At 42.2% G+C, this 69800-nt stretch overlaps 1 protein-coding gene, 14 non-coding genes and 2 pseudogenes across 15 annotated transcripts; 7 read left to right on the top strand and 10 right to left on the bottom strand.

Moving 5' to 3' along the window:
• Window positions 1-34530: 34530 nt before the first annotated feature.
• On the bottom strand, window positions 34531-34672 carry LOC135016709 (U1 spliceosomal RNA; annotated as a pseudogene).
• Window positions 34673-34824: 152 nt separating this feature from the next.
• Window positions 34825-34988, bottom strand: LOC135016791 (U1 spliceosomal RNA). Its single transcript, XR_010214785.1, has one exon. It is a non-coding gene; the product is annotated as a U1 spliceosomal RNA (small nuclear RNA).
• A 615-nt stretch (window positions 34989-35603) lies between these two features.
• Window positions 35604-35766, bottom strand: LOC135016698 (U1 spliceosomal RNA). Its single transcript, XR_010214707.1, has one exon. It is a non-coding gene; the product is annotated as a U1 spliceosomal RNA (small nuclear RNA).
• Window positions 35767-35928: 162 nt separating this feature from the next.
• LOC135016669 (U1 spliceosomal RNA) lies at window positions 35929-36092 on the bottom strand. The gene has a single exon (XR_010214681.1). It is a non-coding gene; the product is annotated as a U1 spliceosomal RNA (small nuclear RNA).
• Window positions 36093-36763: 671 nt separating this feature from the next.
• LOC135016720 (U1 spliceosomal RNA) lies at window positions 36764-36926 on the bottom strand. Its single transcript, XR_010214725.1, has one exon. It is a non-coding gene; the product is annotated as a U1 spliceosomal RNA (small nuclear RNA).
• Window positions 36927-37078: 152 nt separating this feature from the next.
• Window positions 37079-37242, bottom strand: LOC135016640 (U1 spliceosomal RNA). The gene has a single exon (XR_010214654.1). It is a non-coding gene; the product is annotated as a U1 spliceosomal RNA (small nuclear RNA).
• Window positions 37243-37913: 671 nt separating this feature from the next.
• On the bottom strand, window positions 37914-38076 carry LOC135016681 (U1 spliceosomal RNA). The gene has a single exon (XR_010214693.1). It is a non-coding gene; the product is annotated as a U1 spliceosomal RNA (small nuclear RNA).
• Window positions 38077-38229: 153 nt separating this feature from the next.
• Window positions 38230-38393, bottom strand: LOC135016825 (U1 spliceosomal RNA). The gene has a single exon (XR_010214818.1). It is a non-coding gene; the product is annotated as a U1 spliceosomal RNA (small nuclear RNA).
• A 671-nt stretch (window positions 38394-39064) lies between these two features.
• LOC135016701 (U1 spliceosomal RNA) lies at window positions 39065-39227 on the bottom strand. The gene has a single exon (XR_010214710.1). It is a non-coding gene; the product is annotated as a U1 spliceosomal RNA (small nuclear RNA).
• A 144-nt stretch (window positions 39228-39371) lies between these two features.
• On the top strand, window positions 39372-39487 carry LOC135016761 (U5 spliceosomal RNA). Its single transcript, XR_010214755.1, has one exon. It is a non-coding gene; the product is annotated as a U5 spliceosomal RNA (small nuclear RNA).
• Window positions 39488-39757: 270 nt separating this feature from the next.
• Window positions 39758-39873, top strand: LOC135016757 (U5 spliceosomal RNA). Its single transcript, XR_010214751.1, has one exon. It is a non-coding gene; the product is annotated as a U5 spliceosomal RNA (small nuclear RNA).
• A 286-nt stretch (window positions 39874-40159) lies between these two features.
• Window positions 40160-40275, top strand: LOC135016763 (U5 spliceosomal RNA). Its single transcript, XR_010214757.1, has one exon. It is a non-coding gene; the product is annotated as a U5 spliceosomal RNA (small nuclear RNA).
• A 274-nt stretch (window positions 40276-40549) lies between these two features.
• Window positions 40550-40665, top strand: LOC135016775 (U5 spliceosomal RNA). The gene has a single exon (XR_010214769.1). It is a non-coding gene; the product is annotated as a U5 spliceosomal RNA (small nuclear RNA).
• Window positions 40666-40940: 275 nt separating this feature from the next.
• Window positions 40941-41056, top strand: LOC135016801 (U5 spliceosomal RNA). Its single transcript, XR_010214795.1, has one exon. It is a non-coding gene; the product is annotated as a U5 spliceosomal RNA (small nuclear RNA).
• Window positions 41057-53555: 12499 nt separating this feature from the next.
• On the top strand, window positions 53556-53734 carry LOC135016744 (U1 spliceosomal RNA; annotated as a pseudogene).
• Window positions 53735-60127: 6393 nt separating this feature from the next.
• Window positions 60128-61648, top strand: LOC135016625 (uncharacterized). Its single transcript, XM_063952877.1, has 3 exons — window positions 60128-60239; window positions 60328-60453; window positions 60529-61648. Exon 3 carries the CDS (start codon window positions 60537-60539, stop codon window positions 61212-61214), a length of 678 nt encoding a protein of 225 aa, XP_063808947.1. The 5' UTR covers window positions 60128-60239; window positions 60328-60453; window positions 60529-60536; the 3' UTR covers window positions 61215-61648.
• Window positions 61649-68684: 7036 nt separating this feature from the next.
• Window positions 68685-68847, bottom strand: LOC135016679 (U1 spliceosomal RNA). Its single transcript, XR_010214691.1, has one exon. It is a non-coding gene; the product is annotated as a U1 spliceosomal RNA (small nuclear RNA).
• Between the last annotated feature and the right edge of the window lie 953 nt (window positions 68848-69800).

The raw sequence follows: 69800 nt of genomic DNA, 5'->3' as shown, positions 1-69800 counted from the left end.
GACAGCTTTTCCTTGCCAATATCTCTCTTTTGCAAAGAGCTGCGCATTGGAAAATTCAGGGCTATGTCGTGTAAATGATGGCCTAACAGGAGGCTTTAAAATTTTCTTTCTAGTGTCCTTCGTTTGGGAGAAAAATGCAAAGGTACAAGACAGCTTTTCCTTGCCAATATCTCTCTTTTGCAAAGAGTTGCGCATTGGAAAATTCAGGGCTATGTCGTGTAGATGATGGCCTAACAGGAGGCTTTAAAATGTTCTTTCTAGTGTCCTTCGTTTGGGAGAAAAATGCAATGGTACAAGACAGCTTTTCCTTGCCAATATCTCTCTTTTGCAAAGAGCTGCGCATTGGAAAATTCAGGGCTTTGTCGTGTAGATGATGGCCTAACAGGAGGCTTTAAAATTTTCTTTCTAGTGTCCTTCGTTTGGGAGAAAAATGCAAAGGTACAAGACAGCTTTTCCTTGCCAATATCTCTCTTTTGCAAAGAGCTACGCATTGGAAAATTCAGGGCTATGTCGTGTAGATGATGGCCTAACAGGTGGCTTTAAAATTTTCTTTCTAGTGTCCTTCGTTTGGGAGAAAAATGCAAAGGTACAAGACAGCTTTTACTTGCCAATATCTCTCTTTTGCAAAGAGCTACGGATTAAAAAATTCAGGGCTATGTCGTGTCGATGATGGCCTAACAGGAGGCTTTAAAATTTTCTTTCTAGTGTCCTTCGTTTGGGAGAAAAATGCAAAGGTACAAGACAGCTTTTCCTTGCCAATATCTCTCTTTTGCAAAGAGCTACGCATTGGAAAATTCAGGGCTATGTCGTGTAGATGATGGCCTAACAGGAGGCTTTAAAATTTTCTTTCTAGTGTCCTTCGTTTGGGAGAAAAATGCAAAGGTACAAGACAGCTTTTCCTTGCCAATATCTCTCTTTTGCAAAGAGCTGCGCATTGGAAAATTCAGGGCTATGTCGTGTAGATTATGGCCTAACAGGAGGCTTTAAAATTTTCTTTCTAGTGACCTTCGTTTGGGAGAAAAATGCAAAGGTACAAGACAGCTTTTCCTTGCCAATATCTCTCTTTTGCAAAGAGCTGCGCATTGGAAAATTCAGGGCTATGTCGTGTAGATGATGGCCTAACAGGAGGCTTTAAAATTTTCATTCTAGTGTCTTTCGTTTGGGAGAAAAATGCAAAAGTACAATGCTGCTTTTCCTTGCCGATATCTCTCTTTTGCAAAGAGATAGGCATTGGAAAATGCAGGGCTATAACGTGTAGATGAAGCACTAACAGGAGGCTTTAAAATTTTCATTCTAGTGTCTTTCGTTTGGGAGAAAAATGCAAAGGTACAATACAGCTTTTCCTTGCCGATATCTCTCTTTTGCAAAGAGATAGGCATTGGAAAATTCAGGGCTATAACGTGTAGATGAAGCACTAACAGGAGGCTTTAAAATTTTCATTCTAGTGTCCTTCGTTTGGGAGAAAAATGCAAAGGTACAATACAGCTTTTCCTTGCCAATATATCTCTTTTGCAAAGAGATAGGCATTGGAAAATTCAGGGCTATAACGTGTAGATGAAGCACTAACAGGAGGCTTTAAAATTTTCATTCTAGTGTCTTTCGTTTGGGAGAAAAATGCAAAGGTACAATACAGCTTTTCCTTGCCAATATCTCTCTTTTGCAAAGAGCTACGGATTGGAAAATTCAGGGCTATGTCGTGTAGATGATGGCCTAACAGGAGGCTTTAAAATTTTCTTTCTAGTGTCCTTCGTTTGGGAGAAAAATGCAAAGGTACAAGACAGCTTTTCCTTGCCAATATCTCTCTTTTGCAAAGAGCTACGCATTGGAAAATTCAGGGCTATGTCGTGTAGATGATGGCCTAACAGGAGGCTTTAAAATTTTCTTTCTAGTGTCCTTCGTTTGGGAGAAAAATGCAATGGTACAAGACAGCTTTTCCTTGCCAATATCTCTCTTTTGCAAAGAGCTGCGCATTGGAAAATTCAGGGCTATGTCGTGTAGATGATGGCCTTACAGGAGGCTTTTAAATTTTCTTTCTAGTGTCCTTCGTTTGGGAGAAAAATGCAAAGGTACAAGACAGCTTTTCCTTGCCAATATCTCTATTTTGCAAAGAGCTACGCATTGGAAAATTCAGGGCTATGTCGTGTAGATGATGGCCTAACAGGAGGCTTTAAAATTTTCTTTCTAGTGACCTTCGTTTGGGAGAAAAATGCAAAGGTACAAGACAGCTTTTCCTTGCCAATATCTCTCTTTTGCAAAGAGCTGCGCATTGGAAAATTCAGGGCTATGTCGTGTAGATGATGGCCTAACAGGAGGCTTTAAAATTTTCTTTCTAGTGTCCTTCGTTTGGGAGAAAAATGCAAAGGTACAAGACAGCTTTTACTTGCCAATATCTCTCTTTTGCAAAGAGCTACGGATTGGAAAATTCAGGGCTATGTCGTGTAGATGATGGCCTAACAGGAGGCTTTAAAATTTTCTTTCTAGTGTCCTTCGTTTGGGAGAAAAATGCAATGGTACAAGACAGCTTTTCCTTGCCAATATCTCTCTTTTGCAAAGAGCTGCGCATTGGAAAATTCAGGGCTATGTCGTGTAGATGATGGCCTAACAGGAGGCTTTAAAATTTTCTTTCTAGTGTCCTTCGTTTGGGAGAAAAATGCAAAGGTACAAGACAGCTTTTCCTTGCCAATATCTCTCTTTTGCAAAGAGCTGTGCATTGGAAAATTCAGGGCTATGTCGTGTAGATGATGGCCTAACAGGAGGCTTTAAAATGTTCTTTCTAGTGTCCTTCGTTTGGGAGAAAAATGCAATGGTACAAGACAGCTTTTCCTTGCCAATATCTCTCTTTTGCAAAGAGCTGCGCATTGGAAAATTCAGGGCTATGTCGTGTAGATGATGGCCTAACAGGAGGCTTTAAAATTTTCTTTCTAGTGTCCTTCATTTGGGAGAAAAATGCAAAGGTACAAGACAGCTTTTCCTTGCCAATATCTCTCTTTTGCAAAGAGCTACGCATTGGAAAATTCAGGGCTATGTCGTGTAGATGATGGCCTAACAGGAGGCTTTAAAATTTTCTTTCTAGTGTCCTTCGTTTGGGAGAAAAATGCAATGGTACAAGACAGCTTTTCCTTGCCAATATATCTCTTTTGCAAAGAGCTGCGCATTGGAAAATTCAGGGCTATGTCGTGTAGATGATGGCCTAACAGGAGGCTTTAAAATTTTCTTTCTAGTGTCCTTCGTTTGGGAGAAAAATGCAAAGGTACAAGACAGCTTTTACTTGCCAATATCTCTCTTTTGCAAAGAGCTACGGATTGGAAAATTCAGGGCTATGTCGTGTAGATGATGGCCTAACAGGAGGCTTTAAAATTTTCTTTCTAGTGTCCTTCGTTTGGGAGAAAAATGCAAAGGTACAAGACAGCTTTTCCTTGCCAATATCTCTCTTTTGCAAAGAGCTACGCATTGGAAAATTCAGGGCTATGTCGTGTAGATGATGGCCTAACAGGAGGCTTTAAAATTTTCTTTCTAGTGTCCTTCGTTTGGGAGAAAAATGCAATGGTACAAGACAGCTTTTCCTTGCCAATATCTCTCTTTTGCAAAGAGCTGCGCATTGGAAAATTCAGGGCTATGTCGTGTAGATGATGGCCTAACAGGAGGCTTTAAAATTTTCTTTCTAGTGTCCTTCGTTTGGGAGAAAAATGCAAAGGTACAAGACAGCTTTTCCTTGCCAATATCTCTCTTTTGCAAAGAGCTGCGCATTGGAAAATTCAGGGCTATGTCGTGTAGATGATGGCCTAACAGGAGGCTTTAAAATGTTCTTTCTAGTGTCCTTCGTTTGGGAGAAAAATGCAATGGTACAAGACAGCTTTTCCTTGCCAATATCTCTCTTTTGCAAAGAGCTGCGCATTGGAAAATTCAGGGCTATGTCGTGTAGATGATGGCCTAACAGGAGGCTTTAAAATTTTCTTTCTAGTGTCCTTCGTTTGGGAGAAAAATGCAAAGGTACAAGACAGCTTTTCCTTGCCAATATCTCTCTTTTGCAAAGAGCTACGCATTGGAAAATTCAGGGCTATGTCGTGTAGATGATGGCCTAACAGGAGGCTTTAAAATTTTCTTTCTAGTGTCCTTCGTTTGGGAGAAAAATGCAATGGTACAAGACAGCTTTTCCTTGCCAATATCTCTCTTTTGCAAAGAGCTGCGCATTGGAAAATTCAGGGCTATGTCGTGTAGATGATGGCCTAACAGGAGGCTTTAAAATTTTCTTTCTAGTGTCCTTCGTTTGGGAGAAAAATGCAAAGGTACAAGACAGCTTTTCCTTGCCAATATCTCTCTTTTGCAAAGAGCTGCGCATTGGAAAATTCAGGGCTATGTCGTGTAGATGATGGCCTAACAGGAGGCTTTAAAATGTTCTTTCTAGTGTCCTTCGTTTGGGAGAAAACTGCAATGGTACAAGACAGCTTTTCCTTGCCAATATCTCTCTTTTGCAAAGAGCTGCGCATTGGAAAATTCAGGGCTATGTCGTGTAGATGATGGCCTAACAGGAGGCTTTAAAATTTTCTTTCTAGTGTCCTTCGTTTGGGAGAAAAATGCAAAGGTACAAGACAGCTTTTCCTTGCCAATATCTCTCTTTTGCAAAGAGCTACTCATTGGAAAATTCAGGGCTATGTCGTGTAGATGATGGCCTAACAGGAGGCTTTAAAATTTTCTTTCTAGTGACCTTCGTTTGGGAGAAAAATGCAAAGGTACAAGACAGCTTTTCCTTGCCAATATCTCTCTTTTGCAAAGAGCTGCGCATTGGAAAATTCAGGGCTATGTCGTGTAGATGATGGCCTAACAGGAGGCTTTAAAATTTTCTTTCTAGTGTCCTTCGTTTGGGAGAAAAATGCAATGGTACAAGACAGCTTTTCCTTGCCAATATCTCTCTTTTGCAAAGAGCTGCGCATTGGAAAATTCAGGGCTATGTCGTGTAGATGATGGCCTAACAGGAGGCTTTACAATTTTCTTTCTAGTGACCTTCGTTTGGGAGAAAAATGCAAAGGTACAAGACAGCTTTTCCTTGCCAATATCTCTCTTTTGCAAAGAGCTGCGCATTGGAAAATTCAGGGCTATGTCGTGTAGATGATGGCCTAACAGGAGGCTTTAAAATTTTCTTTCTAGTGTCCTTCGTTTGGGAGAAAAATGCAATGGTACAAGATAGCTTTTCCTTGCCAATATCTCTCTTTTGCAAAGAGCTGCGCATTGGAAAATTCAGGGCTATGTCGTGTAGATGATGGCCTAACAGGAGGCTTTAAAATTTTCTTTCTAGTGTCCTTCGTTTGGGAGAAAAATGCAAAGGTACAAGACAGCTTTTCCTTGCCAATATCTCTCTTTTGCAAAGAGCTGTGCATTGGAAAATTCAGGGCTATGTCGTGTAGATGATGGCCTAACAGGAGGCTTTAAAATGTTCTTTCTAGTGTCCTTCGTTTGGGAGAAAAATGCAATGGTACAAGACAGCTTTTCCTTGCCAATATCTCTCTTTTGCAAAGAGCTGCGCATTGGAAAATTCAGGGCTATGTCGTGTAGATGATGGCCTAACAGGAGGCTTTAAAATTTTCTTTCTAGTGTCCTTCGTTTGGGAGAAAAATGCAAAGGTACAAGACAGCTTTTCCTTGCCAATATCTCTCTTTTGCAAAGAGCTACGCATTGGAAAATTCAGGGCTATGTCGTGTAGATGATGGCCTAACAGGAGGCTTTAAAATTTTCTTTCTAGTGTCCTTCGTTTGGGAGAAAAATGCAATGGTACAAGACAGCTTTTCCTTGCCAATATCTCTCTTTTGCAAAGAGCTGCGCATTGGAAAATTCAGGGCTATGTCGTGTAGATGATGGCCTAACAGGAGGCTTTAAAATTTTCTTTCTAGTGTCCTTCGTTTGGGAGAAAAATGCAAAGGTACAAGACAGCTTTTCCTTGCCAATATCTCTCTTTTGCAAAGAGCTGCGCATTGGAAAATTCAGGGCTATGTCGTGTAGATGATGGCCTAACAGGAGGCTTTAAAATGTTCTTTCTAGTGTCCTTCGTTTGGGAGAAAACTGCAATGGTACAAGACAGCTTTTCCTTGCCAATATCTCTCTTTTGCAAAGAGCTGCGCATTGGAAAATTCAGGGCTATGTCGTGTAGATGATAGCCTAACAGGAGGCTTTAAAATTTTCTTTCTAGTGTCCTTCGTTTGGGAGAAAAATGCAAAGGTACAAGACAGCTTTTCCTTGCCAATATCTCTCTTTTGCAAAGAGCTACTCATTGGAAAATTCAGGGCTATGTCGTGTAGATGATGGCCTAACAGGAGGCTTTACAATTTTCTTTCTAGTGACCTTCGTTTGGGAGAAAAATGCAAAGGTACAAGACAGCTTTTCCTTGCCAATATCTCTCTTTTGCAAAGAGCTGCGCATTGGAAAATTCAGGGCTATGTCGTGTAGATGATGGCCTAACAGGAGGCTTTAAAATTTTCTTTCTAGTGTCCTTCGTTTGGGAGAAAAATGCAATGGTACAAGACAGCTTTTCCTTGCCAATATCTCTCTTTTGCAAAGAGCTGCGCATTGGAAAATTCAGGGCTATGTCGTGTAGATGATGGCCTAACAGGAGGCTTTAAAATGTTCTTTCTAGTGTCCTTCGTTTGGGAGAAAAATGCAATGGTACAAGACAGCTTTTCCTTGCCAATATCTCTCTTTTGCAAAGAGCTGCGCATTGGAAAATTCAGGGCTATGTCGTGTAGATGATGGCCTAACAGGAGGCTTTAAAATTTTCTTTCTAGTGTCCTTCGTTTGGGAGAAAAATGCAAAGGTACAAGACAGCTTTTCCTTGCCAATATCTCTCTTTTGCAAAGAGCTGCGCATTGGAAAATTCAGGGCTATGTCGTGTAGATGATGGCCTAACAGGAGGCTTTAAAATGTTCTTTCTAGTGACCTTCGTTTGGGAGAAAAATGCAAAGGTACAAGACAGCTTTTCCTTGCCAATATCTCTCTTTTGCAAAGAGCTGCGGATTGGAAAATTCAGGGCTATGTCGTGTAGATGATGGCCTAACAGGAGGCTTTAAAATTTTCATTCTAGTGTCTTTCGTTTGGGAGAAAAATGCAAAAGTACAATGCTGCTTTTCCTTGCCGATATCTCTCTTTTGCAAAGAGATTGGCATTGGAAAATGCAGGGCTATAACGTGTAGATGAAGCACTAACAGGAGGCTTAAAAATTTTCATTCTAGTGTCCTTCGTTTGGGAGAAAAATGCAAAGGTACAATACAGCTTTTAATTGCCAATATCTCTCTTTTGCAAAGAGATAGGCATTGGAAAATTCAGGGCTATAACGTGTAGATGAAGCACTAACAGGAGGCTTTAAAATTTTCATTCTAGTGTCTTTCGTTTGGGAGAAAAATGCAAAGGTACAATACAGCTTTTCCTTGCCAATATCTCTCTTTTGCAAAGAGCTAGGCATTGGAAAATTCAGGGCTATACCGTGTAGATGAAGCACTAACAGGAGGCTTTTAAATTTTCATTCTAGTGTCCTTCGTTTGGTAGAAAAATGCAAAGGTACAATACAGCTTTTCCTTGCCGATATCTCTCTTTTGCAAAGAGATAGGCATTGGAAAATTCAGGGCTATAACGTGTAGATGAAGCACTAACAGGAGGCTTTAAAATTTTCATTCTAGTGTCCTTCGTTTGGGAGAAAAATGCAAAGGTACAAGACAGCTTTTCCTTGCCAATATCTCTCTTTTGCAAAGAGCTGCGCATTGGAAAATTCAGGGATATGTCGTGTAGATGATGGCCTAACAGGAGGCTTTAAAATTTTCTTTCTAGTGTCCTTCGTTTGGGAGAAAAATGCAAAGGTACAAGACAGCTTTTCCTTGCCAATATCTCTCTATTGCAAAGAGCTACGCATTGGAAAATTCAGGGCTATGTCGTGTAGATGATGGCCTAACAGGAGGCTTTAAAATTTTCTTTCTAGTGTCCTTCGTTTGGGAGAAAAATGCAAAGGTACAAGACAGCTTTTCCTTGCCAATATCTCTCTTTTGCAAAGAGCTGCGCATTGGAAAATTCAGGGCTATGTCGTGTAGATGATGGCCTAACAGGAGGCTTTAAAATTTTCTTTCTAGTGTCCTTCGTTTGGGAGAAAAATGCAAAGGTACAAGACAGCTTTTCCTTGCCAATATCTCTATTTTGCAAAGAGCTACGCATTGGAAAATTCAGGGCTATGTCATGTAGATGATGGCCTAACAGGAGGCTTTAAAATTTTCTTTCTAGTGACCTTCGTTTGGGAGAAAAATGCAAAGGTACAAGACAGCTTTTCCTTGCCAATATCTCTCTTTTGCAAAAGAGCTGCGCATTCGAAAATTCAGGGCTATGTCGTGTAGATGATGGCCTAACAGGAGGCTTTAAAATGTTCTTTCTAGTGTCCTTCGTTTGGGAGAAAAATGCAATGGTACAAGACAGCTTTTCCTTGCCAATATCTCTCTTTTGCAAAGAGCTGCGCATTGGAAAATTCAGGGCTATGTCGTGTAGATGATGGCCTAACAGGAGGCTTTAAAATTTTCTTTCTAGTGTCCTTCGTTTGGGAGAAAAATGCAAAGGTACAAGACAGCTTTTCCTTGCCAATATCTCTCTTTTGCAAAGAGCTACGCATTGGAAAATTCAGGGCTATGTCGTGTAGATGATGGCCTAACAGGTGGCTTTAAAATTTTCTTTCTAGTGTCCTTCGTTTGGGAGAAAAATGCAATGGTACAAGACAGCTTTTCCTTGCCAATATATCTCTTTTGCAAAGAGCTGCGCATTGGAAAATTCAGGGCTATGTCGTGTAGATGATGGCCTAACAGGAGGCTTTAAAATTTTCTTTCTAGTGTCCTTCGTTTGGGAGAAAAATGCAAAGGTACAAGACTGCTTTTACTTGCCAATATCTCTCTTTTGCAAAGAGCTACGGATTGGAAAATTCAGGGCTATGTCGTGTAGATGATGGCCTAACAGGAGGCTTTAAAATTTTCTTTCTAGTGTCCTTCGTTTGGGAGAAAAAATGCAAAGGTACAAGACAGCTTTTCCTTGCCAATATCTCTCTTTTGCAAAGAGCTACGCATTGGAAAATTCAGGGCTATGTCGTGTAGATGATGGCCTAACAGGAGGCTTTAAAATTTTCTTTCTAGTGTCCTTCGTTTGGGAGAAAAATGCAAAGGTACAAGACAGCTTTTCCTTGCCAATATCTCTCTTTTGCAAAGAGCTGCGCATTGGAAAATTCAGGGCTATGTCGTGTAGATGATGGCCTAACAGGAGGCTTTAAAATGTTCTTTCTAGTGTCCTTCGTTTGGGAGAAAAATGCAATGGTACAAGACAGCTTTTCCTTGCCAATATCTCTCTTTTGCAAAGAGCTGCGCATTGGAAAATTCAGGACTATGTCGTGTAGATGATGGCCTAACAGGAGGCTTTAAAATTTTCTTTCTAGTGTCCTTCGTTTGGGAGAAAAATGCAAAGGTACAAGACAGCTTTTCCTTGCCAATATCTCTATTTTGCAAAGAGCTACTCATTGGAAAATTCAGGGCTATGTCGTGTAGATGATGGCCTAACAGGAGGCTTTAAAATTTTCTTTCTAGTGACCTTCGTTTGGGAGAAAAATGCAAAGGTACAAGACAGCTTTTCCTTGCCAATATCTCTCTTTTGCAAAGAGCTGCGCATTCGAAAATTCAGGGCTATGTCGTGTAGATGATGGCCTAACAGGAGGCTTTAAAATGTTCTTTCTAGTGTCCTTCGTTTGGGAGAAAAATGCAATGGTACAAGACAGCTTTTCCTTGCCAATATCTCTCTTTTGCAAAGAGCTGCGCATTGGAAAATTCAGGGCTATGTCGTGTAGATGATGGCCTAACAGGTGGCTTTAAAATTTTCTTTCTAGTGTCCTTCGTTTGGGAGAAAAATGCAATGGTACAAGACAGCTTTTCCTTGCCAATATATCTCTTTTGCAAAGAGCTGCGCATTGGAAAATTCAGGGCTATGTCGTGTAGATGATGGCCTAACAGGAGGCTTTAAAATGTTCTTTCTAGTGTCCTTCGTTTGGGAGAAAACTGCAATGGTACAAGACAGCTTTTCCTTGCCAATATCTCTCTTTTGCAAAGAGCTGCGCATTGGAAAATTCAGGGCTATGTCGTGTAGATGATGGCCTAACAGGAGGCTTTAAAATTTTCATTCTAGTGTCCTTCGTTTGGGAGAAAAATGCAAAGGTACAATACAGCTTTTCCTTGCCAATATCTCTCTTTTGCAAAGAGCTAGGCATTGGAAAATTCAGGGCTATACCGTGTAGATGAAGCACTAAACAGGAGGCTTTTAAATTTTCATTCTAGTGTCCTTCGTTTGGGAGAAAAATGCAAAGGTACAATACAGCTTTTCCTTGCCGATATCTCTCTTTTGCAAAGAGATAGGCATTGGAAAATTCAGGGCTATAACGTGTAGATGAAGCACTAACAGGAGGCTTTAAAATTTTCATTCTAGTGTCTTTCGTTTGGGAGAAAAATGCAAAGGTACAATACAGTTTTTCCTTGCCGATATCTCTCTTTTGCAAAGAGATAGGCATTGGAAAATTCAGGGCTATAACGTGTAGATGAAGCACTAACAGGAGGCTTTAACATTTTCATTCTAGTGTCTTTCGTTTGGGAGAAAACTGCAAAGGTACAATACAGCTTTTCCTTGCCGATATCTCTCTTTTGCAAAGAGATAGGCATTGGAAAATTCAGGGCTATAACGTGTAGATGAAGCACTAATAGGAGGCTTTAAAATTTTCATTCTAGTGTCCTTCGTTTGGGAGAAAAATGCAAAGGTACAATACAGCTTTTCCTTGCCGATATCTCTCTTTTGCAAAGAGATAGGCATTGGAAAATTCAGGGCTATAACGTGTAGATGAAGCACTAACAGGAGGCTTTAAAATTTTCATTCTAGTGTATTTCGTTTGGGAGAAAAATGCAAAGGTACAATACCGCTTTTCCTTGCCGATATCTCTCTTTTGCAAAGAGCTAGGCATTGGAAAATTCAGGGCTATAACGTGTAGATGAAGCACTAATAGGAGGCTTCAAAATTTTCAATCTAGTGTCCTTCGTTTGGGAGAAAAATGCAAAGGTACAATACAGCTTTTCCTTGCCAATATATTTCTTTTGCAAAGAGCTAGGCATTGGAAAATTCAGGGCTATAACGTGTAGATGAAGCACTAACAAGAGGCTTTAAAATTTTCATTCTAGTGTCTTTCGTTTGGGAGAAAAATGCAAAAGTACAATGCTGCTTTTCCTTGCCGATATCTCTCTTTTGCAAAGAGATAAGCATTGGAAAATTCAGGGCTATAACGTGTAGATGAAGCACTAACAGGAGGCTTTAAAATTTTCATTCTAGTGTCTTTCGTTTGGGAGAAAAATGCAAAGGTACAATACAGCTTTTCCTTGCCGATATCTCTCTTTTGCAAAGAGCTAGGCATTGGAAAATTCAGGGCTATAACGTGTAGATGAAGCACTAACAGGAGGCTTTAAAATTTTCATTCTAGTGTCTTTCGTTTGGGAGAAAAATGCAAAGGTACAATACAGTTTTTCCTTGCCGATATCTCTCTTTTGCAAAGAGATAGGCATTGGAAAATTCAGGGCTATAACGTGTAGATGAAGCACTAATAGGAGGCTTTAAAATTTTCATTCTAGTGTCCTTCGTTTGGGAGAAAAATGCAAAGGTACAATACAGCTTTTCCTTGCCGATATCTCTCTTTTGCAAAGAGATAGGCATTGGAAAATTCAGGGCTATAACGTGTAGATGAAGCACTAACAGGAGGCTTTAAAATTTTCATTCTAGTGTATTTCGTTTGGGAGAAAAATGCAAAGGTACAATACAGCTTTTCCTTGCCGATATCTCTCTTTTGCAAAGAGCTAGGCATTGGAAAATTCAGGGCTATAACGTGTAGATGAAGCACTAATAGGAGGCTTTAAAATTTTCAATCTAGTGTCCTTCGTTTGGGAGAAAAATGCAAAGGTACAATACAGCTTTTCCTTGCCAATATCTTTCTTTTGCAAAGAGCTAGGCATTGGAAAATTCAGGGCTATAACGTGTAAATGAAGCACTAACAGGAGGCTTTAAAATTTTCATTCTAGTGTCTTTCGTTTGGGAGAAAAATGCAAAAGTACAATGCTGCTTTTCCTTGCCGATATCTCTCTTTTGCAAAGAGATAGGCATTGGAAAATTCAGAGCTATAACGTGTAGATGAAGCACTAACAGGAGGCTTTAAAATTTTCATTCTAGTGTCTTTCGTTTGGGAGAAAAATGCAAAGGTACAATACAGCTTTTCCTTGCCGATATCTCTCTTTTGCAAAGAGCTAGGCATTGGAAAATTCAGGGCTATAACGTGTAGATGAAGCACTAACAGGAGGCTTTAAAAATTTCATTCTAGTGTCTTTCGTTTGGGAGAAAAATGCAAAGGTACAATACAGTTTTTCCTTGCCGATATCTCTCTTTTGCAAAGAGATAGGCATTGGAAAATTCAGGGCTATAACGTGTAGATGAAGCACTAACAGGAGGCTTTAAAATTTTCATTCTAGTGTCTTTCGTTTGGGAGAAAACTGCAAAGGTACAATACAGCTTTTCCTTGCCGATATCTCTCTTTTGCAAAGAGATAGGCATTGGAAAATTCAGGGCTATAACGTGTAGATGAAGCACTAATAGGAGGCTTTAAAATTTTCATTCTAGTGTCCTTCGTTTGGGAGAAAAATGCAAAGGTACAATACAGCTTTTCCTTGCCGATATCTCTCTTTTGCAAAGAGATAGGCATTGGAAAATTCAGGGCTATAACGTGTAGATGAAGCACTAACAGGAGGCTTTAAAATTTTCATTCTAGTGTATTTCGTTTGGGAGAAAAATGCAAAGGTACAATACCGCTTTTCCTTGCCGATATCTCTCTTTTGCAAAGAGCTAGGCATTGGAAAATTCAGGGCTATAACGTGTAGATGAAGCACTAATAGGAGGCTTTAAAATTTTCAATCTAGTGTCCTTCGTTTGGGAGAAAAATGCAAAGGTACAATACAGCTTTTCCTTGCCAATATCTTTCTTTTGCAAAGAGCTAGGCATTGGAAAATTCAGGGCTATAACGTGTAAATGAAGCACTAAAAGGAGGCTTTAAAATTTTCATTCTAGTGTCTTTCGTTTGGGAGAAAAATGCAAAAGTACAATGCTGCTTTTCCTTGCCGATATCTCTCTTTTGCAAAGAGATAAGCATTGGAAAATTCAGGGCTATAACGTGTAGATGAAGCACTAACAGGAGGCTTTAAAATTTTCATTCTAGTGTCTTTCGTTTGGGAGAAAAATGCAAAGGTACAATACAGCTTTTCCTTGCCAATATCTCCCTTTTGCAAAGAGCTAGGCATTGGAAAATGCAGGGCTATAACGTGTAGATGAAGCACTAACAGGAGGCTTTACAATTTTCATTCTAGTGTATTTCGTTTGGGAGAAAAATGCAAAGGTACAATACAGCATTTCCTTGCCGATATCTCTCTTTTGCAAAGAGATAGGCATTGGAAAATTCAGGGCTATAACGTGTAGATGAAGCACTAACAGGAGGCTTTAAAATTTTCATTCTAGTGTCCTTCGTTTGGGAGAAAACTGCAAAGGTACAATACAGCTTTTCCTTGCCGATATCTCTCTTTTGCAAAGAGATAGGCATTGGAAAATTCAGGGCTATAACGTGTAGATGAAGCACTAATAGGAGGCTTTAACATTTTCATTCTAGTGTCCTTCGTTTGGGAGAAAAATGCAAAGGTACAATACAGCTTTTCCTTGCCGATATCTCTCTTTTGCAAAGAGATAGGCATTGGAAAATTCAGGACTATAACGTGTAGATGAAGCACTAACAGGAGGCTTTAAAATTTTCATTCTAGTGTATTTCGTTTGGGAGAAAAATGCAAAGGTACAATACCGCTTTTCCTTGCCGATATCTCTCTTTTGCAAAGAGCTAGGCATTGGAAAATTCAGGGCTATAACGTGTAGATGAAGCACTAATAGGAGGCTTTAAAATTTTCAATCTAGTGTCCTTCGTTTGGGAGAAAAATGCAAAGGTACAATATAGCTTTTCCTTACCAATATCTCTCTTTTGCAAAGAGCTAGGCATTGGAAAATTCAGGGCTATAACGTGTAGATGAAGCACTAACAGGAGGCTTTAAAATTTTCATTCTAGTGTCTTTCGTTTGGGAGAAAAATGCAAAAGTACAATGCTGCTTTTCCTTGCCGATATCTCTCTTTTGCAAAGAGATAAGCATTGGAAAATTCAGGGCTATAACGTGTAGATGAAGCACTAACAGGAGGCTTTTAAATTTTCATTCTAGTGTCTTTCGTTTGGGAGAAAAATGCAAAGGTACAATACAGCTTTTCCTTGCCAATATCTCTCTTTTGCAAAGAGCTAGGCATTGGAAAATGCAGGGCTATAACGTGTAGATGAAGCACTAACAGGAGGCTTTACAATTGTCATTCTAGTGTCTTTCGTTTGGGAGAAAAATGCAAAGGTACAATGCTACTTTTCCTTGCCGATATCTCTCTTTTGCAAAGAGATAGGCATTGGAAAATGCAGGGCTATAACGTGTAGATGAAGCACTAACAGGAGGCTTTAAAATTTTCATTCTAGTGTCTTTCGTTTGGGAGAAAAATGCAAAGGTACAATACAGTTTTTCCTTGCCGATATCTCTCTTTTGCAAAGAGATAGGCATTGGAAAATTCAGGGCTATAACGTGTAGATGAAGCACTAACAGGAGGCTTTAAAATTTTCATTCTAGTGTCCTTCGTTTGGGAGAAAAATGCAAAGGTACAATACAGCTTTTCCTTGCCAATATCTCTCTTTTGCAAAGAGCTAGGCATTGGAAAATTCAGGGCTATACCGTGTAGATGAAGCACTAACAGGAGGCTTTTAAATTTTCATTCTAGTGTCCTTCGTTTGGTAGAAAAATGCAAAGGTACAATACAGCTTTTCCTTGCCGATATCTCTCTTTTGCAAAGAGATAGGCATTGGAAAATTCAGGGCTATAACGTGTAGATGAAGCACTAACAGGAGGCTTTAAAATTTTCATTCTAGTGTCTTTCGTTTGGGAGAAAAATGCAAAGGTACAATACAGCTTTTCCTTGCCGATATCTCTCTTTTGCAAAGAGATAGGCATTGGAAAATTCTGGGCTATAACGTGTAGATGAAGCACTAACAGGAGGCTTTAAAATTTTCATTCTAGTGTCCTTCGTTTGGGAGAAAAATGCAAAGGTACAATACAGCTTTTCCTTGCCGATATCTCTCTTTTGCAAAGAGATAGGCATTGGAAAATTCAGGGCTATAACGTGTAGATGAAGCACTAATAGGAGGCTTTAAAATTTTCATTCTAGTGTCCTTCGTTTGGGAGAAAAATGCAAAGGTACAATAAAGCTTTTCCTTGCCGATATCTCTGTTTTGCAAAGAGATAGGCATTGGAAAATTCAGGGCTATAACGTGTAGATGAAGCACTAACAGGAGGCTTTAAAATTTTCATTCTATTGTCTTTCGTTTGGGAGAAAAATGCAAAGGTACAATACAGCTTTTCCTTGCCGATATCTCTCTTTTGCAAAGAGCTAGGCTTTGGAAAATTCAGGGCTATAACGTGTAGATGAAGCACTAACAGTAGGCTTTAAAATTTTCATTCTAGTGTCTTTAGTTTGGGAGAAAAATGCAAAGGTACAATACAGCTTTTCCTTGCCAATATCTCTCTTTTGCAAAGAGCTAGGCATTGGAAAATTCAGGGCTATACCGTGTAGATGAAGCACTAACAGGAGGCTTTTAAATTTTCATTCTAGTGTCCTTCGTTTGGTAGAAAAATGCAAAGGTACATTACAGCTTTTCCTTGCCGATATCTCTCTTTTGCAAAGAGATAGGCATTGGAAAATTCAGGGCTATAACGTGTAGATGAAGCACTAACAGGAGGCTTTAAAATGTTCATTCTAGTGTCTTTCGTTTGGGAGAAAAATGCAAAGGTACAATACAGCTTTTCCTTGCCGATATCTCTCTTTTGCAAAGAGATAGGCATTGGAAAATTCTGGGCTATAACGTGTAGATGAAGCACTAACAGGAGGCTTTAAAATTTTCATTCTAGTGTCTTTCGTTTGGGAGAAAACTGCAAAGGTACAATACAGCTTTTCCTTGCCGATATCTCTCTTTTGCAAAGAGATAGGCATTGGAAAATTCTGGGCTATAACGTGTAGATGAAGCACTAACAGGAGGCTTTAAAATTTTCATTCTAGTGTCCTTCGTTTGGGAGAAAAATGCAAAGGTACAATACCGCTTTTCCTTGCCGATATCTCTCTTTTGCAAAGAGCTAGGCATTGGAAAATTCAGGGCTATAACGTGTAGATGAAGCACTAATAGGAGGCTTTAAAATTTTCAATCTAGTGTCCTTCGTTTGGGAGAAAAATGCAAAGGTACAATATAGCTTTTCCTTGCCAATATCTCTCTTTTGCAAAGAGCTAGGCATTGGAAAATGCAGGGCTATAACGTGTAGATGAAGCACTAACAGGAGGCTTTAAAATTTTCATTCTAGTGTCTTTCGTTTGGGAGAAAAATGCAAAGGTACAATATAGTTTTTCCTTGCCGATATCTCTCTTTTGCAAAGAGATAGGCATTGGAAAATTCAGGGCTATAACGTGTAGATGAAGCACTAACAGGAGGCTTTAAAATTTTCATTCTAGTGTCCTTCGTTTGGGAGAAAAATGCAAAGGTACAATACAGCTTTTCCTTGCCAATATCTCTCTTTTGCAAAGAGCTAGGCATTGGAAAATTCAGGGCTATACCGTGTAGATGAAGCACTAACAGGAGGCTTTTAAATTTTCATTCTAGTGTCCTTCGTTTGGTAGAAAAATGCAAAGGTACAATACAGCTTTTCCTTGCCGATATCTCTCTTTTGCAAAGAGATAGGCATTGGAAAATTCAGGGCTATAACGTGTAGATGAAGCACTAACAGGAGGCTTTAAAATTTTCATTCTAGTGTCTTTCGTTTGGGAGAAAAATGCAAAGGTACAATACAGCTTTTCCTTGCCGATATCTCTCTTTTGCAAAGAGATAGGCATTGGAAAATTCTGGGCTATAACGTGTAGATGAAGCACTAACAGGAGGCTTTAAAATTTTCATTCTAGTGTCTTTCGTTTGGGAGAAAAATGCAAAGGTACAATACAGCTTTTCCTTGCCGATATCTCTCTTTTGCAAAGAGATAGGCATTGGAAAATTCTGGGCTATAACGTGTAGATGAAGCACTAACAGGAGGCTTTAAAATTTTCATTCTAGTGTCCTTCGTTTGGGAGAAAAATGCAAAGATACAATACAGCTTTTCCTTGCCGATATCTCTCTTTTGCAAAGAGATAGGCATTGGAAAATTCAGGGCTATAACGTGTAGATGAAGCACTAATAGGAGGCTTTAAAATTTTCTTTCTAGTGTCCTTCGTTTGGGAGAAAAATGCAAAGGTACAATAAAGCTTTTCCTTGCCGATATCTCTGTTTTGCAAAGAGATAGGCATTGGAAAATTCAGGGCTATAACGTGTAGATGAAGCACTAACAGGAGGCTTTAAAATTTTCATTCTAGTGTCTTTCGTTTGGGAGAAAAATGCAAAGGTACAATACAGCTTTTCCTTGCCGATATCTCTCTTTTGCAAAGAGCTAGGCTTTGGAAAATTCAGGGCTATAACGTGTAGATGAAGCACTAACAGTAGGCTTTAAAATTTTCATTCTAGTGTCTTTAGTTTGGGAGAAAAATGCAAAGGTACAATACAGCTTTTCCTTGCCAATATCTCTCTTTTGCAAAGAGCTAGGCATTGGAAAATTCAGGGCTATACCGTGTAGATGAAGCACTAACAGGAGGCTTTTAAATTTTCATTCTAGTGTCCTTCGTTTGGTAGAAAAATGCAAAGGTACAATACAGCTTTTCCTTGCCGATATCTCTCTTTTGCAAAGAGATAGGCATTGGAAAATTCAGGGCTATAACGTGTAGACGAAGCACTAACAGGAGGCTTTAAAATTTTCATTCTAGTGTCTTTCGTTTGGGAGAAAAATGCAAAGGTACAATACAGCTTTTCCTTGCCGATATCTCTCTTTTGCAAAGAGATAGGCATTGGAAAATTCAGGGCTATAACGTGTAGATGAAGCACTAATAGGAGGCTTTAAAATTTTCATTCTAGTGTCCTTCGTTTGGGAGAAAAATGCAAAGGTACAATACAGCTTTTCCTTGCCGATATCTCTCTTTTGCAAAGAGATAGGCATTGGAAAATTCAGGGCTATAACGTGTAGATGAAGCACTAATAGGAGGCTTTAAAATTTTCATTCTAGTGTCCTTCGTTTGGGAGAAAAATGCAAAGGTACAATAAAGCTTTTCCTTGCCGATATCTCTCTTTTGCAAAGAGATAGGCATTGGAAAATTCAGGGCTATAACGTGTAGATGAAGCACTAACAGGAGGCTTTAAAATTTTCATTCTAGTGTCCTTCGTTTGGGAGAAAAATGCAAAGGTACAATACAGCTTTTCCTTGCCAATATCTCTCTTTTGCAAAGAGCTAGGCATTGGAAAATTCAGGGCTATACCGTGTAGATGAAGCACTAAACAGGAGGCTTTTAAATTTTCATTCTAGTGTCCTTCGTTTGGGAGAAAAATGCAAAGGTACAATACAGCTTTTCCTTGCCGATATCTCTCTTTTGCAAAGAGATAGGCATTGGAAAATTCAGGGCTATAACGTGTAGATGAAGCACTAATAGGAGGCTTTAACATTTTCATTCTAGTGTCCTTCGTTTGGGAGAAAAACGCAAAGGTACAATAAAGCTTTTCCTTGCCGATATCTCTCTTTTGCAAAGAGATAGGCATTGGAAAATTCAGGGCTATAACGTGTAGATGAAGCACTAACAGGAGGCTTTAAAATTTTCATTCTAGTGTCTTTCGTTTGGGAGAAAAATGCAAAGGTACAATACAGCTTTTCCTTGCCGATATCTCTCTTTTGCAAAGAGCTAGGCATTGGAAAATTCAGGGCTATAACGTGTAGATGAAGCACTAACAGTAGGCTTTAACATTTTCATTCTAGTGTCTTTAGTTTGGGAGAAAAATGCAAAGGTACAATACAGCTTTTCCTTGCCAATATCTCTCTTTTGCAAAGAGCTAGGCATTGGAAAATTCAGGGCTATAACGTGTAGATGAAGCACTAACAGGAGGCTTTAAAATTTTCATTCTAGTGTCTTTCGTTTGGGAGAAAAATGCAAAGGTACAATACAGTTTTTCCTTGCCGATATCTCTCTTTTGCAAAGAGATAGGCATTGGAAAATTCAGGGCTATAACGTGTAGATGAAGCACTAACAGGAGGCTTTAAAATTTTCATTCTAGTGTCCTTCGTTTGGGAGAAAAATGCAAAGGTACAATACAGCTTTTCCTTGCCAATATCTCTCTTTTGCAAAGAGCTAGGCATTGGAAAATTCAGGGCTATACCGTGTAGATGAAGCACTAAACAGGAGGCTTTTAAATTTTCATTCTAGTGTCCTTCGTTTGGGAGAAAAATGCAAAGGTACAATACAGCTTTTCCTTGCCGATATCTCTCTTTTACAAAGAGATAGGCATTGGAAAATTCAGGGCTATAACGTGTAGATGAAGCACTAACAGGAGGCTTTAAAATTTTCATTCTAGTGTCTTTCGTTTGGGAAAAAAATGCAAAGGTACAATACAGTTTTTCCTTGCCGATATCTCTCTTTTGCAAAGAGATAGGCATTGGAAAATTCAGGGCTATAACGTGTAGATGAAGCACTAACAGGAGGCTTTAAAATTTTCATTCTAGTGTCTTTCGTTTGGGAGAAAAATGCAAAGGTACAATACAGCTTTTCCTTGCCAATATCTCTCTTTTGCAAAGAGCTAGGCATTGGAAAATTCAGGGCTATAACGTGTAGATGAAGCACTAACAGGAGGCTTTAAAATTTTCATTCTAGTGTCTTTCGTTTGGGAGAAAAATGCAAAAGTACAATGCAGCTTTTCCTTGCCGATATCTCTCTTTTGCAAAGAGATAGGCATTGGAAAATGCAGGACTATAACGTGTAGATGAAGCACTAACAGTAGGCTTTAAAATTTTCATTCTAGTGTCTTTCGTTTGGGAGAAAAATGCAAAGGTACAATACAGCATTTCCTTGCCGATATCTCTCTTTTGCAAAGAGCTAGGCATTGGAAAATTCAGGGCTATACCGTGTAGATGAAGCACTAACAGGAGGCTTTAAAATTTTCATTATAGTGTCCTTCGTTTGGGAGAAAAATGCAAAGGTACAATACAGCTTTTCCTTGCCAATATCTCTCTTTTGCAAAGAGCTAGGCATTGGAAAATTCAGGGCTATACCGTGTAGATGAAGCACTAACAGGAGGCTTTTAAATTTTCATTCTAGTGTCCTTCGTTTGGGAGAAAAATGCAAAGGTACAATACAGCTTTTCCTTGCCGATATCTCTTTTTTGCAAAGAGATAGGCATTGGAAAATTCAGGGCTATAACGTGTAGATGAAGCACTAACAGGAGGCTTTAAAATTTTCATTCTAGTTTCTTTCGTTTTAGAGAAAAATGCAAAGGTACAATAAAGCTTTTCCTTGCCGATATCTCTCTTTTGCAAAGAGATAGGCATTGGAAAATTCAGGGCTATAACGTGTAGATGAAGCACTAACAGGAGGCTTTAAAATTTTCATTCTAGTGTCTTTCGTTTGGGAGAAAAATGCAAAGGTACAATACAGCTTTTCCTTGCCGATATCTCTCTTTTGCAAAGAGCTAGGCATTGGAAAATTCAGGGCTATAACGTGTAGATGAAGCACTAATAGGAGGCTTTAAAATTTTCAATCTAGTGTCCTTCGTTTGGGAGAAAAATGCAAAGGTACAATACAGCTTTTCCTTGCCAATATCTCTCTTTTGCAAAGAGCTAGGGATTGGAAAATTCAGGGCTATAACGTGTAGATGAAGCACTAACAGGAGGCTTTAAAATTTTCATTCTAGTGTCTTTCGTTTGGGAGAAAAATGCAAAAGTACAATGCTGCTTTTCCTTGCCGATATCTCTCTTTTGCAAAGAGATAGGCATTGGAAACTTCAGGGCTATAACGTGTAGATGAAGCACTAACAGGAGGCTTTAAAATTTTCATTCTAGTGTCTTTCGTTTGGGAGAAAAATGCAAAGGTACAATACAGCTTTTCCTTGCCAATATCTCTCTTTTGCAAAGAGCTAGGCATTGGAAAATGCAGGGCTATAACGTGTAGATGAAGCACTAACAGGAGGCTTTACAATTTTCATTCTAGTGTCTTTCGTTTGGGAGAAAAATGCACAGGTACAATGCAGCTTTTCCTTGCCGATATCTCTCTTTTGCAAAGAGATAGGCATTGGAAAATGCAGGGCTATATCGTGTAGATGAAGCACTAACAGGAGGCTTTAAAATTTTCATTCTAGTGTCTTTCGTTTGGGAGAAAAATGCAAAGGTACAATACAGCATTTCCTTGCCGATATCTCTCTTTTGCAAAGAGATAGGCATTGGAAAATTCAGGGCTATAACGTGTAGATGAAGCACTAACAGGAGGCTTTAAAATTTTCATTCTAGTGTCTTTCGTTTGGGAGAAAAATGCAAAGGTACAATACAGCTTTTCCTTGCCGATATCTCTCTTTTGCAAAGAGATAGGCATTGGAAAATTCAGGGCTAAAACGTGTAGATGAAGCACTAATAGGAGGCTTTAAAATTTTCATTCTAGTGTCCTTCGTTTGGGAGAAAAATGCAAAGGTACAATACAGCTTTTCCTTGCCGATATCTCTCTTTTGCAAAGAGATAGGCATTGGAAAATTCAGGGCTATAACGTGTAGATGAAGCACTAACAGGAGGCTTTAAAATTTTCATTCTAGTGTCTTTCGTTTGGGAGAAAAATGCAAAGGTACAATACAGCTTTTCCTTGCCGATATCTCTCTTTTGCAAAGAGCTAGGCATTGGAAAATTCAGGGCTATAACGTGTAGATGAAGCACTAACAGTAGGCTTTAAAATTTTCATTCTAGTGTCTTTCGTTTGGGAGAAAAATGCAAAGGTACAATACAGCTTTTCCTTGCCAATATCTCTCTTTTGCAAAGAGCTAGGCATTGGAAAATTCAGGGCTATAACGTGTAGATGAAGCACTAACAGGAGGTTTTAAAATTTTCATTCTAGTGTCTTTCGTTTGGGAGAAAAATGCAAAGGTACAATACAGTTTTTCCTTGCCGATATCTCTCTTTTGCAAAGAGATAGGCATTGGAAAATTCAGGGCTATAACGTGTAGATGAAGCACTAACAGGAGGCTTTAAAATTTTCATTCTAGTGTCCTTCGTTTGGGAGAAAAATGCAAAGGTACAATACAGCTTTTCCTTGCCAATATCTCTCTTTTGCAAAGAGCTAGGCATTGGAAAATGCAGGGCTATAACGTGTAGATGAAGCACTAACAGGAGGCTTTACAATTTTCATTCTAGTGTCTTTCGTTTGGGAGAAAAATGCAAAGGTACAATGCAGCTTTTCCTTGCCGATATCTCTCTTTTGCAAAGAGATAGGCATTGGAAAATGCAGGGCTATAACGTGTAGATGAAGCACTAACAGGAGGCTTTAAAATTTTCATTCTAGTGTCTTTCGTTTGGGAGAAAAATGCAAAGGTACAATACAGCATTTCCTTGCCGATATCTCTCTTTTGCAAAGAGATAGGCATTGGAAAATGCAGGGCTATAACGTGTAGATGAAGCACTAACAGGAGGCTTTAAAATTTTCATTCTAGTGTCTTTCGTTTGGGAGAAAAATGCAAAGGTACAATACAGCTTTTCCTTGCCGATATCTCTCTTTTGCAAAGAGATAGGCATTGGAAAATTCAGGGCTATAACGTGTAGATGAAGCACTAACAGGAGGCTTTAAAATTTTCATTCTAATGTCCTTCGTTTGGGAGAAAAATGCAAAGGTACAATACAGCTTTTCCTTGCCGATATCTCTCTTTTGCAAAGAGATAGGCATTGGAAAATTCAGGGCTATAACGTGTAGATGAAGCACTAACAGGAGGCTTTAAAATTTTCATTCTAGTGTATTTCGTTTGGGAGAAAAATGCAAAGGTACAATACCGCTTTTCCTTGCCGATATCTCTCTTTTGCAAAGAGCTAGGCATTGGAAAATTCAGGGCTATAACGTGTAGATGAAGCACTAATAGGAGGCTTTAAAATTTTCAATCTAGTGTCCTTCGTTTGGGAGAAAAATGCAAAGGTACAATACAGCTTTTCCTTGCCAATATCTTTCTTTTGCAAAGAGCTAGGCATTGGAAAATTCAGGGCTATAACGTGTAAATGAAGCACTAAAAGGAGGCTTTAAAATTTTCATTCTAGTGTCTTTCGTTTGGGAGAAAAATGCAAAAGTACAATGCTGCTTTTCCTTGCCGATATCTCTCTTTTGCAAAGAGATAAGCATTGGAAAATTCAGGGCTATAACGTGTAGATGAAGCACTAACAGGAGGCTTTAAAATTTTCATTCTAGTGTCTTTCGTTTGGGAGAAAAATGCAAAGGTACAATACAGCTTTTCCTTGCCAATATCTCCCTTTTGCAAAGAGCTAGGCATTGGAAAATGCAGGGCTATAACGTGTAGATGAAGCACTAACAGGAGGCTTTACAATTTTCATTCTAGTGTATTTCGTTTGGGAGAAAAATGCAAAGGTACAATACAGCATTTCCTTGCCGATATCTCTCTTTTGCAAAGAGATAGGCATTGGAAAATTCAGGGCTATAACGTGTAGATGAAGCACTAACAGGAGGCTTTAAAATTTTCATTCTAGTGTCCTTCGTTTGGGAGAAAACTGCAAAGGTACAATACAGCTTTTCCTTGCCGATATCTCTCTTTTGCAAAGAGATAGGCATTGGAAAATTCAGGGCTATAACGTGTAGATGAAGCACTAATAGGAGGCTTTAACATTTTCATTCTAGTGTCCTTCGTTTGGGAGAAAAATGCAAAGGTACAATACAGCTTTTCCTTGCCGATATCTCTCTTTTGCAAAGAGATAGGCATTGGAAAATTCAGGACTATAACGTGTAGATGAAGCACTAACAGGAGGCTTTAAAATTTTCATTCTAGTGTATTTCGTTTGGGAGAAAAATGCAAAGGTACAATACCGCTTTTCCTTGCCGATATCTCTCTTTTGCAAAGAGCTAGGCATTGGAAAATTCAGGGCTATAACGTGTAGATGAAGCACTAATAGGAGGCTTTAAAATTTTCAATCTAGTGTCCTTCGTTTGGGAGAAAAATGCAAAGGTACAATATAGCTTTTCCTTACCAATATCTCTCTTTTGCAAAGAGCTAGGCATTGGAAAATTCAGGGCTATAACGTGTAGATGAAGCACTAACAGGAGGCTTTAAAATTTTCATTCTAGTGTCTTTCGTTTGGGAGAAAAATGCAAAAGTACAATGCTGCTTTTCCTTGCCGATATCTCTCTTTTGCAAAGAGATAAGCATTGGAAAATTCAGGGCTATAACGTGTAGATGAAGCACTAACAGGAGGCTTTTAAATTTTCATTCTAGTGTCTTTCGTTTGGGAGAAAAATGCAAAGGTACAATACAGCTTTTCCTTGCCAATATCTCTCTTTTGCAAAGAGCTAGGCATTGGAAAATGCAGGGCTATAACGTGTAGATGAAGCACTAACAGGAGGCTTTACAATTGTCATTCTAGTGTCTTTCGTTTGGGAGAAAAATGCAAAGGTACAATGCTACTTTTCCTTGCCGATATCTCTCTTTTGCAAAGAGATAGGCATTGGAAAATGCAGGGCTATAACGTGTAGATGAAGCACTAACAGGAGGCTTTAAAATTTTCATTCTAGTGTCTTTCGTTTGGGAGAAAAATGCAAAGGTACAATACAGTTTTTCCTTGCCGATATCTCTCTTTTGCAAAGAGATAGGCATTGGAAAATTCAGGGCTATAACGTGTAGATGAAGCACTAACAGGAGGCTTTAAAATTTTCATTCTAGTGTCCTTCGTTTGGGAGAAAAATGCAAAGGTACAATACAGCTTTTCCTTGCCAATATCTCTCTTTTGCAAAGAGCTAGGCATTGGAAAATTCAGGGCTATACCGTGTAGATGAAGCACTAACAGGAGGCTTTTAAATTTTCATTCTAGTGTCCTTCGTTTGGTAGAAAAATGCAAAGGTACAATACAGCTTTTCCTTGCCGATATCTCTCTTTTGCAAAGAGATAGGCATTGGAAAATTCAGGGCTATAACGTGTAGATGAAGCACTAACAGGAGGCTTTAAAATTTTCATTCTAGTGTCTTTCGTTTGGGAGAAAAATGCAAAGGTACAATACAGCTTTTCCTTGCCGATATCTCTCTTTTGCAAAGAGATAGGCATTGGAAAATTCTGGGCTATAACGTGTAGATGAAGCACTAACAGGAGGCTTTAAAATTTTCATTCTAGTGTCCTTCGTTTGGGAGAAAAATGCAAAGGTACAATACAGCTTTTCCTTGCCGATATCTCTCTTTTGCAAAGAGATAGGCATTGGAAAATTCAGGGCTATAACGTGTAGATGAAGCACTAATAGGAGGCTTTAAAATTTTCATTCTAGTGTCCTTCGTTTGGGAGAAAAATGCAAAGGTACAATAAAGCTTTTCCTTGCCGATATCTCTGTTTTGCAAAGAGATAGGCATTGGAAAATTCAGGGCTATAACGTGTAGATGAAGCACTAACAGGAGGCTTTAAAATTTTCATTCTATTGTCTTTCGTTTGGGAGAAAAATGCAAAGGTACAATACAGCTTTTCCTTGCCGATATCTCTCTTTTGCAAAGAGCTAGGCTTTGGAAAATTCAGGGCTATAACGTGTAGATGAAGCACTAACAGTAGGCTTTAAAATTTTCATTCTAGTGTCTTTAGTTTGGGAGAAAAATGCAAAGGTACAATACAGCTTTTCCTTGCCAATATCTCTCTTTTGCAAAGAGCTAGGCATTGGAAAATTCAGGGCTATACCGTGTAGATGAAGCACTAACAGGAGGCTTTTAAATTTTCATTCTAGTGTCCTTCGTTTGGTAGAAAAATGCAAAGGTACATTACAGCTTTTCCTTGCCGATATCTCTCTTTTGCAAAGAGATAGGCATTGGAAAATTCAGGGCTATAACGTGTAGATGAAGCACTAACAGGAGGCTTTAAAATGTTCATTCTAGTGTCTTTCGTTTGGGAGAAAAATGCAAAGGTACAATACAGCTTTTCCTTGCCGATATCTCTCTTTTGCAAAGAGATAGGCATTGGAAAATTCTGGGCTATAACGTGTAGATGAAGCACTAACAGGAGGCTTTAAAATTTTCATTCTAGTGTCTTTCGTTTGGGAGAAAACTGCAAAGGTACAATACAGCTTTTCCTTGCCGATATCTCTCTTTTGCAAAGAGATAGGCATTGGAAAATTCTGGGCTATAACGTGTAGATGAAGCACTAACAGGAGGCTTTAAAATTTTCATTCTAGTGTCCTTCGTTTGGGAGAAAAATGCAAAGGTACAATACCGCTTTTCCTTGCCGATATCTCTCTTTTGCAAAGAGCTAGGCATTGGAAAATTCAGGGCTATAACGTGTAGATGAAGCACTAATAGGAGGCTTTAAAATTTTCAATCTAGTGTCCTTCGTTTGGGAGAAAAATGCAAAGGTACAATATAGCTTTTCCTTGCCAATATCTCTCTTTTGCAAAGAGCTAGGCATTGGAAAATGCAGGGCTATAACGTGTAGATGAAGCACTAACAGGAGGCTTTAAAATTTTCATTCTAGTGTCTTTCGTTTGGGAGAAAAATGCAAAGGTACAATATAGTTTTTCCTTGCCGATATCTCTCTTTTGCAAAGAGATAGGCATTGGAAAATTCAGGGCTATAACGTGTAGATGAAGCACTAACAGGAGGCTTTAAAATTTTCATTCTAGTGTCCTTCGTTTGGGAGAAAAATGCAAAGGTACAATACAGCTTTTCCTTGCCAATATCTCTCTTTTGCAAAGAGCTAGGCATTGGAAAATTCAGGGCTATACCGTGTAGATGAAGCACTAACAGGAGGCTTTTAAATTTTCATTCTAGTGTCCTTCGTTTGGTAGAAAAATGCAAAGGTACAATACAGCTTTTCCTTGCCGATATCTCTCTTTTGCAAAGAGATAGGCATTGGAAAATTCAGGGCTATAACGTGTAGATGAAGCACTAACAGGAGGCTTTAAAATTTTCATTCTAGTGTCTTTCGTTTGGGAGAAAAATGCAAAGGTACAATACAGCTTTTCCTTGCCGATATCTCTCTTTTGCAAAGAGATAGGCATTGGAAAATTCTGGGCTATAACGTGTAGATGAAGCACTAACAGGAGGCTTTAAAATTTTCATTCTAGTGTCTTTCGTTTGGGAGAAAAATGCAAAGGTACAATACAGCTTTTCCTTGCCGATATCTCTCTTTTGCAAAGAGATAGGCATTGGAAAATTCTGGGCTATAACGTGTAGATGAAGCACTAACAGGAGGCTTTAAAATTTTCATTCTAGTGTCCTTCGTTTGGGAGAAAAATGCAAAGATACAATACAGCTTTTCCTTGCCGATATCTCTCTTTTGCAAAGAGATAGGCATTGGAAAATTCAGGGCTATAACGTGTAGATGAAGCACTAATAGGAGGCTTTAAAATTTTCTTTCTAGTGTCCTTCGTTTGGGAGAAAAATGCAAAGGTACAATAAAGCTTTTCCTTGCCGATATCTCTGTTTTGCAAAGAGATAGGCATTGGAAAATTCAGGGCTATAACGTGTAGATGAAGCACTAACAGGAGGCTTTAAAATTTTCATTCTAGTGTCTTTCGTTTGGGAGAAAAATGCAAAGGTACAATACAGCTTTTCCTTGCCGATATCTCTCTTTTGCAAAGAGCTAGGCTTTGGAAAATTCAGGGCTATAACGTGTAGATGAAGCACTAACAGTAGGCTTTAAAATTTTCATTCTAGTGTCTTTAGTTTGGGAGAAAAATGCAAAGGTACAATACAGCTTTTCCTTGCCAATATCTCTCTTTTGCAAAGAGCTAGGCATTGGAAAATTCAGGGCTATACCGTGTAGATGAAGCACTAACAGGAGGCTTTTAAATTTTCATTCTAGTGTCCTTCGTTTGGTAGAAAAATGCAAAGGTACAATACAGCTTTTCCTTGCCGATATCTCTCTTTTGCAAAGAGATAGGCATTGGAAAATTCAGGGCTATAACGTGTAGACGAAGCACTAACAGGAGGCTTTAAAATTTTCATTCTAGTGTCTTTCGTTTGGGAGAAAAATGCAAAGGTACAATACAGCTTTTCCTTGCCGATATCTCTCTTTTGCAAAGAGATAGGCATTGGAAAATTCAGGGCTATAACGTGTAGATGAAGCACTAATAGGAGGCTTTAAAATTTTCATTCTAGTGTCCTTCGTTTGGGAGAAAAATGCAAAGGTACAATACAGCTTTTCCTTGCCGATATCTCTCTTTTGCAAAGAGATAGGCATTGGAAAATTCAGGGCTATAACGTGTAGATGAAGCACTAATAGGAGGCTTTAAAATTTTCATTCTAGTGTCCTTCGTTTGGGAGAAAAATGCAAAGGTACAATAAAGCTTTTCCTTGCCGATATCTCTCTTTTGCAAAGAGATAGGCATTGGAAAATTCAGGGCTATAACGTGTAGATGAAGCACTAACAGGAGGCTTTAAAATTTTCATTCTAGTGTCCTTCGTTTGGGAGAAAAATGCAAAGGTACAATACAGCTTTTCCTTGCCAATATCTCTCTTTTGCAAAGAGCTAGGCATTGGAAAATTCAGGGCTATACCGTGTAGATGAAGCACTAAACAGGAGGCTTTTAAATTTTCATTCTAGTGTCCTTCGTTTGGGAGAAAAATGCAAAGGTACAATACAGCTTTTCCTTGCCGATATCTCTCTTTTGCAAAGAGATAGGCATTGGAAAATTCAGGGCTATAACGTGTAGATGAAGCACTAATAGGAGGCTTTAACATTTTCATTCTAGTGTCCTTCGTTTGGGAGAAAAACGCAAAGGTACAATAAAGCTTTTCCTTGCCGATATCTCTCTTTTGCAAAGAGATAGGCATTGGAAAATTCAGGGCTATAACGTGTAGATGAAGCACTAACAGGAGGCTTTAAAATTTTCATTCTAGTGTCTTTCGTTTGGGAGAAAAATGCAAAGGTACAATACAGCTTTTCCTTGCCGATATCTCTCTTTTGCAAAGAGCTAGGCATTGGAAAATTCAGGGCTATAACGTGTAGATGAAGCACTAACAGTAGGCTTTAACATTTTCATTCTAGTGTCTTTAGTTTGGGAGAAAAATGCAAAGGTACAATACAGCTTTTCCTTGCCAATATCTCTCTTTTGCAAAGAGCTAGGCATTGGAAAATTCAGGGCTATAACGTGTAGATGAAGCACTAACAGGAGGCTTTAAAATTTTCATTCTAGTGTCTTTCGTTTGGGAGAAAAATGCAAAGGTACAATACAGTTTTTCCTTGCCGATATCTCTCTTTTGCAAAGAGATAGGCATTGGAAAATTCAGGGCTATAACGTGTAGATGAAGCACTAACAGGAGGCTTTAAAATTTTCATTCTAGTGTCCTTCGTTTGGGAGAAAAATGCAAAGGTACAATACAGCTTTTCCTTGCCAATATCTCTCTTTTGCAAAGAGCTAGGCATTGGAAAATTCAGGGCTATACCGTGTAGATGAAGCACTAAACAGGAGGCTTTTAAATTTTCATTCTAGTGTCCTTCGTTTGGGAGAAAAATGCAAAGGTACAATACAGCTTTTCCTTGCCGATATCTCTCTTTTACAAAGAGATAGGCATTGGAAAATTCAGGGCTATAACGTGTAGATGAAGCACTAACAGGAGGCTTTAAAATTTTCATTCTAGTGTCTTTCGTTTGGGAGAAAAATGCAAAGGTACAATACAGTTTTTCCTTGCCGATATCTCTCTTTTGCAAAGAGATAGGCATTGGAAAATTCAGGGCTATAACGTGTAGATGAAGCACTAACAGGAGGCTTTAAAATTTTCATTCTAGTGTCTTTCGTTTGGGAGAAAAATGCAAAGGTACAATACAGCTTTTCCTTGCCAATATCTCTCTTTTGCAAAGAGCTAGGCATTGGAAAATTCAGGGCTATAACGTGTAGATGAAGCACTAACAGGAGGCTTTAAAATTTTCATTCTAGTGTCTTTCGTTTGGGAGAAAAATGCAAAAGTACAATGCAGCTTTTCCTTGCCGATATCTCTCTTTTGCAAAGAGATAGGCATTGGAAAATGCAGGACTATAACGTGTAGATGAAGCACTAACAGTAGGCTTTAAAATTTTCATTCTAGTGTCTTTCGTTTGGGAGAAAAATGCAAAGGTACAATACAGCATTTCCTTGCCGATATCTCTCTTTTGCAAAGAGCTAGGCATTGGAAAATTCAGGGCTATACCTTGTAGATGAAGCACTAACAGGAGGCTTTAAAATTTTCATTATAGTGTCCTTCGTTTGGGAGAAAAATGCAAAGGTACAATACAGCTTTTCCTTGCCAATATCTCTCTTTTGCAAAGAGCTAGGCATTGGAAAATTCAGGGCTATACCGTGTAGATGAAGCACTAACAGGAGGCTTTTAAATTTTCATTCTAGTGTCCTTCGTTTGGGAGAAAAATGCAAAGGTACAATACAGCTTTTCCTTGCCGATATCTCTTTTTTGCAAAGAGATAGGCATTGGAAAATTCAGGGCTATAACGTGTAGATGAAGCACTAACAGGAGGCTTTAAAATTTTCATTCTAGTTTCTTTCGTTTTAGAGAAAAATGCAAAGGTACAATAAAGCTTTTCCTTGCCGATATCTCTCTTTTGCAAAGAGATAGGCATTGGAAAATTCAGGGCTATAACGTGTAGATGAAGCACTAACAGGAGGCTTTAAAATTTTCATTCTAGTGTCTTTCGTTTGGGAGAAAAATGCAAAGGTACAATACAGCTTTTCCTTGCCGATATCTCTCTTTTGCAAAGAGCTAGGCATTGGAAAATTCAGGGCTATAACGTGTAGATGAAGCACTAATAGGAGGCTTTAAAATTTTCAATCTAGTGTCCTTCGTTTGGGAGAAAAATGCAAAGGTACAATACAGCTTTTCCTTGCCAATATCTCTCTTTTGCAAAGAGCTAGGGATTGGAAAATTCAGGGCTATAACGTGTAGATGAAGCACTAACAGGAGGCTTTAAAATTTTCATTCTAGTGTCTTTCGTTTGGGAGAAAAATGCAAAAGTACAATGCTGCTTTTCCTTGCCGATATCTCTCTTTTGCAAAGAGATAGGCATTGGAAACTTCAGGGCTATAACGTGTAGATGAAGCACTAACAGGAGGCTTTAAAATTTTCATTCTAGTGTCTTTCGTTTGGGAGAAAAATGCAAAGGTACAATACAGCTTTTCCTTGCCAATATCTCTCTTTTGCAAAGAGCTAGGCATTGGAAAATGCAGGGCTATAACGTGTAGATGAAGCACTAACAGGAGGCTTTACAATTTTCATTCTAGTGTCTTTCGTTTGGGAGAAAAATGCACAGGTACAATGCAGCTTTTCCTTGCCGATATCTCTCTTTTGCAAAGAGATAGGCATTGGAAAATGCAGGGCTATATCGTGTAGATGAAGCACTAACAGGAGGCTTTAAAATTTTCATTCTAGTGTCTTTCGTTTGGGAGAAAAATGCAAAGGTACAATACAGCATTTCCTTGCCGATATCTCTCTTTTGCAAAGAGATAGGCATTGGAAAATTCAGGGCTATAACGTGTAGATGAAGCACTAACAGGAGGCTTTAAAATTTTCATTCTAGTGTCTTTCGTTTGGGAGAAAAATGCAAAGGTACAATACAGCTTTTCCTTGCCGATATCTCTCTTTTGCAAAGAGATAGGCATTGGAAAATTCAGGGCTAAAACGTGTAGATGAAGCACTAATAGGAGGCTTTAAAATTTTCATTCTAGTGTCCTTCGTTTGGGAGAAAAATGCAAAGGTACAATACAGCTTTTCCTTGCCGATATCTCTCTTTTGCAAAGAGATAGGCATTGGAAAATTCAGGGCTATAACGTGTAGATGAAGCACTAACAGGAGGCTTTAAAATTTTCATTCTAGTGTCTTTCGTTTGGGAGAAAAATGCAAAGGTACAATACAGCTTTTCCTTGCCGATATCTCTCTTTTGCAAAGAGCTAGGCATTGGAAAATTCAGGGCTATAACGTGTAGATGAAGCACTAACAGTAGGCTTTAAAATTTTCATTCTAGTGTCTTTCGTTTGGGAGAAAAATGCAAAGGTACAATACAGCTTTTCCTTGCCAATATCTCTCTTTTGCAAAGAGCTAGGCATTGGAAAATTCAGGGCTATAACGTGTAGATGAAGCACTAACAGGAGGTTTTAAAATTTTCATTCTAGTGTCTTTCGTTTGGGAGAAAAATGCAAAGGTACAATACAGTTTTTCCTTGCCGATATCTCTCTTTTGCAAAGAGATAGGCATTGGAAAATTCAGGGCTATAACGTGTAGATGAAGCACTAACAGGAGGCTTTAAAATTTTCATTCTAGTGTCCTTCGTTTGGGAGAAAAATGCAAAGGTACAATACAGCTTTTCCTTGCCAATATCTCTCTTTTGCAAAGAGCTAGGCATTGGAAAATGCAGGGCTATAACGTGTAGATGAAGCACTAACAGGAGGCTTTACAATTTTCATTCTAGTGTCTTTCGTTTGGGAGAAAAATGCAAAGGTACAATGCAGCTTTTCCTTGCCGATATCTCTCTTTTGCAAAGAGATAGGCATTGGAAAATGCAGGGCTATAACGTGTAGATGAAGCACTAACAGGAGGCTTTAAAATTTTCATTCTAGTGTCTTTCGTTTGGGAGAAAAATGCAAAGGTACAATACAGCATTTCCTTGCCGATATCTCTCTTTTGCAAAGAGATAGGCATTGGAAAATGCAGGGCTATAACGTGTAGATGAAGCACTAACAGGAGGCTTTAAAATTTTCATTCTAGTGTCTTTCGTTTGGGAGAAAAATGCAAAGGTACAATACAGCTTTTCCTTGCCGATATCTCTCTTTTGCAAAGAGATAGGCATTGGAAAATTCAGGGCTATAACGTGTAGATGAAGCACTAACAGGAGGCTTTAAAATTTTCATTCTAATGTCCTTCGTTTGGGAGAAAAATGCAAAGGTACAATACAGCTTTTCCTTGCCGATATCTCTCTTTTGCAAAGAGATAGGCATTGGAAAATTCAGGGCTATAACGTGTAGATGAAGCACTAATAGGAGGCTTTAAAATTGTCATCCTAGTGTCCTTCGTTTGGGAGAAAAATGCAAAGGTACAATACAGCTTTTCCTTGCCGATATCTCTCTTTTGCAAAGAGATAGGCATTGGAAAATTCAGGGCTATAACGTGTAGATGAAGCACTAACAGGAGGCTTTAAAATTTTCATTCTAGTGTCTTTCGTTTGGGAGAAAAATGCAAAGGTACAATACAGCTTTTCCTTGCCGATATCTCTCTTTTGCAAAGAGCTAGGCATTGGAAAATTCAGGGCTATAACGTGTAGATGAAGCACTAACAGTAGGCTTTAAAATTTTCATTCTAGTGTCTTTCGTTTGGGAGAAAAATGCAAAGGTACAATACAGCTTTTCCTTGCCAATATCTCTCTTTTGCAAAGAGCTAGGCATTGGAAAATTCAGGGCTATAACGTGTAGATGAAGCATATCCTACCATCTTTTACTTGTACAACTACTGGAGCTACGTTTGCCATTAATCCAGTGTCCTGTCCATCTTTTGTCCAAAGTGACTCTGGTATCTGAGATGTCATTTCTTCTACTTGGGATGGAGTCCTATTTGTCATAATGGTATGTGACATTAATTTTGATGGGGAATCTAACATGTCTCGCACTTCCTGAGCGTGATTCTCAGGTATGTCCAAGAATACACCTTCAGGAGTACAATAAATGACGCACCCCATTTTACACAGTAAGTCTCTACCCAGGAGATTGGTCGGTGCCGATGCAGCCAGCAAAAAGGAATGCTTGGTATGTAACGGCCCTATTGTAATCTCTGCTGGTTTGCTAACAGGGTAATGCTGGACTACTCCTGTTACTCCTATGGCTGGAATTGTCCTACCAGTGGTTCTCATGCCCACTGTCGAATTTATCACTGATTTGGCCGCCCCTGTGTCTACAAGAAAGTTTAATGATTTACCAGCTACATTGATTGCAATTTTGGGTTCACTCCCAAGGCTTGCAATCAATTTTACTGGCTGCAGATTACAGGTATGGCCACACCCCTGAAGTATTCAAGATGATTTCTTGCAGCAGCTGGGCACTGTAACAGCTCCAGAGCTGCTCTGTAAGGCAAGTAAAAGGGTGTGGGCCCTGCAGCACTACCTGTAGTTCGCATTGTGCGTTGGAAGGCACAAAGTAAGCAGACGGGAGAAGTCAGGATAGTGCGCAAGGGCATAGAAGGGAGCGGCTCAAGAAAAGAGAAGTGGAAACAGGCAGCAAACTAGGCTGGAGAGAGACCTGAGACAAAGAGATCTAAATTATACGAGAGCCGACCAGGGGAAACACAAATTATGCAGTCAAGTGTCCCACATTTGGGGAAATCGCAGGAGCAGCACACCCAGAGTGCAATGGGTGAGCCTTGCCCTGGGAGAAGCACCTTCATGATCATAGTATCTCACCTGGCAGGTAAGTAGGAGTTGGGCTAGAGCTGGGGAGGGTTGCTGCTCGGGTACCCCCCTGTCAAGTGAAGGAGATCCAACTGAGGCAGCACAAGGGAACTCTCGAAAGAAGAACAAGGCTAGAGGAAAATCTGAGACAAAGAAATCTGACTTTTACCAGAGCTGACCAGAGGAAAGCACAAACACAGTCCCCCACTACCACAAATAATGCAGTCGAGTTTCCCACATTTGGGGAAATCACAGGGGTCAGCATACCCAAAATGCAATGAATGAACCTCACCCTCGGAGAACAATCTTCATGACCATGGTATCTCCTATGCAAAATAAGTATGATTTGGGATAGGGCTGGGGAGGGCCGCTGCTCAGGCACATCTCTGTCAAGTAAAGGAGATTCAACAGAGGCAGCACAAGGGAACTCCCATCTGGGGACAACAACTGCAGGGAGAACACATATTTTCAGATGAACATGGGAGGGCAGAAGGCTGCCTAATACTGAAGCACCCCCAAACAACAAACCAAATGCAACAACTAGTACAAGCATTCCTGGGGGAAGTTCTGCAGAAGACGGATTTGCATACGGTGATGTCATCCAAGCAGTGGGCCAAAGTTTGCTGGAACCCTCATCTGCATATGAAAAGAGAAAAGGGGTATGCAGGGCATGGCGGCCTTTTGCGGCGCTTGGATGACCCTTAGTTCGCATTAAACACCCCCACCCTCCTTCGGTGTGGGGCTCATGTTGGCTATGCCCCAGCCCCTGAAGCATTCAAGCTGATTTCTTGCAGCAGCTGGGCACTGTAACAGCTCCAGAGCTGCTCTGTACGGCAAGTAAAAGGGTGTGGGCCCTGCAGCACTACCTGTAGTTTGCATTGTGCATTGGAAGGCACTTAAGAAAAGAGAAGTGGAAACAGACAGCAAACTAGGCTGGAGAGAGACCTGAGACAAAGAGATCTGAATTATACGAGAGCCGACCAGGGGAAACACAAATTATGCAGTCAAGTTTCCCACATTTGGGGAAATCGCAGGAGCAGCACACCCAGAGTGCAATGGGTGAGCCTTGCCCTGGGAGAAGCACCTACGTGATCATAGTTTCTCACCTGGCAGGTAAGTAGGAGTTGGGCTAGAGCTGGGGAGGGTCGCTGCTCGAGTACCCCCCTGTCAAGTGAAGGAGATCCAACTGAGGCAGCACAAGGGAATTCTCGAAAGAAGAACAAGGCTAGAGGAAGATCTGAGACAAAGAAATCTGACTTTTACCAGAGCTGACCAGAGCTGACCAGAGGAAAACACAAACACAGTCCCCCACTACCACAAATAATGCTGTCGAGTTTCACACATTTGGGGAAATCACAGGGGTCAGCATACCCAGAATGCAATGAATGAACCTCACACTGGGAGAATAATCTTCATGACCATGGTATCTCCTATGCAAAATAAGTATGATTTGGGATAGGGCTGGGGAGGGCCGTTGCTCAGGCACATCTCTGTCAAGTAAAGGAGATTCAACTGAGGCAGCATAAGGGAACTCTCATCTGGGGACAACAACTGCAGGGAGAACACATATTTTCAGATGAACATGGGAGGGCAGAAGGCTGCCTAATACTGAAGCACCCCCAAACAACAAACCAAATGCAACAACTAGTGCAAGCATTCCTGGGGGAAGGCCTGCAGCAGATGGATTTGCATATGGTGATGTCATCCAAGCAGTGGGTCAAAGTTGGCTTCAACCCTCGTCTGCATATGAAAAGAGAAAAGGGGCGTGCAGGGCATGGCGGCCTTTTGCGGCCCTTGGATGACCCCTAGTTCGCATTAAACACCTCCACCCTCCTTCGGTGTGGGGCTCATGTTGGCTATGCCCCAGCCCCTGAAGCATTCAAGCTGATTTCTTGCAGTAGCTGGGCACTGTAACAGCTCCAGAGCTGCTCTGTACGGCAAGTAAAAGGGTGTGGGCCCTGCAGCACTACCTGTAGTTTGCATTGTGCATTGGAAGGCACAAAGTAAGCAGACGGGAGAAGTAAGGATAGTGCGCAAGGCCATAGAATGGAGCGGCTTAAGAAAAGAGAAGTGGAAACAGACAGCAAACTAGGCTGGAGAGAGACCTGAGACAAAGAGATCTGAATTATACGAGAGCCGACCAGGGGAAACACAAATTATGCAGTCAAGTTTCCCACATTTGGGGAAATCGCAGGGGCAGCACATCCAGAGTGCAATGGGTGAGCCTTGCCCTGGGAGAAGCACCTTCATGATTATAGTATCTCACCTGGCAGGTAAGTAGAAGTTGGGCTAGAGCTGGGGAGGGTCGCTGCTCGGGCACCCCCCTGTCAAGTGAAGGAGATCCAACTGAGGCAGCACAAGGGAACTCTCGAAAGAAGAACAAGGCTAGAGGAAGAACTGAAACAAAGAAATCTGACTTTTACCAGAGCTGACCAGAGGAAAGCACAAACACAGTCCCCCACTACCACAAATAATGCAGTTGAGTTTCCCACATTTGGGGAAATCACAGGGGTCAGCATACCCAGAATGCAATGAATGAAACTCACCCTGGGAGAACAATCTTCAACACCATGGTCTCTCCTATGCAAAATAAGTATGATTTGGGATAGGGCTGGGGAGGGCCGCTGCTCAGGCACATCTCTGTCAAGTAAAGGAGATTCAACTGAGGCAGCACAAGGGAACTCTCATCTGGGGACAACAACTGCAGGGAGAACACATATTTTCAGATGAACATGGGAGGGCAGAAGGCTGCCTAATACTGAAGCACCCCCAAACAACAAACCAAATGCAACAACTAGTGCAAGCATTCCTGGGGGAAGGCCTGCAGCAGATGGATTTGCATATGGTGATGCCATCCAAGCAGTGGGTCAAAGTTGGCTTCAACCCTCGTCTGCATATGAAAAGAGAAAAGGGGCGTGCAGGGCATGGCGGCCTTTTGCGGCACTTGGATGACCCCTAGTTCGCATTACACACCTCCACCCTCCTTCGGTGTGGGGCTCATGTTGGCTATGCCCCAGCCCCTGAAGCATTCAAGCTGATTTCTTGCAGCAGCTGGGCACTGTAACTGCTCCAGAGCTGCTCTGTAAGGCAAGTAAAAGGGTGTGGGCCCTGCAGCACTACCTGTAGTTTGCATTGTGCGTTGGAAGGCACGAAGTAAGCAGACGGGAGAAGTCAGGATAGTGCGCAAGGGCATAGAAGGGAGCGGCTCAAGAAAAGAGAAGTGGAAACAGACAGCAAACTAGGCTGGAGAGAGACCTGAGACAAAGAGATCTGAATTATACGAGAGCCGACCAAGGGAAACACAAATTATGCAGTCAAGTTTCCCACATTTGGGGAAATCGCAGGGGCAGCACAACCAGAGTGCAATGGGTGAGCCTTGCCCTGGGAGAAGCACCTTCATGATCATAGTATCTCACCTGGCAGGTAAGTATGAGTTGGGCTAGAGCTGGGGAGGGTCGCTGCTCGGGCACCCCCCCTGTTAAGTGAAAGAGATCCAACTGAGGCAGCACAAGGGAACTCTCGAAAGAAGAACAAGGCTAGAGGAAGATCTGAGATAAAGAAATCTGATTTTTACCAGAGCTGACCAGAGGAAAGCACAAACACAGTCCCCCACTACCACAAATAATGCAGTCGAGTTTCCCACATTTGGGGAAATCACAGGGGTCAGCATACCCAGAATGCAATGAATGAACCTCACCCTGGGAGAACAATCTTCATGACCATGGTATCGCCTATGCAAAATAAGTATGATTTGGGACAGGGCAGGGGAGGGCCGCTGCTCAGGCACATCTCTGTCAAGTAAAGGAGATTCAACTGAGGCAGCACAAGGGAACTCTCATCTGGGGACAACAACTGCAGGGAGAACACATATTTTCAGATGAACATGGGAGGGCAGAAGGCTGCCTAATACTGAAGCACCCCCAAACAACAAACCAAATGCAACAACTAGTGCAAGCATTCCTGGGGGAAGGCCTGCAGCAGATGGATTTGCATATGGTGATGTCATCCAAACAGTGGGTCAAAAATGGCTTCAACCCTCGTCTGCATATGAAAAGAGACAAGGGGCGTGCAGGGCATGGCGGCCTTTTGCGGCGCTTGGATGACCCCTAGTTCGCATTACACACCTCCACCCTCCTTCGGTGTGGGGCTCATGTTGGCTATTCCCCAGCCCCTGAAGCATTCAAGCTGATTTCTTGCAGCAGCTGGGCACTGTAACTGCTCCAGAGACGCTCTGTAAGGCAAGTAAAAGGGTGTGGGTCCTGCAGCACTACCTGTAGTTTGCATTGTGCGTTGGAAGGCACGAAGTAAGCAGACGGGAGAAGTCAGGATAGTGCGCAAGGGCATAGAAGGGAGCGGCTCAAGAAAAGAGAAGTGGAAACAGACAGCAAACTAGGCTGGAGAGAGACCTGAGACAAAGAGATCTGAATTATACAAGAGCCGACCAGGGGAAACACAAATTATGCAGTCAAGTTTCCCACATTTGGGGAAATCGCAGAAGCAGCACACCCAGAGTGCAATGGGTGAGCCTTGCCCTGGGAGAAGCACCTTCATGATCATAGTATCTCACCTGGCAGGTAAGTAGGAGTTGGGCTAGAGCTGGGGAGGGTCGCTGCTCGAGCATCCCCCTGTCAAGTAAAGGAGATTCAACTGAGGCAGCACAAGGGAACTCTCATCTGGGGACAACAACTGCAGGGAGAACACATATTTTCAGATAAAAATCTTGGTCATGCTCTGGTTTCTCTTCAGAACGAACAAATCTTTCGCCTTTTACTAAAGATTTCCGTGGAGAGGAGCAAAACCGAGTTTTATCTCAATTTTTGCATGCCCCATCTTTTTGGGGTTTCTTTTATCGGTTTAAAGATAGAATGAGTGTGCTTTAATGTAAGCTCATTTGCATAGAAATGACAGTAAATGTTTGTTTCTTTTCAAACAGAACTTTCTTGAGCATGCTACTTGCTTGAAAGATCTGGGAGCACATGGAATACAGTACAAACCATGCTTATAGCAAGGAGAAGACAGGTGAGAAATCTGCTTTCTTTCAAATTGGGCGCTCACTTTGATCTGAATGAGGACTGCTGGCACGGCACTCAGGCGACAGGTGGAATCTTGGTCATGCTCTGGTTTCTCTTCAGAACGAACAAATCTTTCGCCTTTTACTAAAGATTTCCGTGGAGAGGAGCAAAACTGAGTTTTATCTCAATTTTTGCATGCCCCATATTATTGGGGTTTCTTTTATCGGATTAAAGACAGAACGAGTGTGCTTTCTTGTTAGCTTTAATGTAAGTTTATTTGCATAACAATGACAATAAATGTCTGTTTCTTTTCAAGCAGAACTTTCTTGACCATACTAATTGCTTGAAAGATCTGGGAGCACGTGGAAAAGAGTACAAACCATGCTTATAGCAAGGGGAAGCCTGGTGAGAAATCTGCTTTCTTTCTTTCAAATTGGGTGCTCACTTTGAGCTGAATGAGGACTGCTGGCATGGCACTCAGGCGACAGGTGGAATCTTGGTCATGCTCTGGTTTCTCTTCAGAACGAACAAATCTTTCGCCTTTTACTAAAGATTTCCGTGGAGAGGAGCAAAACTGAGTTTTATCTCAATTTTTGCATGCCCCGTCTTATTGGGGTTTCTTTTATCAGTTTAAAGATAGAACGAGTGTGCTTTAATGTAAGCTCATTTGCATAGAAATGACAGTAAATGTTAGTTTCTTTTCAAACAGAACTTTCTTGACTATACTAATTGCTTGAAAGATCTGGGAGCACATGGAAAAGAGTACAAACCATGTTTATAGCAAGGGGAAGCCTGGTGAGAAATCTGCTTTCTTTCTTTCAAATTGGGTGCTCACTTTGAGCTGAATGAGGACTGCTGGCATGGCACTCAGGCGACAGGTAGAATCTTGGTCATGCTGTGGTTTCTCTTCAGAACGAACAAATCTTTCGCCTTTTACTAAAGATTTCCGTGGAGAGGAACAAAACGGAGTTTTATCTCAATTTTTGCATGCCCCATCTTATTGGGGTTTTATTTTATCGGTTTAAAGATAGAACGAGTGTGCTTTAATGTAAGCTCATTTGCATAGAAATGACAGTAAATGTTTGTTTCTTTTCAAACAGAACTTTCTTGACCACACTAATTGTTTGAAAGATCTGGGAGCACATGGAAAAGAGTACAAACGATGTTTATAGCAAGGGGAAGCCTGGTGAGAAATCTGCTTTCTTTCATTCAAATTGGGTGCTTACTTTGAGCTGAATGAGAACTGCTGGCATGGCACTCAGGCGACAGGTGGAATCTTGGTCATGCTCTGGTTTCTCTTCAGAACTAACAAATATTTCGCCTTTTATTAAAGATTTCCGTGGAGAGGAGCAAAACTGAGTTTTATCTCAATTTTTGCATGCCCCATATTATTGGGGTTTCTTTTATCAGTTTAAAGACAGAACGAGTGTGCTTTCTTGTTAGCTTTAATGTAAGTTTATTTGCATAACAATGACAGTAAATGTTTGTTTCTTTTCAAACAGAACTTTCTTGACCATGCTACTTGCTTGAAAGATCTGGGAGCACATGGAAAACAGTACAAACCATGCAGTATCACAAGAGCCTTTATTTGATCTTTCATGAAGATAGAGCAGAATTGAGGACACGTCAACAATTTCTGCCAAAGGTGGTTCATCTTTCCACATGGTGCCTTTGGCCACTGACACCTTCGTTGAGTCAAAGTCTCTGGCTGTGGTCAGAACTTTGAAAATTTATGTCACCAGAACGGTACAGATTAGGAAAACAGAGGCTCTGTTTGTCCTGTATGCTCCCAACAGGATTGGGTGTCCTGCTTCCATGCAGACCATTATGCGCTGGATCTGTGGTAAGATTCAGCATGCTCATTCCACGGCAGGATTGCCGTTACTGAATTAGGTGAAGACCCATTCTACTAGAAAGGTGGGTTCATCCTGGGCAGCTGGTCGGGGAGTCTCGGCATTGCAACTTTGCCGAGCAGCTATTTAGTAAACACTTTTGCTAAGTTTTACAAGTTTGATACCTTGGCTGATGATAACCTCAATTTGGGTCATTCGGTGCTGCAGAGTCGTTCGCACTCTCCCACCCGTTCAAGAGCTTTGGTATAACCCCATGGTTCTTAATGTGACCCCAGCATCCTCTAGGTCATATGAGAAAATAGGATTTTAATACCTACCGGTAAATCCTTTTCTCTTAGTACGTAGAGGATGCTGGGCACCCGTCCCAGTCCATACTGTGTCTGCAGTAATTACTTGTGGTTATACACATGTTGTGTTACGGTTCTGCTCAGCTTTTTGCTGCAATTGTTCATGCCGTTGGCTTGTGTTCTGTTGAATGCCACGTTCTGCGGCATGCTTAAGGTGTGAGCTGGTAAGATGCTCACCTTAGTTTAACAATAAATCCTTTCCTCGAAATGTCCGTCTCCCTGGGCACAGTTCCTATAACTGGAGTCTGGAGGAGGGGCATAGAGGGAGGAGCCAGTTCACACCCTTTGAAAGTCTTAAAGTGCCCATGTCTCTTGCGGATCCCGTCTATACCCCATGGTTCTTAATGTGACCCCAGCATCCTCTACGGACTAAGAGAAAAGGATGCCCTTGTGTACTATCCTGACTTCTCCTCCCGTCTGCTTACTTTGTGCCTTCCAACGCACAATGCGAACTACATGTGGTGCTGCAGGGCCCACACCCTTTTACTTGCCTTACAGAGCAGCTCTGGAGCTGTTACAGTGCCCAGCTGCTGCAAGAAATCAGCATGAATGCTTCAGGGGATGGGGCATGGCCAACATGAGCCCCACACCAAAGGAGGGTGGGGGTGTTTAATGCGAACTAGGGGTCATCCAAGCACTGCAAAAGGCCGCCATGCCCTGCATGCCCCTTTTCTCTTTTTATATGCAGATGAGTGTTCCAGCCAACTTTGGCCCACTGCTTGGATGACATCACCGTATGCAAATCCGTCTGCTGCAGACCTTCCCCCAGGAATGCTTGTACTAGTTGTTGGATATGGTTTGATATTTGATGGTGCTTCAGTATTAGGCAGCCTTCCGCCCTCCCATGTTCATCTGAAAAGATGTGGTCTCCCTGCAGTTGTTGTCCCCAGACGAGAGTTCCCTTGTGCTTCCTCAGTTGAATCTCCTTAACTTGACGGGGGAGGGGCTGCCCGAGCTGCCACCCTCCCCAGCCCTATCCCAATTCATACTTATTTTACATATTAGATCTCTTGATCATGAAGATTGTTCTCACAGGGTGAGGTTCATCCATTATATTTTAAAATAGGAAGGTACAAATTACATATTTGAATTGCATCTATGTGCTGGATTCAAATGCCCCCCCCCCCTTCCTTTCTCAATTGTGCCCGTCAGCAGCTATTCTAAGGTTGCTGCCAATGGGTGTGACACATTAATTTCTTCTGTGGGGTACACTGGACTCCACAAGGATTCACATTGGGGTGTAGAGTAGGATCTTGATCTGAGGCACCAACCGGCTCAAAGCTTTTGACTGTTCCCAAGATGCTCAGCGCATCCTCCTCTATAACCCCGCTTCCATGAACAGGGAGCTCAGTTTGTAGTTGGTGCCTTCAGTAGCAGGCCACTTAACAGGGGCCTGCCTCAGGCAGCCTATTCTTAGCTATTAATTTTGACAAGAAAAGAAGAACTTGTTTTATGAGAATCTACAAGGGCTGCAGCAGGCTAGGTCTAATAGACATCTTTACTGCAGCTTCATCACTCCCAGCGGCGCTGTATACTCCCGTGCCCTGGTTGCTGGGTCACTGCAGCGGAGGCTCCGGTTTCTTCCTAAGGTCAGTCACACACACACCGCCCTTCCGGATCACGAGGCCGCTGATTAAGGGGAGCGTGGCCGTAGGGGGTGGGCCGTGTGCGCACTGGGGTGGACACTGATTACTGGGCAGCCGCTCCACTAGCCACCAGGTACAGTTAAGGAGCACAGGTCTGGGGGTTTTTCTCCTATATTAACCCAATTTTGTACTGCCCGCAGCGCATTGTGATAGGTAATAGGGCCTGATTCAGGTTGGATTGCAATCACAATAAGCGATCCAACTGCAAAAATTGCTAAGATCATACGCATGTGCCTGCATGCGATCGCCTCTGCCTGTCAATCGGGGCAGGGGGGGAGAGTGGGGTCAGCAACACTCCATTTCCAAGTCAGGGATGGAGCAGTGCGGGGGCAAGGCTTCAAAATGGGGTCTGCAATGGAGGATACACAGGGGGCGTGGTCACAGCGGCTGTATGACATCACATTCAGCCGCTGTGATCACAAAAATGGTGGCGGCTTCCTGCGCGCACATACAGTCTGCACCAGCAGGAGGCTACACCATTGTTTATGATCACGCTGAACTGCAGTGCGACTGCAATTACAGCATGGTCAAGAAGGGAGGTGTCATACTGGGTGGCCATGCCCTGTCACTGTGCAGGAGCCAGCACCGCTTACACACTAGTCCCCGGGTGCAGCCCCCAACCCCCGGGACACCCGGAGCAATAAAATGTAGATTCAGGCCACCAGGCCACGCCCCTACCTATGAAATCATGCCTCCTTTTTACCATTGCGCTGCTTATTTGCACGTACTGCATTACAATCTCCCTCGCCACCTCTCTGGGTGTCACCAGTGATAGTGACACCTCTGCCATGCTTGTAGCAGCTGGTCCAAAGATCTATGCCTCAAGCCCTGAGTGTTTGGCCCTTGTGACTTGTTGATCATCATAGCGAAGCAGATGCTTACAGAAAACTGCAGGGGCTTAGATTGAAAATAAAAAAAATTGATGGGTATAAGGTAGAGAGGAGCGGGTTCGGTTCTCCGAGAACCGAATTCCCCACGAACTCCACGTGGTTTACACTGGTCTGAGGCAGGCTCGGTTGTTCCCGCCTGACTCGGAAAACCTGAACAAGGGAAAATGTCATCATCCCGCTGTCGGATTCTCGCGAGATTCGGATATTATAATTAGAGCTGCGCGTTGCCGCCATTTTTACTCGTGCATTGAAGAGAGAGCGGAGAGGACGTGGCTATGTTCTCTCAGTGGAAATCTCAATATCAGTGCTCAGTATCAGTGGTTACCTATTGCTGCTCAGTAATACTAGTAGTGTGTCTCTCTTGCTCAGTGTCAGTTCTCAGTAGTATCCTCATCAGTGCTCAGTATCACTGCTCATTGTCTTGTGCTGCATTGTGGTGCTCAGCATACTACAGTACATTACTAATAGTCCAGTGCTGCATCTTGCTGCTCAGTGTCAGTTCTAGTATCCTCATCAGTGCTCACTATCACTGCTCATTGCATTGTGGTGTTCTATATACTACAGTAATATAGTAACATATAGTAACATAGTTTTTGAGGTTGAATAGAGGCAAATTGCCCATCGTGTTCAACCTGTTTTAAGTTGTGATGATTCTACATACTTGCTGAATAATGTTTTATGACTAGTTAGCTACTAAAACTCATGTTACCCCCGGATTAACCATGTTGATATTTTAAGTATTATAACCTTGGATAGCTTTTTCATTCAGAAATGTATCCATTCCTTTTTTAAATCCAATTACAGAGTCCGCCATTACCACCTTCCCTGGCAGGGAATTCCACATCCTGATTGCCCTAACAGTGAAGAACCCTTTCCTCCATTGCGTTCTGAACTTTCCTCCAGTCGCAGCGAGTGACCACGTGTTCTTTTAATAAATAATTCCTCTGATAACTCTTTGTTATGTATCTTTACATATTTGAAGATATTAATAATATCTCCTCTTAGGCACCTCTTTTCTAGTGTATACATATTCAGCCTAGTAAGTCTTTCCTTATAGTCCAGTACTTTTAGGCCTTTAATCAATTTAGTCTTCAGGATCTCTCAGACTTCCATGAGCAGCAGAGTAGTGCAATGGAAGGATGCTGGGCCCATAACCCAGTGGTCGATTGATCGAAACTATCCTCTGCTATGTGCATTTTTTTTTTATAATTAAAGTAATCAAAAACTGGGATTGATATTTTGGCTCTTTTATTTTTACTTAAAGTACAATAACTTTTATCATTTTAATTTGTTTTAATAGTATATTGACAGCATTGTTTTCTTTAAAAAATCCACTTAATTTTCTTTACCCTATTACTGAAATGGTAATTGACAAAAACAAACTACATTGTCATCAGAAGAGCAATGCAAAATGTACAAGTGATATATTAAAATCATCTTCCATCTTGAATTTCAATGATGCATTCGGACAACAATTTTGTGAGAAACATCTTCACCCATAAAGAAAGATTTTCTTAATTCCTTACCTGTGTGCTGATTAGATATTACCTTGTTTTCACATTAAACAGACTTCCACATGAGAAAGCAGCAAGGATGCAGTAACGTTTATGTTTCCTGGTTTCCTGTATTATTTCAGTAGACATTGAAATGAGGATGCATCTTGCTGCCTTTCCAATGAAGCAAGTTTAATTCAGTAATAGGTGAAAAAACATTCCTACAAAGGTGTTAATCAGAGACTTGGCTTTGTGGACACTTTTCAGAGAGCAAATTTGTTAGCATAAAAATAAAGTCAGAAAATGAAGAGCTGTTTAATCACTCAATTGGACTTTTCTGCCAGCATAATTTTTTTTTCTCTGCAATCCACTGCTAAATTGTGCTTCCTAGCTGTTTTTTATAAAATCACTTAATTAAATCTAACTCTGATTACATCAGAGAAGGCCAGGTACCCTACACCATAAGAGGGGGTTTGAAATTTTGACTTGTCTACTTAAAGATCACCAAAATCTGATTACAAGGTCAATTACATCCCTGGGTGGGATTGAACCACCAACCTTTTGGTTAATAGCCAAACATGCTAACCGATTGCGCCACATAGACACCTTGCAAAAGTAAATACTGACAAAGGCTAATAAGCATTCATCTAGAACGTTTCCTAGAAAAACTTTAAAAAGTCAATAATCTGGAGAATTTTTGTAAGAAACACATTGGTACTTTCCCATGATGAGTGAGTGCTTCAGGATCTCTTTCACTTACATGGGCTATTAATCAAAAGGTTGGTGGTTCAATCCCACCCAGGGATGTAATTGACCTTGTGATCAGATTTTGGTGATCTTTAAGTAGACAAGTCAAAATTTCAAACCCCCTTTTATGGTGTAGGGTACCTGGCCTTCTCTGACGTAATCAGAGTTAGATTTAATTAAGTGATTTTATAAAAAACAGCTAGGAAGCACAATTTAGCAGTGGGTTGCAGAGAAAAAAATAACATTTTAAACCTACCGGTAAATTTTTTTCTCTCGTAGTCCGTAGAGGATGATGGGGACTCCGTAAGGACCATGGGGGATAGACGGGCTCCGCAGCAGACATGGGCACTTTAAGAAAGACTTTAGATCTGGGTGTGCACTGGCTCCTCCCTCTATGCCCCTCCTCCATACCTCAGTTAGAGAAACTGTGCCCAGAGGAGACGGACAGTACGAGGAAAGGATTTTTGTTAATCCAAGGTCAAGATTCATACCAGCCACACCAATCACACCGTATAACTTGTGATATACTACCCAGTTAACAGTATGAAAACAACATAGCATCAGTCCAAGACCGATGAAAACTAACATATAACCCTTATGTAAGCAATAACTATATACAAGTCTTGCAGAAGTAGTCCGCACTTGGGACGGGCACCCAGCATCCTCTACGGACTACGAGAAAAAGATTTACCGGTAGGTTTAAAATCTTATTTTCTCTTACGTCCTAGAGGATGCTGGGGATTCCGTAAGGACCATGGGGATTATACCAAAGCTCCCAAACGGGCTCCTGCGGATGACTCTGCAGCACCGATTGAGCAAACAGGAGGTCCTCCTCAGCCAGGGTATCAAACTTATAGAACTTTGCAAAGGTGTTTGAACCCGACCAAGTAGCAGCTCGGCACAGCTGTAGTGCCGAGACCCCTCGGGCAGCTGCCCAAGAAGAGCCCACCTTCCTAGTGGAATGGGCCTTGACTGAATTAAGCAACGGCAATCCCGCCATAGAATGCGCCTGCTGAATCGTGTTACAGATCCAGAGAGCAATAGTCTGCTTTGAAGCAGGGGTGCCAATCTTGTTGGCTGCATACAGGACAAACAGTGCTTCTGTTTTTCTGACTCTAGCCGTTCTGGCCACGTAAATTTTCAAAGCCCTGACCACATCAAGGGACTCGGAATCCTCCAAGTCACGCGTAGCCACAGGCACCACAATAGGTTGGTTCATATGAAAGGATGAGTCCACTTTTAGCAGGAATTGAGGACGGGTCTGCAATTCCGCTCTATCCATATGGAAAACCAGATAGGGGATTTTATGTGATAAAGCTGCTAATTCCGACACTCGCCTAGCGGAAGCCAAGGCTAATAACATGACCACCTTCCAAGTGAGATATTTAAACTCCACCATTTTAAGTGGTTCAAACCATAACCTTAACACCACGTTAAGGTCCCAAGGGACCACCGGAGGTACAAAAGGAGGCTGAATATGCAGTACTCCCTTCACAAAAGTTTGTACTTACTTCAGGAAGAGAGGCCAATTCCTTTTGAAAGAAAATGGATAAGGCCAAAATCTGAACCTTAATAGAGCCTAATTTTAGGCCCAAATTCACTCCAGTTTGTAGGAAGTGAAGGAAGTGGCCCAGGTGGAATTCTTCCGTATGAGCATTCCTGGCCTCACACCAAGAAACATATTTTCGCCATATACAGTGATAATGTTTAGATGTCACGTCCTTCCTAGCCTTTATTAGCGTAGGAATGACCTCATCTGGAATACCCATTTCCGCTAGGATCCGGCGTTCAACCGCCATGCCGTCAAACGCAGCTGCGGTAAGTCTTGGAACAGACAGGGCCCCTGTTGCAACAGGTCCTGTCTTAGAGGAAGTGGCCACGGATCTTCTGTGAGCATTTCCTGCAGATCTGGATACCAGGTCCTTCGCGGCCAATCTGGAACAATGAGAATTGTTCTTACTCCTCTTTTTCTTACTATTATCAACACCTTGGGTATGAGAGGTAGAGGAGGAAATACATAGACCGACCGGAACACCCACGGTGTCACTAGGGCGTCTACAGCTACTGCCTGAGGGTCTCTTGACCTGGTGCAATACCTCTGTAGCTTTTTGTTGAGGCGGGACGCCATCATGTCTATCTGGAACAGTCCCCACCGACTTGCAATCTGTGCGAAGACTTCCTGATGGAGTCCCCACTCTCCTGGATGTAGGTCGTGTCTGCTGAGGAAGTCTGCTTCCCAGTTGTCCACTCCCGGAATGAACACTGCTGACAGTGCGCTTACATGATTCTCCGCCCAGCGAAGAATTCTGGTTGCTTCCGCCATCGCCACTCTGCTCCTTGTGCCGCCTTGGCGGTTTACATGAACTACTGCGGTGACGTTGTCTGACTGGATCAGAACTGGTTGGTCGCGAAGTAAGGTCTCCGCTTGACATAGGGCGTTGTATATGGCCCTTAGCTCCAGGATGTTGATGTGAAGACAAGTCTCCTGACTTGACCAAAGACCTTGGAAATTTCTTCCCTGTGTGGCTGCTCCCCAACCTCGGAGGCTCGCGTTCGTGGTCACCAGGATCCAGTCCTGAATGCCGAACCTGCGGCCCTCTAGAAGGTGAGCACTCTGCAGCCACCACAGGAGAGATACCCTGGCCCTGGGGGACAGGGTGATCAACTGATGAATCTGTAGATGTGACCCAGACCATTTGTCCAGTAGGTCCCATTGCAAGATCCTCGCATGGAACCTGCCGAAGGGAATGGCCTCGTATGATGCCACCATCATTCCCAGGACTCGAGTGCAGTGATGCACTGACACCTGTTTTGGTTTCAATAGGTTCCTGACCAGAGTCATGAGTTCCTGGGCCTTTTCTATCGGAAGATAAACCCTTTTCTGGTCCGTATCCAGAATAATGCCCAAGCAAAGTCAGACGAGTCGTAGGAACCAACTGCGACTTTGGGATATTGAGAATCCAGCCGTGTTGCTGTAACACCTTCAGTGAAAGTTATACGCTGTTCAGCAACTGCTCTCTTGATCTCGCTTTTATGAGGAGATCGTTCAAGTACGGGATAATTGTGACACCTTGCTTTCGCAGGAGCACCATAATTTCCGTCATTACCTTGGTGAAAATTCTCGGAGAAAATTCTGGAGAGACCAAACGGCAACGTCTGAAATTGGTAATGACAATACTGTACCGCAAATCTTAGGTACGCCTGATGAGGTGGATAAATGAGTACATGAAGGTATGCATCCTTTATGTCCAGAGATATCATAAAATCCCCCCCTTCTAGGCTGGCGATGACCGCTCTTAGCGATTCCATCTTGAACTTGAACCTTTTCAAGTATAGGTTCAGGGATTTTAAATTTAATATGGGTCTGACCAAACCGTCCGGTTTTGGGACTACAAACAGGGTCGAATAATTTCCCTTTCCTTGTTGAAGCAGGGGAACCTTGACCACCACCTGTTGAAGATACAATTTGTGAATTGCATTTAACACTATCTCCCTTTCCTGGGGAGAAGATGGTAGGGCCGATTTGAAAAACCGGCGAGGAGGCACTTCTTCGAATTTCAGCTTGTAACCCTGAGAAACAATTTCTATTGCCTAGGTATCCACCTGCGAATGAACCCAGATGTGGCTGAAAACTCGAAGACGTGCCCCCAACTGGGCGGACTCCTTTAGCGGAGCCCCAGCGTCATGCGGTGGATTTTGTAGAGGCCAGGGAGGACTTCTGTTCCTGGGAACTAGCTGTGTTGTGCAGCTTCTTCCCTCTGCCCTTACCTCTGGCAAGAAAGGACGCACCTCGTACTTTCTTGTTTCTCTGTGATCGAAAGGACTGCATTTGATAATGTGGTGCTTTCTTAGGCTGTGAGGGAATATAAGGCAAAAAATTTGATTTACCAGCTGTAGCTGTGGAGACTAGGTCCGAGAGACCTTCCCCAAACAATTCCTCACCCCTGTAAGGTAAAACCTCCATATGCCTTTTTGAGTCGGCATCACCTGTCCATTGCCGGGTCCATAGGACTCGTCTAGCAGAAATCGACATAGCGTTTATTCTAGAACCCAGTAGACTAATGTCACTTTGAGCATCTCTCATATATAGGACAGCATCTTTTATATGCCCTATGGTCAATAACATAGCATCCTTATCTAGGGTCTCAATCTCTGCTGATAAGGTATCTGTCCATGCTGCCACCGCGCTACAACCCCGGCCGACGCAATCGCCGGTCTGAGTAAGGTACCAGAATGTGTGTAAATGGACTTTAGGGTAACCTCCTGCTTGCGGTCAGCAGGGTCCCTGATGGTAGCCGTATCCTGGGATGGCAGCGCTACCTTTTTGGATAAGCGTGTCAATGCTTTATCCACCCTAGGGGAGGATTCCCACCGTATCCTGTCCATTGGCGGGAAAGGATACGCCATAAGAATCCTTTTGGGAATCTGCAGCTTTTTGTCTGGAGATTCCCAAGCTTTTTCACATAATTCGTTCAACTCATGTGAGGGGGGAAAGGTTATCTCAGGTTTCTTTCCCTTATACATGTGTACCCTCGTGTCAGGGACAGGGGACTCTGTGATGTGCAAAACATCTTTTATTGCAATAATCATATATCGAATACATTTAGCCAATTTTGGCTGTAACTTTGCATCATCGTAGTCGACACTGGAGTCAGAATCCGTGTCGGTATCTGTGTCAACTATTTGGGATAGTGGGCGCTTTTGAGACCCCGAAGGTCCCTGCGACATAGGGACAGGCATGGGTTGACTCCCTGACTGTTCCCTAGCTTCAGCTTTGTCTAATCTCTTGTGTAATAAGTTTACATTAGCACTTAAAACATTCCACATATCCATCCAGTCAGGTGTCGGCGTTGTCGATGGAGACACCACATTAATTTGCTCCTGCTCCTCTCTAGGAGAGCCTTCTACCTCAGACATGTCGACACACGTGTACCGACACACCATACACTCAGGGAATCCTCTTATCTGAGGACAGTTCCCCAACAAGGCCCTTTGGAGAGACAGAGAGAGAGAGTATGCCAGCACACACCCCAGCGCTATATGACCCAGGAAAAAAACACAATAATTTTATGTTTACCCAGTAGCGCTGTATTTCCATATATATATGCGCCTAATTATGTGCCCCCCTCTTCTTTAAGACCCTCTTTCTACCGTGGTATAAGCAGGGGAGAGTCCGTGGAGCTTCCCCTCAGCGGTGCTGTGGAGAAAATGGCGCTGGTGAGTGCTGAGGGAGAAGCCCCACCCCCTCAGCGACGGGCTTCTGTCCCGCTCAAATATAGTAAAAAAATGGCGGGGGCTCTTATATATATATACAGTGCCTAGCTGCATATATATTTATTTTGCCAAAGAGAGGTCTATATTGCTGCCCAGGGCGTCCCCCCTGCGCCCTTCACCCTTACACTGACTGCCGTGTGTGAGGTGTATGGGAGCAATGGAGCACAGCTTTACTGCTGTGCGTTACCTCAGTGAAGATCATGAAGTCTTCCGCCGCCTCTGAAGTCTTCTTTTCTTCTCATACTCACCCGGCTTCTATCTTCCGGCTCTGCGAGGGGGACGGCGGCGCGGCTCTGGGACGGACGGCGAGGGTGAGACCTGCGTACCGATCCCTCTGGAGCTAATGCTGTACAGTAGCCTAAGAAGCAGAGCCTATCAACTCACAGAAGTATGTGTGCATCTCTCCCCTCCGCCCCTCGATGCAGGGAGTCTGTTGCCAGCAGGCTCCCTGAAAATAAAAAAATCTAACAAATATACTTTCTGTCAGGAAACTCAGGAGAGCTCCCTGAAAAGCACCCAGTCTCCTCTGGGCACAGTAGTAAACTGAGGTCTGGAGGAGGGGCATAGAGGGAGGAGCCAGTGCACACCCAGATCTAAAGTCTTTCTTAAAGTGCCCATGTCTCCTGCGGAGCCCGTCTATCCCCCATGGTCCTTACGGAGTCCCCAGCATCCTCTAGGACGTAAGAGAAAAATTATGCTGGCAGAAAAATCCAATTGAGTGATTAAACAGCTCCAGAGCTGCTCTGTAAGGCAAGTAAAAGGGTGTGGGCCCTGCAGCACTACCTGTAGTTTGCATTGTGCATTGGAAGCCTAGTTTGCTGTCTGTTTCCACTTCTTTTTTCTTGAGCCCCTCCCGTCTATACCCTTGTGCACTATCCTGACTTCTCCTCCCGTCTGCTTACTTTGTGCCTTCCAATGCACAATGCAAACTACAAGTAGTGCTGCAGGGCCCACACCCTTTTACTTGCCTTACAGAGCAGCTCTTGAGCTGTTACAGTGCCCAGCTGCTGCAAGAAATCAGCGTGAATGCTTCAGGGGCTGGGGCATGGCCAACATGAGCCCCACACTGAAGGAGGGTGGGGGTGTTTAATGCGAACTAGGGGTCTCGCACAATGCGAACTACAGGTAGTGCTGCAGGGCCCACACCCTTTTACTTGCCTTACAGAGCAGCTCTGGAGCTGTTACAGTGCCCAGCTGCTGCAAGAAATCAGCTTGAATGCTTCAGGGGCTGGGGCATAGCCAACATGAGCCCCACACCGACGGAGGGTGGAGGTGTTTAATGCGAACTAGGGGTCATCCAAGTGCCGCAAAAGGCCGCCATGCCCTGCACGCATCTTTTCTCTTTTCATATGCAGACGAGGGTTGAAGCCAACTTTGACCCTCTGCTTGGATGACATCGCCATATGCAAATCCATCTGCTGCAGGCCTTCCCCCAGGAATGCTTGCACTAGTTGTTGCATTTGGTTTGTTGTTTGGGGGTGCTTCAGTATTAGGCAGCCTTCTGCCCTCCCATGTTCATCTGAAAATATGTGTTCTCCCTGCAGTTGTTGTCCCCAGATAAGAGTTCCCTTGTGCTGCCTCAGTTGAATCTCCTTTACTTGACAGAGATGTGCCTGAGCAGCGGCCCTCCCCAGCCCTATCCCAAATCATACTTATTTTGCATAGGAGATACCATGGTCATGAAGACTGTTCTCCCAGGGTGCGGTTCATTCATTGCATTCTGGGTATGCTGACCCCTGTGATTTCCCCAAATGTGGGAAACTCGACTGCATTATTTAATGCGAACTAGGGGTCATCCAAGCACCGCAAAAGGCCGCCATGCCCTGCATACCCCTTTTCTCTTTTCATAAGCAGACGAGGTTTGAAGCCAACTTTGACCCACTGCTTGGATGACATCACTTGCTGCCTTTCCAATGAAGCAAGTTTAATTTAATAATAGGTGAAAAACCATCCCTACAAAGGTGTTAATCAGATACTTGGCTTTGTGGACACTTTTCAGAGCACAAATTTGTTAGCATAAAAATAAAGCCAGAAAATGAAGAGCTGTTTAATCACTCAATTGGATTTTTCTGCCAGCATATTTCTTTTTCTCTGCAACCCACTGCTAAATTGTGCTTCGTGGCAGTTTTTTTTATAAAATCACTTAATCAAATCTAACTCTGATTACATCAGAGAAGGCCAGGTACCCTACACCATAAGATGTGGTTTGAAATTTTTACTTGTCTACTTAAAGATCACCAAAATCTGATAACAAGGTCAATTACGTCCCTAGGTGGGATTGAACCACCAACCTTTTGGTTAACAACTGAACACGCTAACTATTTGCGCCTCAGAGACACTTTGCGAAAGTACATACTGACAAAGGCTAATAAGCATTCATCTAGAACGTTTCCTAGAAAAACTTTAAAAAGTCAATAATCTGGAGAGTTTTTGTAAGATGTTCCTTCCATCAACCAATGAAGAAACACATTGGTACTTTCCCATGATGAGTGAGTACTTCAGGATCTCTTGCACTTACATGTGCAGCAGAGGACTACAATGGAAGCATGCTGGGCCTATAACCCAGAGGTAGGCAGATTGCAACTGTCCTCTGCTATATGCATTTTTTTTGTTAATTAAAGTAATCCAAAACTGGGATTGATATTTTGGCTCTTTTATTTTTACTTAAAGTACAATAACTTTTACCGTTTTAATTTGTTTTAATAGTATATTGACAGTATTGTTTTCTTTCAAAAATCCACTTAATTTTCTTTACCCTATTATTAAAATGGTAAGTGACAAAAACAAACTACATTGTCACCAGAAGAGCAATACAAAATGTACAAGTGATATATTAAAATCATCTTTTCAGCTTGAATTTCAATGATGCATTGAGGTAACGATTTTGTGAGAAACATCTTCACCCTTAAATAAAGATTTTCTTAATTCCCTACCTGTGTGCTAATTAGATATCACCTTGTTTTCACATTTAACAGACTTCCACATGAGAAAGCAGCAAAGATGCAGTGGCGTTAATGTTTCCTGGTGTCAACCTGTATTATTTCAGTAGACATTGAAATGAGGATGCATCTTGCTGCCTTTCCAATGAAGCAAGTTTAATTTAGTAATAGGTTAAAAACCATCCCTACAAAGGTGTTAATCAGAGACTTGGCTTCGTGGACACTTTTCAGAGAACAAATTTGTTAGCATAAAAATAAAGCCAGAAAATGAAGAGCTGTTTAATCACTCAATTGGATTTTTCTGCCAGCATTTTTCTTTTTCTCTGCAACCCACTGCTAAATTGTGCTTCCTAGCTGTTTTTTTTATAAAATCACTTAATCAAATCTAACTCTGATTACATCAGAGAAGGCCATGTATCCTACACCATAAGATGGGGTTTGAAATTTTGACTTGTCTACTTAAAGATCACCAAAATCTGATAACAAGGTCAATTACGTCCCTGGGTGGGATTGAACCACCAACCTTTTGGTTAATAGCCTTATACACTAACTGATTGCGCCACAGCGACACTTTTCAAAAGTACATACTGACAAAGGCTAATAAGCATTCATCTAGAATGTTTCCTAGTAACATTTTAAAAAGTCAATAATGTGGAGAGTTTTTGTAAGATGTTTCTTCCATCAACCAATGAAGAAACACATTGGTACTTTCCCATGATGAGTGAGTGCTTCAGGATCTCTTGCACTTACATGTGCAGCAGAGTACTGTAATGGAAGCATGCTGGGTCCATAACCCAGAGGTAGGCAGATTGAAACTATCCTCTGCTATATGCATTGTTTTTTGTTAATTAAAGTAATCCAAAACTGGGATTGATATTTTTGCTCTTTTATTTTTACTTAAAGTACAATAACTTTTACCATTTTAATTTGTTTTAATAGTATATTGACAGTATTGTTTTCTTTCAAAAATCCACTTAATTTTCTTTACCCTATTATTAAAATGGTAATTGACAAAAACAAACTACATTGTCACCAGAAGAGCAGTACAAAATGTACAAGTGATATATTAAAATCATCTTTCCAGCTTGAATTTCAATGATGCCTTGGTGCAACAATTTTGTGAGAAACATCTTCACCCATAAAGAAAGATTTTCTTAATTCCTTACCTGTGTGATCATTAGATATCACCTTGTTTTCACATTAAACAGACTTCCCCATGAGGAAGCAGCAAGGATGCAGTGACGTTTATGTTTCCTGGTGTCAACCTGTATTATTTCAGTAGACATTGAAATGAGGATGCATCTTGCTGCCTTTCCAATGAAGCAAGTTTAATTTAATAATAGGTGAAAAACCATCCCTACAAAGCTGTTAATCAGATACTTGGCTTTGTGGACACTTTTCAGAGCACAAATTTGTTAGCATAAAAATAAAGCCAGAAAATGAAGAGCTGTTTAATCACTCAATTGGATTTTTCTGCCAGCATATTTCTTTTTCTCTGCAACCCACTGCTAAATTGTGCTTCGTGGCTGTTTTTTTTATAAAATCACTTAATCAAATCTAACTCTGATTACATCAGAGAAGGCCAGGTACCCTACACCATAAGATGTGGTTTGAAATCTTTACTTGTCTACTTAAAGATCACCAAAATCTGATAACAAGGTCAATTACGTCCCTAGGTGGGATTGAACCACCAACCTTTTGGTTAACAACTGAACACGCTAACTATTTGCGCCTCAGAGACACTTTGCGAAAGTACATACTGACAAAGGCTAATAAGCATTCATCTAGAACGTTTCCTAGAAAAACTTTAAAAAGTCAATAATCTGGAGAGTTTTTGTAAGATGTTCCTTCCATCAACCAATGAAGAAACACATTGGTACTTTCCCATGATGAGTGAGTGCTTCAGGATCTCTTGCACTTACATGTGCAGCAGAGGACTACAATGGAAGCATGCTGGGCCTATAACCCAGAGGTAGGCAGATTGCAACTGTCCTCTGCTATATGCATTTTTTTTGTTAATTAAAGTAATCCAAAACTGGGATTGATATTTTGGCTCTTTTATTTTTACTTAAAGTACAATAACTTTTACTGTTTTAATTTGTTTTAATAGTATATTGACAGTATTGTTTTCTTTCAAAAATCCACTTAATTTTCTTTACCCTATTATTAAAATGGTAATTGACAAAAACAAACTACATTGTCACCAGAAGAGCAATACAAAGGGGTATATGCAATAGCGGGCGAATCGCGTCATTAGATCCGCCTCTGTATGATTCGCCCGCTATCGCCAGCCGCAGCCCTGTCGCCGGGACCCTGGATTCGCAATATGCAATGAAAAAATGATTCGCCCCTCCTGCAGGCGGATTCCGGCCAATCGGCGATCAGTGGGCGTACTGAATTCGCCTTCCCGCCCAAAGCAGCACTATATTAGGGCTTGTTTGTTGCATGTGCTCTGCAGCCATTTTGTGAACCTGCAGAGAGGTGTGAGGAGGTGCAGAGCTAGCAATTTGGTTGTTTGCTGTGGATATCTTTGGACACCCCAGCAGGCTTTATTCCAGGACAGTCAGGAGGATTCCTGTTACCCCGGAGCAGAGCCATTTTAGGAGCTTTTACTACAGTTGTAGGTAAGTACCACATGTGTGTCTGGTGTTGCATGTATGTGTTTGTGTAGTGGGGGTTGCCATGAGGTGTACATGGGGTGTTTGTGCATGTGTGCATGTGTGCAGGTATGTGTATAGCCCCTTGCTTGTGTTGCTGCATTTTTGGGGGGAGACTTGTGTTTTGGGGTAGTTTTTCACGGTTTTTTTTTTCTTTAATTGACTTTTTTGGGTCTTCTATTAGCATTGGTGTACCCCCTGAGTGTGTTGGGATGCTTTCTGGCCATTTTGGGGTGATTTGGAGCAAGTTTAGTCGACAGCCAGGTTGACATGTGCTGCTGATTGTTTTTCAAACATGTGTTTTCCTGCCTAATTTTGATGTGGGGTGCCTCCTGAGTGTGCAGGGATGCTTTCTGGTCATTTTGGGGTGATTTGGAGCAAGTTGAGTCGACAGCCAGGTTGACATGTGATGCTGATTGTTTTTCAAACATGTGTTTTCCCGCCTAATTTTGCTGTGGGGTGCCTCCTGAGTGTGCAGGGATGCTTTCTGGCCATTTTGGGGTGATTTGGAGCAAGTTGAGTCGACAGCCAGGTTGACATGTGCTGCTGATTGTTTTTCAAACATGTGTTTTCCCGCCTAATTTTGCTGTGGGGTGCCTCCTGAGTGTGCAGGGATGCTTTCTGGCCATTTTGGGGTGATTTGGAGCAAGTTGAGTCGACAGCCAGGTTGACATGTGCTGCTGATTGTTTTTCAAACATGTGTTTTCCCGCCTAATTTTGCTGTGGGGTGCCTCCTGAGTGTGCAGGGATGCTTTCTGGCCATTTTGGGGTGATTTGGAGCAAGTTGAGTCGACAGCCAGGTTGACATGTGCTGCTGATTGTTTTTCAAACATGTGTTTTCCCGCCTAATTTTGCTGTGGGGTGCCTCCTGAGTGTGCAGGGATGCTTTCTGGCCATTTTGGGGTGATTTGGAGCAAGTTTAGTCGACAGCCAGGTTGACATGTGCTGCTGATTGTTTTTCAAACATGTGTTTTCCCACCTAATTTTGCTGTGGGGTGCCTCCTGAGTGTGCAGGGATGCTTTCTGGCCATTTTGGGGTGATTTGGAGCAAGTTGAGTCGACAGCCAGGTTGACATGTGCTGCTGATTGTTTTTCAAACATGTGTTTTCCCGCCTAATTTTGCTGTGGGGTGCCTCCTGAGTGTGCAGGGATGCTTTCTGGCCATTTTGGGGTGATTTGGAGCAAGTTTAGTCGACAGCCTGGTCGACATTTTGTAAGGGGCAGCCATTTTGTAAGGGGCAGCCATTTTGTGAGGGTCAGCCATTTATACATGTATGTTTTTTTTTTTTATAACAGAGATGTCAAGGGACAAACCAACCCGATCCGCCCCTTCCCCCACCCCCTCGGATCTATCCCTGCAAAGCAATGAGGAGTGGGAGCCAACCCAGGAGGCGGATGCGACCGACCAGGCATCTAGTGACCAGCCGCGGTCGTCAAGGGCCCATGAGAAGTCCAAGAAAAAGCCTAGTAAAAAGGTACTTAACCACACATGCAGACACAAATAGCATCAAACTTTACCCACTGTAGTTTGTGCAATGCCATGCACACCTACTGTAATAGGTGCGCAATGCCAGGGATACTGACACTCACAGGTACATACCGATCTTAATAAAAAATTTTTTTTTTTTTTTAATCCCTAAAGGCAAGAAGCCAGCCAGAGGAGCAGTCGGAGGAGGAAGCCTCTGGTGAAGAAGCAGGACAGAAAAAGCCGCGTGGACCCAGATACACTGAGGCGGAAAACTGTGTCCTAGTGGATTGCGTCGACAGGTCCTACGACGTTTTGTATGGATCAAGGGCACAGAAAACAGCATTTAAGGTAAAGCGGAACATCTGGGAATCCATCGCCAGTCAAGTAACTGCAATTTCTGGAAACCGTCGGAGCACCCGAAATTGCTTGAAGCGGTACAGTGATTGCCGCAGACAGACCAAGAAGAAGATGGGGATTCAGCGCCGACATGAGACAGCTACGGGAGGTGGCCCGGCTCTCAATTTGAAGTGGCTATCCTGGGAGAACGTTATTAGAAGGCGCTTGAACCCTGTCATGGTCGAAGGAGTTCGCGGAGGTGTGGACTCCAGCCGTCCTGCTGGCTTTCTCGAGGAGGAAGAACCGCCCAGAAGACGGAGGAAGGCGGGAGACCAGCCGTCCAAAAGGAGGTCTGATGGTAAGAATACATTCACATGAGCTGTATTTCCTTTTAAATTTTTTGTATGTGCTAATGTTTTTTTTTTTTTTTCAGACAGACCTGCCCAGAGGACATCACCTGCGCACAGGACATCGCCAGCGCACGGACCGTTACCTGTGCAGCAGGCATCGGCAGCAGCGCGCGGACCATCAACTGCGCCGCAAGCATCGCGAGCACACAGATCGTCACCTGTGCGCCACAGTTCGTCATCGCGCAGTTGGTCACCTGTGCACCAGACGACATCAGTGCACAGACTATCACCTGTGCACCAGACACCGTCGGCGACCACACCACAAGATGGGCGCCAAACTACAGCTCCTGCGCGCAGGCCATCACCAGATCGTCGTCTCTCCAGGAGCTCTGGGACTGTGACTGAAGAGCCTCAAGACACAACCCTTGTGGACCCATCACTCGATCTGTTTGAGTCTACAGGGTTAAACTTTTCTTGGGTTTGAGGACAGCCGTGCAGATGTATCCAGCCAGACCCTTGAAAAGTCTTCCGAAACGAGGACAAGTGGAGCTCCTGGAGCAGCGGCATCACAGGATGGAGAAGGTTTGTTTGTTTTTTTTGTGGGGGGGGGGGGGGGGGGCAGTAGTTGTGTAAAGTTTATCAACTTTTCCAAAATTTATTTTGCAAACAGTGGTGCCACGAACCAGCAGCGGACTAGCTTCGGGGATTGGTTCGTACTTCAGGCCGGATCTCCTACAGGGGTCGTCAGAGGATGACGAGGTGGAAGTGCAGGATGATCCAGTTGCTACATCCCTGCGTGAGTAAATTGAATTGTGAACCTTCCAAAAAATGTATGATGAATGTGGATAATATTGTCTAATTTTCTTTTCAGCTGCCCAAATGAATGTGGTGGCAGACATCCAGGAAGGGCAGAATCCCTCAACTGTTCAGAGGGTTCACACCCTGGCATCAGAGATTGGGACACGCCAGGATACATACACAAATGTTGTGGGAAGCAGACTGGACAACATTGAGAGGACAATGGAGAAAATGTCCAACAATCTGCATGAACTGCAGAAGACTATTTCCGACAGCACGGCCACAATACTACAGATCATAATTGAAGATCGTAGGGAGAATAGGAACATACTTAACATCATGTCCGATTCCTTGGTCAAGCTTGTGGAAAAAAACACATGTTTGGCAGAAAGCAATAAGAACATGTCGGATAGTCATCGACACTCCGCTTCCAGCCAACAGGTCATGGCAACCACACTGCAGATGATCTATGATAAGCTCCCAGTACCAGCTCATCAACACGCTGGTGATCCACCATATCCGCCGTCTCAAGCCACAAGGACGCATCGTACCCTTCCTCAAGTCCCATCCCAGTACAGTCAGTCACAGATGTACCAGGGATATACAGGGATGTACCCCACCCCCCAGATGCCTCCACCACCAGCCGCACATTCTTCAACAGCATGGGCACCGAGGGCCAGTCGACATACTCCCCAGCCTCCCAGGACATCCACGCCCTATCAGGGGGAAGAAGAGGATCCGGACAGACTTCCACCATAAACCCGGTCGTATTATTTTATTTTATTTTAAATGTTTTTCATGTATCCCTGTCTTCCCCTCCCATTAGTTTGTTGTTTTTCTTACTATTGTTTATTATTTGTTGGGCTTCCCCACCCGTGACCGGGTACTACCAAGGAGCTTTGTGTAGGCATACATGCGCGGGCATGTATGCGGGCGCGTGTGGTAACGGATGAAAGCTCCTTGCGGCTACATGTATGATGGGCCAAAGAGCTATTCTGATACCCCCTTTTTCTTCAAAAAATCCTTTTTGTAATGATGTACAGTAGACTTTCATTGTGTGAATTTACTATTCACTAGTCTGTGTTTTTGACTTATTCATAGGATTGTTGAGGAAAAATGAAGTGGACGGCATAAGATTGTGTTGAGCGTACCAAGGTGAGTAGAACCATGTTTAATTCAAGAAACTTTGAACCGCATGCCTTTGTAGAACAACACCGCCCAGCAATGGCTCATGCTGGGCTGTGTTGTTCCACAAATGTTAGCATGTCAAAGTACTGACCACTGACGACACTCTTTCACTTTGAACCGCATGCCTTTGTAGAACAACACCGCCCAGCAATGGCTCATGCTGGGCTGTGTTGTTCCACAAATGTTAGCATGTCAAAGTACTGACCACTGACGACACTCTTTCACTTTGAACCGCATGCCTTTGTAGAACAACACCGCCCAGCAATGGCTCATGCTGGCCTGTGTTGTTCCACAAATGTTAGCATGTCAAAGTACTGACCACTGACGACACTCTTTCACTTTGAACCGCATGCCTTTGTAGAACAACACCGCCCAGCAATGGCTCATGCTGGGCTGTGTTGTTCCACAAATGTTAGCATGTCAAAGTACTGACCACTGACGACACTCTTTCACTTTGAACCGCATGCCTTTGTAGAACAACACCGCCCAGCAATGGCTCATGCTGGGCTGTGTTGTTCCACAAATGTTAGCATGTCAAAGTACTGACCACTGACGACACTCTTTCACTTTGAACCGCATGCCTTTGTAGAACAACACCGCCCAGCAATGGCTCATGCTGGGCTGTGTTGTTCCACAAATGTTAGCATGTCAAAGTACTGACCACTGACGACACTCTTTCACTTTGAACCGCATGCCTTTGTAGAACAACACCGCCCAGCAATGGCTCATGCTGGGCTGTGTTGTTCCACAAATGTTAGCATGTCAAAGTACTGACCACTGACGACACTCTTTCACTTTGAACCGCATGCCTTTGTAGAACAACACCGCCCATCAATGGCTCATGCTGGGCTGTGTTGTTCCACAAATTTTCATTGGAAAAAATGAACATGAATTTAGTGTGTTTTTACTTTAATATACTTTTTTTTTCTTTTCCCCACAGATATCTATATACACAAGAAAAGAATGTAAAGAAGAACAAACTACTTTTTTGTTTTAATTAACTTTCAAACTTTATTTAAAAAAAATTTTCTTCAATAAACTTTTAAAAATAGAAGTTTCCTGTGGTTTTTATTAAAATTTGTAATGCAGTTGAATTGTATGTAAGTAGATTTCCCAGGGAACATCAGGGGATCTGTCTCCTCACATCCACGCCACTTGGGAAGATACAACGCAGGACCTGTGGAAGAGAACAGTATGAGCTACCAGATGTGGGTAATAGTGTCACCCTGGGACTGGAAGGAAGAGGTACATACAGTCCACACAACACAAGCGGGGAACAATGGGTCCAAATGCAAACCTCCAGCACTTGTGTCACTACACATCCAAACATTCCCTGACCAGCATTGCTGTTTCATGGAATGTTTGGATGTGTAGTGACGCAAGTGCCGGAGGGCTGCACTTTGGGCATGCCAGGGTGATTTTGGATAAGGGAGTTTTGGGCAATACATCTCACCTGAGGGGGTTGTCTGCTACATGGCGGAGGGTCAGGTCCACATCACCAGTAGGGTCTCCCATGGAACATCAGGTGAAATGCCGTGTCTCCTCACATCCACGCCACTTGGGAAGATACAACGCAGGACCTGTGGAAGAGAACAGTATGAGCTACCAGATGTGGGTAATAGTGTCACCCTGGGACTGGAAGGAAGAGGTACATACAGTCCACACAACACAAGCGGGGAACAATGGGTCCAAATGCAAACCTCCAGCACTTGCGTCACTACACATCCAAACATTCCCTGACCAGCATTGCTGTTTCATGGAATGTTTGGATGTGTAGTGACGCAAGTGCCGGAGGGCTGCACTTTGGACATGCCAGGGTGATTTTGGTCAAAGGGAGTTCTGGGCAATCCATCTCACCTATGTTGACACGCCGACTGCAACGATCTCCGACGAACCGAGGGTACCTGTCAAAAAATCATACTCACCTTCCAGCGTCCAGAGGTACATCCACGTCCAGAGAGATAATCCACGTACTTGGCAAAACAAAAAAACGCACACCGATCCAGCGGACTAATGAAAGGGGTCCAATGTTTTCACATCAAACCCCTTTGTCCCAAATGCCGGGACAAATTTTAAAAATGTTTTTATTGGTGTTTTTTTTTTTTGGGAATAGCAGATCTATTTATATTAGAAGGGATTAGGTACTTTTTTTTTGGGGGGGGGAGGCACAAATATTATTTATATATTTTTTAAAATAATTTTTTTTTTTTTATTGCTGGAACGGTAAAATCAGAAAAAAAAATGGCGTGGGGTCCCCCCTCCAAAGCATAACCAGCCTCGGGCTCATTGAGCTGGTCCTGGTTCTAAAAATGCGGGGAAAAAATTGACAGGGGATCCCCCGTATTTTTAAAACCAGCACCGGGCTCTGCGCCTGATGCTGGTGCCAAAAATACGGGGGACAAAACGAGTAGGGGTCCCCCGTATTTTTAACACCAGCATCGGGCTCCACTAGCTGGACAGATAATGCCACAGCCGGGGGTCACTTTTATGCCGTGCCCTGCGGCCGTGGCATCAAATATCCAACTAGTCACCCCTGGCCGGGGTACCCTGGGGGAGTGGGGACCCCTTCAATCAAGGGGTCCCCCCCCCAGCCACCCAAGGGCCAGGGGTGAAGCCCGAGGCTGTCCCCCCCCATCCAATGGGCTGCGGATGGGGGGGCTGATAGCCTTTGTTGTAAAAGAAAGATATTGTTTTTTCCAGTAGTACTACAAGTCCCAGCAAGCCTCCCCCGCAAGCTGGTACTTGGAGAACCACAAGTACCAGCATGCGGGAGAAAAACGGGCCCGCTGGTACCTGTAGTTCTAATGGAAAAAAAATACCCAAATAAAAACAGGACACAGACACCGTCGACAGTAAAACTTTATTACACACTGCCGACACACACATACTTACCTATGTTCACACGCCGACATCGGTCCTCTTCTCCATGTAGAATCCCGGGGTACCTGAAAAGCAAAGTTCAATATACTCACCTTAACCAGGGTCCAGAGATAAATCCACGTACTTGGCAAAAAAAGAAAACGCATTTACCCGCACCAAAAACGGACTGAAAGGGGTCCCATACTGACACATGGGACACCTTTCCACGATTAAGATCTGTCAGTGACAGCTGTTACTGACAGGTCTCTAAGCCAATCAGGAAGCGCAACTTCGTTGCGCTCACCTGATTGGCTGATCGCTGTGACAGCGCATCGCACAGCTCCCTCCATTATATTCAATGGTGGGAACTTAGCGGCTAGCGGTGAGGTCACCCGCCGGTCAGCGGCTGACCGGCGGGTGACCCCACCGCTAACCGCTAAGTTCCCACCATTGAAAGTAATGGAGCGGCTTTGCGAGGCGCTGTCAGAGTACAGACGGCGTCCAGCCAATCAGGTGAGCGCCACGGCAGTAGCGCTTCCTGATTGGCTGAAGGGACATCAGTGACAGGAGTCACGTGATGTCCCGGCATTCGGGGAGAGGGGTCCCATGTGTCAGCATGGGACCCCTTTCGGTCCGCAGGTCCGGTTGTTCGTTTTCTTTTTTTGCCAAGTACGTGGATTTATCTCTGGAGCCTGGTTGAGGTGAGTATATTGATCTTTTATTTTCAGGTACCCCGGGATTCTACATGGAGAAGAGGACCGATGTCGGCGTGTGAACATAGGTAAGTATGTGTGTGTCGGCAGTGTGTAATAAAGTTTTACTGTCGACGGTGTCTGTGTCCTGTTTTTATTTGGGTATTTTTTTTCCATTAGAACTACAGGTACCAGCGGGCCCGTTTTTCTCCCGCATGCTGGTACTTGTGGTTCTCCAAGTACCAGCTTGCGGGGGAGGCTTGCTGGGACTTGTAGTACTACTGGAAAAAACAATATCTTTCTTTTACAACAAAGGCTATCAGCCTCCCCATCCGCAGCCCATTGGATGGGGGGCGGACAGCCTCGGGCTTCACCCCTGGCCCTTGGGTGGCTGGGGGGGGGGACCCCTTGATTGAAGGGGTCCCCACTCCCCCAGGGTACCCCGGCCAGGGGTGACTAGTTGGATATTTGATGCCACGGCCGCAGGGCACGGCATAAAAGTGACCCCCGGCTGTGGCATTATCTGTCCAGCTAGTGGAGCCCGATGCTGGTGTTAAAAATACGGGGGACCCCTACTCGTTTTGTCCCCCGTATTTTTGGCACCAGCATCAGGCGCAGAGCCCGGTGCTGGTTTTAAAAATACGGGGGATCCCCTGTCAATTTTTTCCCCGCATTTTTAGAACCAGGACCAGCTCAATGAGCCCGAGGCTGGTTATGCTTTGGAGGGGGGACCCCACGCCATTTTTTTTTCTGATTTTACCGTTCCAGCAATAAAAAAAAAATAATAAAAAAAAAATAATATTTTAAAAAATATATAAATAATATTTGTGCCTCCCCCCAAAAAAAAAAAAAAAAACCTAATCCCTTCTAATATAAATAGATCTGCTATTCCCAAAAAAAAAACACAAAAAAAACCATGTTTAAAATTTTTTTATTTGTTTTCACCCTCCAAAGTGTGGCGGATTGAAAATCGCGAATTTGCTGTCTAAAAGCACTGCAGGCGAATTTCCAAACTTGAATTGAATATGCTGGAGGCGAATTGCAGCATCTGTACCATTGCAGAAAAGGCGAATGCGGAAAAAGGCGAATTGAGAAAAGGCGAATTTTGACGGTCCGTTTTTTTGCGAAAAAGTACTGCACTGCATAGGCGAATTGATTTTTTGAGGCGAAAACGTTCCGGAATTCGCCTTTTTCTGAAATTCGCCCGCTATTGCATATACCCCTATATGTACAAGTGATATATTAAAATCATCTTTTCAGCTTGAATTTCAATGATGCATTGAGGTAACGATTTTGTGAGAAACATCTTCACCCTTAAATAAAGATTTTCTTAATTCCCTACCTGTGTGCTAATTAGATATCACCTTGTTTTCACATTTAACAGACTTCCACATGAGAAAGCAGCAAGGATGCAGTGGCGTTAATGTTTCCTGGTGTCAACCTGTATTATTTCAGTAGACATTGAAATGAGGATGCATCTTGCTGCCTTTCCAATGAAGCAAGTTTAATTTAGTAATAGGTTAAAAACCATCCCTACAAAGGTGTTAATCAGAGACTTGGCTTTGTGGACACTTTTCAGAGAACAAATTTGTTAGCATAAAAATAAAGCCAGAAAATGAAGAGCTGTTTAATCACTCAATTTGATTTTTCTGCCAGCATTTTTCTTTTTCTCTGCAACCCACTGCTAAATTGTGCTTCCTAGCTGTTTTTTTATAAAATCACTTAATCAAATCTAACTCTGATTACATCAGAGAAGGCCAGGTATCCTACACCATAAGAGGGGGTTTGAAATTTTGACTTGTCTACTTAAAGATCACCAAAATCTGATAACAAAGTCAATTACGTCCCTGGGTGGGATTGAACCGCCAACCTTTTGGTTAATAGCCTTATACACTAACTGATTGCGCCACAGCGACACTTTTCAAAAGTACATACTGACAAAGGCTAATAAGCATTCATCTAGAATGTTTCCTAGAAACATTTTAAAAAGTCAATAATGTGGAGAGTTTTTGTAAGATGTTTCTTCCATCAACCAATGAAGAAACACATTGGTACTTTCCCATGATGAGTGAGTGCTTCAGGATCTCTTGCACTTACATGTGCAGCAGAGTACTGTAATGGAAGCATGCTGGGTCCATAACCCAGAGGTAGGCAGATTGAAACTATCCTCTGCTATATGCATTGTTTTTTTGTTAATTAAAGTAATCCAAAACTGGGATTGATATTTTTGCTCTTTTATTTTTACTTAAAGTACAATAACTTTTACCATTTTAATTTGTTTTAATAGTATATTGACAGTATTGTTTTCTTTCAAAAATCCACTTAATTTTCTTTACCCTATTATTAAAATGGTAATTGACAAAAACAAACTACATTGTCACCAGAAGAGCAGTACAAAATGTACAAGTGATATATTAAAATCATCTTTCCAGCTTGAATTTCAATGATGCCTTGGTGCAACAATTTTGTGAGAAACATCTTCACCCATAAAGAAAGATTTTCTTAATTCCTTACCTGTGTGCTGATTAGATATCACCTTGTTTTCACATTAAACAGACTTCCCCATGAGGAAGCAGCAAGGATGCAGTGACGTTTATGTTTCCTGGTGTCAACCTGTATTATTTCAGTAGACATTGAAATGAGGATGCATCTTGCTGCCTTTCCAATGAAGCAAGTTTAATTCAGTAATAGGTGAAAAACCATTCCTAAAAAGGTGTTAATCAGAGACTTGGCTTTGTGGACACTTTTCAGAGAGCAAATTTGTTAGCATAGACATAAAATCAGAAAATGAAGAGCTGTTTAATCACTCAATTGGACTTCTCTGCCAGCATAATTTTTTTTCTATGCAACCCACTGCTAAATTGTGCTTCCTAGCTGTTTTTTTATAAAATCACTTAATCAAATCTAACTCTGATTACATCAGAGAAGGCCGGGTACCCTACACCATAAGAGGGGGTTTGAAATTTTGACTTGTCTACTTAAAGATCACCAAAATCTGATAACAAGGTCAATTACGTCCCTGGGTGGGATTGAATCACCAACCTTTAGGTTAATAGCCATACACACTAACTGATTGCGGCACAGCGACACTTTGCAAAAGTACATACTGACAAAGGCTAATAAGCATTCATCTAGAACGTTTCCTAGAAAAACTTTAAAAAGTCAATAATCTGGAGAATTTTTGTAAGAAACACATTGGTACTTTCCCATGATGAGTGAGTGCTTCAGGATCTCTTGCACTTACATGGGCTATTAACCAAAAGGTTCCCACCCAGTGATGTAATTGACCTTGTGATCATATTTTGGTGATCTTTAAGCAGACAAGTCAAAATTTCAAACCCCCTCTTATGGTGTAGGGTACCTGGCCTTCTCTGACGTAATCAGAGTTAGATTTAATTAAGGTGCGCAAGGGCATAGAAGGGAGCGGTTTAAGAAAAGAGAAGTGGAAACAGACAGCAAACTAGGCTGGAGAGAGACCTGAGACAAAGAGATCTGAATTATACGAGAGCCGACCAGGGGAAACACAAATTATGCAGTCAAGTTTCCCACATTTGGGGAAATCGCAGGAGCAGCACACCCAGAGTGCAATGGGTGAGCCTTGCCCTGGGAGAAGCACCTTCATGATCATAGTATCTCACCTGGCAGGTAAGTAGGAGTTGGGCTAGTGCTGGGGAGGGTCGCTGCTCGGGTACCCCCCTGTCAAGTGAAGGAGATCCAACTGAGGCAGCACAAGGGAACTCTCAAAATAAGAACAAGGCTAGAGGAAGATCTGAGACAAAGAAATCTGACTTTTACCAGAGCTGACCAGAGGAAAGCACAAACACAGTCCCCCACTACCACCAGGAAACATTAACGCCACTGCATCCTTGCTGCTTTCTCATGTGGAAGTCTATTTAATGTGAAAACAAGGTGATATCTAATTAGCACAAAGAAAAGAAAATTAAGTGAATTTTTGAAAGAAAACAATACTGTCAATATACTATTAAAACAAATTAAAATGGTAAAAGTTATTGTTCTTTAAGTAAAAATAAAAGAGCAAAAATATCAATCCCAGTTTTGGATTACTTTAACAAAAAAAATGCATATAGCAGAGGATAGTTTCAATCTGTCTACCTCTGGGTTATGGGGCCAGCATGCTTCCATTGCAGTACTCTGCTGCACATGTAAGTGCAAGAGATCCTGAAGCATTCACTCATCATGGGAAAGTACCAATATGTTTCTTCATTGGTTGATGGCAGAAACATCTTACAAAAACACTCCAGATTATTGACTTTTTAAAGTTTTTCTAGGAAACGTTCTAGATGATTGTTTATTAGCCTTTGTCAGTATGTACTTTTACAAAGTGTCGCTGTGGCGCAATCAGTTAGTGTGTATGGCTATTAACCAAAAGGTTGGTGGTTCAATCCCACCCAGGGATGTAATTGACCTTGTTATCAGATTTTGGTGATCTTTAAGTAGACAAGTCAAAATTTCAAACCCCCTGTTATGGTGTTAGGTATTTAGACTTCTCTGATGTAATCAGAGTTAGATTTGATTCAGTGATTTTATAAAAACAGCTAGGAAGCACAATTTAGCAGTGGGTTGCAGAGAAAAAGAAATATGCTGG

Source organism: Pseudophryne corroboree, unplaced genomic scaffold (assembly GCF_028390025.1).
Source record: "Pseudophryne corroboree isolate aPseCor3 unplaced genomic scaffold, aPseCor3.hap2 scaffold_302, whole genome shotgun sequence".
NCBI lineage: Eukaryota > Metazoa > Chordata > Amphibia > Anura > Myobatrachidae > Pseudophryne > Pseudophryne corroboree.
This window is presented reverse-complemented; position numbering and strand designations above follow the sequence as displayed.

Bases quoted from the DNA above. Each gene is read 5' to 3' on its own strand.
- LOC135016625 (XM_063952877.1), top strand. From the start codon at position 60,537: ATGAATGTGGTGGCAGACATCCAGGAAGGGCAGAATCCCTCAACTGTT.